Raw genomic sequence first — 72,089 nt, forward strand, 5'->3', positions numbered from 1 at the left:
TGTTGGCATTGTCATTAAATTCAATCAACTCCATTGACTAAGCCTTGTTTGGTTTATGTTTCTTGAGCGTAGCTCATTTAACATTCCTTCTTTTCATTGTTTTCTTTTGTGATTTGCAAGATATTGCCATTATGCTTGTTCATTTGTAAATTCATGTGCCTTATTTGTATGGCCTTATGATGTTTCATGTAAATAGTTATTGTTCATGTAATCTATTTCGTTTTCTATTTGGTTTTGTCTATGAGTGCATTTTCTAAATAAGTTAATGCTTTTATGGAGTTATTTTGTTTTGTCTCATTGTAGTTTAATAATTCATAGCATTTTGTTTTCGCTAGCCAGTATGTGTTAACCATGCACTCCAATGTGTCCTCCATTTATTTGATCACCCATGAGTCCCTCATAGGTTTTTCTTGGTAAAACAAGTTATCACATAAACATAAGCAAAATATTCAAAGTGATTTCTTTTCAATGAATGCATACATAATTATGTGAAGTTCAAAGTTCTTGTTTGCAAATAAGGCCATATTATAAATAACCAATAGTTGAACTTGCTCATACATGAAGCTCAAAGTGTCCAATTTCTCTCTGGCTAAGGATGTGACATTTTTGCTTTTATTGGTAAGTGCAATGCTGAATGTATTACCATACCATTTATGTTGTATGAGGCCTTTCCTAGGTATGCAAGCACTAGAATATAATCCAAGGTCATTGTTTGAAGTGAATAACTTATTTGATTATAACATCTTACTAATCCTTGAACAACAAGTTCCCCCTATTCTTGCTCCACTAGATAGGAATAGCTATAGTTTTTGGAAAGGTTGAATTATTTTGTGCAATCATCAAATATTTCCCTTTGTTCTTTACAGTGGGATAGTATTTCTGTAAACATTCTTCATTAGGTAGAAGTATATGTCTTTTAGTAGAAATTATGAATTATTGATTTTCTTTTTTTCTTTTTTTGTGAGAGAATCAAAATTTTATTAACACAAAGAGAACATACATATATATAAAAGTGCAGCCTCCTGGATTAGGTAGGCAGATAGCTAATATGGTCTACTATGAAAATTGCTTATGAGGCTGTCTAAAAAGTAGAGTCTTTTTAGCATAGTATCTCAGAGTTAGACATATGATCTTGACAACCTCATCATAAAGAGACATTAGTCCCTATGCCTTGTTGAAGACCATTTTGTTGCAAAACTTCCAAATACATTGGATAATCAGAGCATGCATCAATTTCTTGTGTTTGTTTTGTCTTTTGGTATGTTGCTCCCTATGTGGTCTAAGTGGCCACGACATCTTATTATTGTTTCTGAAAATCGTAAAAGTTTTTGTTGTTTTTGTTTTTTAGACATGTCGATGTTAACCCTCCTAAGCCCTTTGGATCAAGCTCAAAACAATCAACTCAACTCACATCCAAGCATTAATCTTCCCCAGGTGAGATCTATCATCACTATGCTCAATTATATTCTAGTCACCTTCAAACATCCATCGATTGCCACAAGCCTTGGAGTTCAACTCCCTCCAACACTCCCATGCTCAAGAGAGGAATTAGGAGCATACATATTAACCACATTGAAATCAAACCCTAAAGCAAAGATGGACACCGCTAAGAAGATCGCATCATCATCTCTAAACAACTCCTTTACCCCAATTGGTGTTTTTACTAAGATAGCTACCCCCTCTTCCCCTTGATTATGTACAAGTACCTTACAGCCAACCTTCTCGAAGGCCAACTAGAAAGATCGTCCTTGCCACACTTTAGTTCCTGAAGTAGGACAATCTTCAAATTCCATCTGATTCAATTTATTACAACATCCTCTCACATTCCACAACAAATTTGAGACACATTCTTTCCTAGCCTTAGTGTTGTGCAAGAGCTTTATAATTATCTTTTAAGAAACTTAAATGAATTTTGTTATGACCCCCTGCATGTCCAGTTGCATCCTTGAGCCTTTTGGAACCCTTTTGATCAATTGCATATTCGATCCTTCATCATCAAATGGATTTTTAGAATTAGAGGGCCTTTCTTCTAGCACTCTTTCCTTATGATTGGCCTCTAAAACCTCTTTCTTTGAAATAAGCATTATGTCAATGGAAGAACTCTTATCCAAGCCTTATTTCGCAGTTCTAGAAAAGTTTTCTTTATGGGTAACTTTCTTCTCTATTGATTCTTATGAGAGGAGCCAGATTTGGACGAAGACTCCATCTCCTCTTTTTCTTGCATATCACGAAGTGTCTTATCTTTTTTACCAACAACCTTCCAGGGCTCTCCCTTAATAGGCTTTGGGGCTTTCTCCTTCTTGTCACCTGTTGTATCCAAAATCTCTGAAGATGCTTTAGCACCATCAACATTGTCTTATCTCGGCTGCTCGCGATCCGAGGACTGCAATCCTGCTGTATGTGCTTTTGACCCTGCTTATCAACCCCCATGCCTCTATCACTTCAAACATCTTACCCCCTCTTACTAATGATGTATTCTCTGCTTTCCCTAGATAGCATCTTGTATAATGACCCATTTTCTTGCATTCATAGCATGCATCAAGAAATGGACCGAAATGGACTTTTTGTATGACTACATCATTTGATAACTAAACATCAACATATTCTAGAATATCTTGTTCCTTGCCCCATAAAATCTAGGCATACTTGGCTTCCAACACTTCCCAGGTTGCTGGCAAGATGAGGAGTATCTTTCCTTAAGAACTTGCAACTATTTCCAGTGAATTCATCATCCATGCTGACATGCTAAAAAATTCCACCACACCAGGTGGTCGCGAAACACAAATTCATCAATGTTAAACGATGGACTCCAAGCAATTGCCAAACCATAGCACCAGTGAAGACATAGCATCTACCCAAGATGTCATTGTCGACCTAAAAGACACACTAAAAAATAAGCTCTGCCAACAAAATGTGCAACATATCATTCCTAGGCATATCACATTCAAAAGCCAAAAACTAATACAACTCCAGCATCGTGAGAACTTTATCGGTAAAGAAGAGGTAGAAAACCAACTTCTCAAAACACCTCTCATCTTTCTCTAACTCATCCTTCTCAAAACACCTCGTCTTTCTTTGGCTCATCCTTCTCCTTCTTGGGTGGAGCTTGGATGATAGTTTTCCTTCCTCTTGAAGTGGATTGTTTTGCAAGGAATCAACGTTTTTAGGGTGTTTTTAAAAGTCCCTTCAACAACATCACATAGTTGATCCTATGATTGATGTCTCTTAGAACTCAAGCCCACACTATATAATTTCCATCACAAATGGGGTCCTCATATATGTAAAACATCAATCGAGTTCACTCACAATCACTTAGAAAGAGTTGTAAGCTCACAGACTAAGGCACATGCATGAAAAAAATATTTATGAGTTAGGTTAGTACACTAATGTATGAATGTGTCTCTTTGTCCATTTACTCTCCATTTCTTCCCCCTCCTTTCATTGACCCTCCTTGCTGCTTCTCTTGTTTAACCTTCTTTATTTTTTTGCCTTTTTGTTTGCCTTAGCTTGCTCTTCACCACCAACCATGTTGGGTTCTTTTCCACTATAGAGTCTAGATCTTTCAAGAAATTTCAAATAAATAGGGCATGTGGCCCCCTTTTTGCTCGTGTAGTTATCCATGTCCTCACTATTTGTAGTCTATTCACGCCTCTGATTTTGATGTATGTTAGGGGGACCTAGCCCTCTCTCTGGTCTTGTACAATTCATTGAACTTTCACATTCCATTCATGCTTTTCTAGTTAATAGCTAGACTCCTATTTAGATACATGCATACTTTGAATGTTTCTAGACCTTATAGCCTAGAGAAGCATACGGTCATGTAAGATCATTTTATGTTGTGTAACATGAATATTGCCAAAAAAGCGAAGAAGTTAAGCTTTCTACTAACAATAAGATGGATGTTATTAATGTATCTAATTTCAATCTCCTTGTCCATGCATTGGATCCACTATTAGAAAAATTTCTAGGTCCACTAAGTAATTCTAATTGCTTCTCTACATTGGTGGCACATCAGCATTCCTTAATCTATATCATTTGCTACTCATTTTATTAAGTACATCACTTCTCAATTGCATTGTATAAGTGGAAGTGATGCAACATGTGTACCCTTCGATTGCAAATTCTACCTAATCAAGATGTATTTTTCAACCTTAAGATCAAGGTTTATTCTGCTCTCATCAAGAATATAAACATATGCAATACAACCTAATACTTTCAAGTGACAGATATCTGTTTTTAACCTATAAATTTTTCTTCAAGCCTCATGCCATGGACAATAGCAATGAGGGTTCTATTCATGATATTTACTATAGTTGCTACTACTTCAGTCCAATAGTAGACATGTGCTTGTGTGCCATTTTGACTAACATTGCATATGTCCTTTTCGTCCCATAGGCAGCCGCCTTTCAAACTCGCAATGTGTAAGATCATCTTATTGTGTGCTCTGGTTTCTTGCTCTCATAAAGGTCCACTCTATTGACTTTGTTGCTAGCGTCCCCAGTCATTTCTTGCTTGATTGATCTCGCTTGATTGGTGATCCTATCCAGAATCATGGAGACAAGTATCGGTGCCCAGTGGGGATGCATTACATTTGTGTATGACCTCTGCAATAATTTCTTGTTTTCCACTACTCTTCATATCCTGCAATAATTTTTTGCAATAATTTCTTACTTTCCACTACTCTTCATATCCTATACTTTTCTCCTAAGGGTTGCAACTAAAGCTTGAGCTCTTTGAATTCTTGTTGCAAATGATAAATTTTCTCCTGTAGGTCTATGATGGTCCTCTATCTCGAAGAAGTCTTCAAAGAGGAAGTGGGTGTCGATAATGTTGTAATGGTTGAGTATGTACACTTACTTAGGGGAGCAAATAACTTCAACTTGGGGTGCTGAAGAGGCCCCATGTTTGCCTACATAGATTTGACTATCCCAAAGCTAGATGTAACCTCCAAGTTTGGGCTAGAGGATTAACCCAACTTGGAGTTATGTGGATTGAACTGAGCCCCCTAGGCGATCTATGAAAGATGTGATCTCATCGATGTAGAGTCCAAAGAGACTCTGTGAGAGAGGACAGCCTGCTTCACCCCAATGGTGCTCTCGACCTAATCCGATAGACCGCCTGGAGCATGGACCCTACCTTCGACTGACTCATATAGGCTCATCACACCCAAGATCAGCATCTCTAAAATCTGCATCTCCTGTAGTCTCCTGATCATGTTGGATCGTGGGACAGTGTCGAAAGCCTTTCGAAAGTATGCGAAACATGTGTAGACTTTCTAGTGTCTAAACCTCAGCTCCTCAATGATAGCCCTCAGAGTAAAAATGTGGTCTAGAGTAAAGTGCTGCCTCTTGAATCGGATGTACATAGTTTTCGAGCAAAAACCTACGAGCAGAAAAGTCCGAGCGATAATTTTTGACACCAACCATGCTTGTATATTTCTCAAAGGATTATACAATTCTTTCTTAATTTCTAATTTATGGAGCCATATACTTACTTATTTTTCATTATAACCCTCATTTTAGAGAACATCATCTATATATGAACAAACAGTGAACACTTTAGAAACTCCTATAAATACCTCCCAACCATACTCTATTTTGAGGATTATGATAATTCAATCAATTTAAAAGAGTTTCCCTAATCTTTAGCAATCCCATATTTGAATCTCTCATATAACAATGTATACCATAGGATGAGTAGGAAAAAGATATTGAAAACCTCATACTTGAAGCCATTATAATTGATCATAAATTAATCTCTAATACATTATCAAATATGGAAAGGCAAGGGAGGTATTTTCAAAATCTTCACAATTCTCCAAACCTAAGTACTTTTAAGAAAATGTGGTCTCTACTGAACTCCTTCCTACCATAATATAAATTAGGAAGAAGTTGTAACTCTCATATACATCTTGAAATTTTTAATTTTTATCTTTTATAACTATAAAAAATGTAATTTTAAGCTTACCATTGCATAGATCATGTGATTTTGAACATTTTTCCTTTTTATAGCTCCTCAATCTGAGCTAAGGAGCAAAAGTTATGACCCCTTCTGCGTAGACTCTCCAAGGGTATTTTGCTGGTGAAATAGGATTGGGGCAAGCTCTTTAAACCATATTCCTCTGGTAAAATACACTTAGAGGATCTATTAAAAAGGTATTATATATTTTTGTTAGGTCATCCTAAGGAGCTGTAAAGAGGATATTTGCTCAAACTTTCATGATCCAACCAATGGTGAAAGGAAAAGAAAGGATTTTTGAAAGTCATAAAATAAGTCACCACTTAGACATTATATATGTATATTATATAAAGGTATATTTATATCTATATCTATTTATCAATAATGAAATTACTTACATATTCCTTGAAATAATTTGGATTTTTTTGCTCCCTAAAAATGACTTGGGCCTATATATTTTGACCCTCCCACCTTTTCTCCGCTCGTCGCTCGGGGGTTTTTGATCGGAAAATGGAAACCCCCTCCTGAATCCTACCTGCCCTAGTGCTCGCTACCCCCAGTGCCTCTGTATGACTGTTGATCTCCCTCTCTAGTACCGATCCATAGATCTTGGCCAATGTGTGGCCAATTCATGAGGGTGCGATAGTTCTCGGTGTCCATGAGGTCTCCTGCTTTGTGTATCGGTACGATAGTAGTGGTGCTCCATGCTGGTGAGGGAAGCCATGACAAACTGCAAGGTTAAACGTATGTGTAAGAATCAGTGCTAGAACCTCCTACCCATGTGCGAAGTGCTTTGTCTAGAGGCCTGTGCTTTCCGGTTGTGGAGCCGGCGAAGTGCAGTCCGCACATTCTGCATAGTGAATAGATGGCAAGTAGTGGGCTTGGGCATAGAGGACATGTCTAGCGGTGTCAGCCTCTGGACATCATATAGGGAGCATGCATAAGTGTGCCACACTCTCGGATAAGTGATGGGGATGGGTGGCTTCCCCTCCGAAAGAAGTCCCCATCCAGTGGTCGGGTCTCCCCCGCGAAATGATCTAATGATCTCATCCATTTTTGTGTGTGAGAACCATGAATGTGTGAAATTTTCCTTCGTCCTCGCATGAAGCAACTGAAGCATATAGATGCATAACCTATAGAAGCGATTTGGACTACAATCCTGCCTTCTATTGTTAACTTCCAGAAGTGTTTACAAATTCAAAATGGTTTAATACACGTCTCACTGAAGCCCTCCAGCAACTACTGAACAATTTTAAGATCATACAGAAACTCGCATTCAATGTGGCAGATTGCAGAACGATAAAAAACTCTCCCCCAATACTCTCTTTCCTCATTTCTCGTCAGAACATTCATCCTCGTTGTCACTCCAAAGTTCTTCTACTTGTTCTGAAAGCTCACTGTCGTAATCTTCAAACCCATCAGATTTTGTGAGAAGTCCTTCACCTCCAACTTGTGAACCTAACTCATCAGTGTCTTTTTCAGAACCTGTCCCAATTTCAGAATCTGACTCTTCCTCATCAGGATAATCATTGATTGGATTGTTCTCATCTGAAATTTTCCACATCCAACAATCAGACCACAAACTTCTATCCTCCAGGAATAACCACAACCTGCAATCACAAATACAAGCCAAAAAACAGTTTTTCAAGTCCATTACCGTTTGAATCTTCACTGTCAAATTCAGACTCTGATGATGATCCCCACCTAAAGTCGTCATCATCTACAACGCGCACCCTGTATCAGGTGCCCAAAGTTAGAAAACTGAAGGGCATGGGCATGCATAACCTTGCACAACTCATCATATCATGTTTAATATCAGCCAGCAACTGCCAGGACAACCATCCCTAAGAGTGCCAGCAATAAATTTTCGTCACTTAAGATAAATATCATAACAGGGTTAAAAATGCTTGGTCCCCTGTTGATTCACCTTCAGTGCATAGTCCTAATTCCTACTCCTTTGACAGATAATCTTTTTACTTGGTAAACTTCTTAGCAATCTATATTGATTAAGAGCATGTTCATGGTTGAAGCTACTCTGTAACTGTAAGCTCATAGCTTACAAATCCATTCCTTTTGGCAAGGCTTTCATATTGGCTCAAATGTGGACTGTCATGATTAACCCCTGGCCTATGTGCGCTGCATTCCAGTTCATTGCCTTATGGTCCATGATAGACTGCATTTCTGTGTGCCTTTCCCGCCTACTATCAAGAGACTGAGGGACATTCAATAACTTCCACAACTAAACAGATCAACCTTATTAGCAGCAGCAATTTACAGAACATTTATTTACTTCATATCAGTACTTATAGCACATCTGTTGGATGCCACATGCACACCGCATTACAGAGGCTTCCAACAACAGTTTTGCTACCTATTCAACATGTTAAGACACTTTTGCACTACCATTAAAAAGAGGCTGCCCTGACCCATGTCATAAGGAAACTTGTTCCATCATTTCCTTCCAAGGCTCGAAACATGAAAACATCATGTGCTTCCATTTGCAGTGCTGGGGTAGCAGCAGGCTGTACAAACTGACAGTCCTGACATACAAACCAACAGCCCTGGCCTGGTGCTCCCATTCATAACTCCATGCAAAATTTGTCGAACAACTGCTCGGCTTGCAGTATGGAAAAACCAAGGTTCACAATCAGAATATGAACAAACAGTTCTGGCCTATCCAAATCCTACAGGTTTTGAGCCACAAATGGCTCCGTTTCGAAGTAGTCGTCGGGATCGCCCGAATTGGCTAGGATAACACAAGGGCTATTTGGATCCCATGTATGGATAACACAAGAGCCATTTTGAGATGGAAGAGTGTGGAAAGGATTAGCATATGCCTTGGTGCCAGATGGGCCCAAGTGGTTATAACAAGAGAGAGAGAGAGAGTGGTACATGGAATAGGGTTGGTCCTCCCTTCAAAAGATGACTTGTATAAAAGGCAAATGTTTGACTTTGGTCTCCATTGTGTACTTTCAAGGAATGGAATAGAAACTCTCCTTTCTCTCATTCTTCTGCATTGAGTTTCCTTGTTCTTCCTTGTTAGTCATGTGATTGCCACGTCCCCTTACTCCCATCTCCCTTCCTCATGCTCTCTTCTCCTTTCTCTTCCCTTTCCCTCGTGGAATCAGTTGCACACGATCCGATAGACGCTTGGGTGACACAATCGGGCCATTTGTGCCTATGGAGCTCCCACAAAGAGCTGTTTGAGAGTAGAGGCTTCAACGGCATTCCTCAAGATCCCCACGACAAGTGAGTCACCGCCGGAGACCACATTTTTGGGCACTGTTGCCGGGGAGTTCGAGGTATGCTTCCGTAATGCACAAGCCTTCTATCGATATCTACCCATTGCACAATGCATCTAGCTTACCTAGAGGTATTGTTAGTGGAGTATAGGCTAGTTTGGATGGAGATAAGAGTGGTTTGGGTGTAGGAACAATAGAAACTGCCATTTCCATCCATAGAGTTTTTTTGCTAATTTGAGTTTATTTTTTGTTGTTTTTTGTTGCCATATTGTAGGAGTAGCTATCTGGGATGATTGCTAAGGTGTGTATGGAGTTGCATTTCAATCACAAACATGAAAAAATAAGTTTGAATCAATTCAAGTTGGCACAAGAGTGTTCTCAGCCACCACCTTCAAAAATCCTCATTTTGATGCTTTCAAGTGGTTGTTTTTTGCTTTTTTGTTTGAAGTAGGTAGATTAGGTAGTGTAGTTTCCCATTTGTGCCCTCAGATCTTGAACAGAAACTTCAAAATCTCCAAGGAGCATCAAAAACCAGTCGGTGACTGTGCCAGACTGGGAGTCACTGCTATAAATTTAAAGCAGCGACTCAGGCAATCGCTGCTATATAAAGCAGCGACTCCAGCAGTAGCTGCTATATAACGCAGTGGGCTGACACGTGTACTGACAGCTGGCCACCTATGCCCACCCACCTCACCTAAGTCCACGTAGCAGTTAATGAACTCACAGCTGTCATTTCAGAGGCCAACCTCTGCTTTAATGCTAGTGCAGCGATTGAGGACCCTACAGTTATCGGTTGCCAAATGTCTCTGTCAAAGCTCGGTTTACAATTTACATGTATGTGTGCACATCTCAAGAAAGTGGGATCTCATGGATGATTCATTTTCTGCTGTGTAGTGAATCAGTGCATCTTTTGTACCCGTGTTGGGTCCTATCTACTGGACATGTTTTGATATACAGTTATTGGTTGCCATATCTATCTGTCTACTCCAGATCTAAGCATGGTTTACATTTACATGTATGTGTGCATATCTCAAGTAGAATCTAGATTCTAAGGTGGGATCTCATGAATGATTCATTTTCCGCTGTGTAACCAACATAGTACCAGAAGCTAGGATTTGAGCTAGATAATCCAACATAGTACCAGAAACTTTCCAACAATCACGTCCCTTAAAAGATGAACTGAAGGATACCTTACATGACATTTTGGACCTCGTGGATCAGAAAAGGTATCAGGTAGGAGTAGCTCTGTTCTCCAAAAGAATCTAAATAAATGTATAATCTCTGGCAGCCCACATAACTCAAGGACTAGGAAGAGCAAGGTCTCCCAATCAAGTTTGTACATATGTGGAGAGACTTTGCGAAAGTATTAACTCTGCAAGGTTTACTGGGTTGTTGCTCCCATGAGCCCTACCATGAGCCATCTAACAAGCAGGTGGCTCTTTATAATTCGAATAGAGGCACCACAAAATCATGTTCAAACAACACAGAATTATGTAAGGGATGCAAATCATCTTGCAAATCAATCCATGCAGCATGCACTCTCTATCGCAGAGACTGCAGGTAGTAAAATATTGCACCACTACCAGTAGTATGTTCACAATTATGTAGCAACCAGAAGAAGAAGGGGGGGGGGGGGGGAGAGTATTAAAGGAAGAACTCACATTGGATAATCAAACTTGTCAGCCTCAGGCCCAGCTGAGAATTCTTCCAAAGCATAAATATCGTAAACATAGTCATCTGCACATTGCACCCAAGGCCCACACATACATATCCATTAGGTTCTTCCCAGCATAGTAGCAAAACAAAGAATGGAGAACAATGTCGAAAACTCAAAACAAAGGCAGGCCCTACAAAAGAAAAAGGATGAAGCTCCTTGCTTTCCCTTCATTTCCAAGAGATCATTAGCTGAGCAAGGGGATGCAGAAACCACGGGAAGATCCGTTGGCCAGGTGAAAAAAGACCTTCTGTTGAATGTGAAGGCATGTGAGATTCAAGTTGTGCAGCAGCTGTAGGTAGATACTCTTTTAGTAGAGGGAGATAGCTGGACAACAACTGCCCTTCAGCTAAATCTGCTTCCCTGTAATAATTCTCACAATTCAGTATGCAAAGCATTGATACTTAAGTGTGTACAATGCAAGTGTGAATGAAGCAATAAGAGACTACTTATCATTTTCCTATTAAGATGTCCCATCTTCTTTCGTCCGAAAAAACACCTTTCTTCATGCTCTCTCCTTTGGTGCTCCTCTCCAGCATCTGATTCCACATCCATCCGTATCACATCATATAGATGGAACATCTCAGACATACTGTCAGACTTACTGCCACTCTTGCGACTTCTCCACACTTGCTCAAAGCGGGCTGCCTTTGCTATGGCCTATCAAAGACAAGCTTCAATCATCAGTGAAACCTCCCAAAATACCCAATAACCTGCTCCCTAAAGCCACCCATCTGCCATTATGTTTGTACCTCCATGCCTAGGCATATACTCACATGAACCTGTGAAGTGCTATCACAATAAAGTATTTCCTCCCATGTCACAAGAAACCTTCACTTTATTATGCCTTTCCTACATTCTTTATGGTTATCAACAATAAACAACAGAACCAACATAAAAGAGATTTACCTCCCAGGGAAAACTATAATACACATTCACAAAGCCCCCCATTTGCCTTGCAAAACCTCAATTATGCATTTTCAAAAGAGATTGCCACAAAAGGAGGGGGGAGAAAGAGGGAAGGAGAGGCACAAAATGCCATTCCTAAAAGCCAACCATATCACATAATCGTTTTATGCATCCCATGAAGGAACCCATATAAGACAAAAACTCCATGTTGTCATTCAATCTAAACATTCTCTCATGCTAATAATCAATCTAAACAGAGTTTTAATCTTAATGGTCTGTTATAAAAAAGAGGGCCAAGGATACACTAGTAATAATCCCCACAACAACAAAGTCCATATAAGTTAGCACTTTTTAAGCCGTCTTATCCATTTCAGTTAGTAAACCTGCTTGTATTTACAGCCTCAAGCCATTGCTAGGACATTAAGAAGGTTTACAGCAGTCTCTTAGTAATCGTAGAAGTACTTTCTAGGACAACCTGTTGGAATTATCGCCATAATTCATGGCACTGACCAATGTATGACTAATAAGTGGGTTAGGGGCACTTTTCCCTCATTAGAGGTTTTTCCCCCTAACCACAATTAGGACCCCTAACTACAGTTAGTAGTTAGGATAAGGTTTTGTCATTAAGACAAAACCTTAGGCTTGTATCTTGCTTCCTTATCTCTTTCAGTACACTTGTGTGGTTTGCTCTCTCTTGCTCTGTGCTCTTGCTCTCCTTTTCTCCTTCAATTGGTATCAGAGCAGGCAGCCTCCCGTCCATGCAGCTCCCGTTCGTACCGCTCCCGTCAGTCCGTATGCTGTACGGTCGACCAAGCTCTTCCATCCGTACGCCGTACATCCCCGTACAAGCTTTGTCCGTACCTACCGTACAGAAATCCCGTTGCATCCAGTACAGTCCGTACATACAGTATGGATTGGTTTGTACAAGCGGTGTCAATTGTACCGTACAGCCGTCCAACTGTTTCCATACAGCACCGTACAGTGTACATGCACCGACCTGCATCAGTTTCATACAGCTCCCACCATACGCCTGCACTCGTCCGTACACTCCTCTGTACCTTCTGCGCTCTCGTCCGTACATCTTTCCGTATAGCGTCCGTATGTTGTGCAGTGCCCACACGTAGCAGCTCTCACAATTGGTATTGCACAGGCATCTTCAGTTTCGTGCATTGCACAGGTGCCTTGCATTAGTTCTTTTTGAAGGTGAAATTTGCAGGAACAGTGTGGCTATAGTTTTGTGAGCCAATGCTAAGCTGATTTTTTGGGGCAAAAGTATTTGCATTTGGGCCAGTGTTTGGCATTGCGTTGAGCCAATTTCTGACTGAGCTTTAAGCAATTTTTGGGGGCAGATTTCAGCATTGGGCATTTAGCAAAATTTGGGGTTTTTCGTGGATTTGCCCCAAATTCGGTTTTTCAATTTGGGGCTTTTGGTCTTGGACACTCTTTTTGCAAGATTTGGGGCTTTTGGCCAATTTGCAAGTGTTTTGCATGCACATTTGGCAGAGTTGGTGACGAATTCATGCTTTTGGGCTGATGCATTTTAAGCCATTGATTGGCTAAGTCAGTGAGCATTTTGGGGCTGCTCATTATCCCAAGAAAGGATATTTCTTATCATGTGTGCTGCATTTTGTTTTCTTTGGCAGTTACGGCTCAGAACAATCCCAATGAGTGTATGGCGTCCTCACACAGGAGGATAAGTTGGATGGTACCAATTACTCTTTATGGAGTTAGATGGTTGGCAATCTTTTAGTTGGCAAACATTTGTGGGATTATGTCACTGGGGATGAGACACGGCTAGAGAATATGGTTGCACTTGCCACTCCTCCTCAACAAGGTGGAGGAAGGAGTAGACAACAAGCTCAGGGTGCACGACAAGTGCTAGGTGCAGTAGCTGCTGCAGTGGTGCCTCCCACACAAGAACTGAAAAGGTGGGATTCACGTGATGCATAAGCACTTTCAGTAATCTCTCTTTTTGTCAAAATGTTTATTATTCCGCACATTCAGTCATACAAGACCTCAAAGGCAGCTTGGGATACTTTGGAGAGTATGTTTGCAGCCCGCAATGATGCCAGGGTCTCTTTCCTGAAGAGAGAGTTGACTCATACTCATATGGATGAGGGTGACTCTATGTCTGAGCACCTCACCAAACTTCAGGATTTGAGAGAGCAATTGTTGAATATTGATGAGATCATTCCAGATTCAGAGATGGTTACTACCAATTTGAATTCTCTTCCTGAGTCTTATCTTGGTTTTCACACCTCATTGAACTTGCCTTTGAGGGGGGGTGGAAACCCTCTCACCTTTCATGAGTTGATAGGGCTTTTGCTGCAGGAAGAACAAACCAGGAAGAACATGGCTTCACGGGCTGGTGAGCATGCCATGCTTTCGAAATTCAAGCCCAAAGGGAAGGGGCAGCATAAGCAACATGCAAATCAGCCTACACATCAGCATAACGTTGATTCTAGACAGCCTTCTCACAAGGCTAAGAATGATGCAGAGAAGCCCAAGAGAAAGGGCGTTTGTCATTATCGTAAGAAAACGGGTCACTACATAGGAGAATGCAAGAAAAGAATTGCCGAGGAAAGAAAAAAGGATTCAAGCATGGCTGTCATAGATTCAGCTCCTCATGCACATGATGGTAGTGATGCTTCAGCCAACTTAGTGGAAGAGAAGCATGCTTTGTTTTCTTTGCAACCATTACATGACTGTGATCCACTGGAACCTTACATCATAAACAGTACTGCAGCCGTCTCCATCCCATAAGAAAGAGAGCATTGAGTTTCAACTATCATCCCTCCAGGGGTCTCTCTTTTCTAGGACAAGACATCCCTCCATAATTCTAGTGAAAGTTTGTGATTTCTTATGTAGACAAATGCTCAAATAATTTTTCCTTCAAATGCAAACAATTTTATTTGCAGCAAAGACATATTGTGCTATACCTGAAAGGATATGATCTTGAAACATCAAAATTTTACAAGTCTTTTGGGTTCATGAAACCGGCCTTCAATAAATTAAAGGGCAGTAGAACTAACAACACTGTTACATCAACAATTCAGAAAATATACAACTAGCAGACTGGGAGATAGAGTGCCCCTACACCAAGATAAAGACACAGATTGGCCCCAAACCTTGGCGCCCCTTTCGGTATTTCCTTACTAAATGGAGAGACCTGCAAATAGATACACAGTAAGTTCAATCTCATTTGCCTTCAGTAAATTTCCCACTCTCAGTAGGCATCAGTGTCCCAAGCATTAACCTTGCTGGCCCCTACTCTCACACCCCAATGGCAATAAGCATCCATCTCAGTGCAAACACCTACATAAAACTTGGAGTTGTTGCTAGCAGCCCAAATGGGGTCACACAACTCCCTAGACTACCACCGGTGTCTTCTGATTCATTGAAATACCCAAGCAATGGGTGAGAGCATAGGTAGTTTGTCTACAACCTTGGGGACATGAACTTGAACTGCAAGCATCCACTGTGGACCTCCCTACCAACTAAGCTTCCAAACACAACTCACAACAAGGAACAAACTCTGAGTGAGCAGCCAACCACTCTTTGGCATCTAGGGCATTACACAGCCCACTCGGCATCCATAACCAAAGCATGTTCTCTGTTGAGAATGGCTCCCACCAAACATGCAAACAGGCATCCATTTCTATTCCAAATGGCTTGCACTCAGCCCAAGATTGTTCCTAGCAACCAATACTTGGTCACACAATCCCCTGCAACTACCTCAAGTGCCTTCTCAACCACCTACCCCCTCTGAGTGAGGATAGAAGCATAAATCTCCAGCTAGCATCCATGGAGTTCTGAACCAGGAGAAAGACTTCACACTGCGAGTTCTTTTGCTCAGCAAATGCATTAAAAGATCTAACCAGCTCTTCAAAATTTAGCCCACAAATAGGCAGAGATACCCTACGTGCCCAGCCTATTCTCCAAGAAGACTTGCAGCTGCTAGAACAGCTCTTCGAGACCAACCCAAGTCCCAATTCTACTTTGCTATATGCAACTTAAGCCTTGTGGCTAGCGAAAAAGTCTCTCTACAAGACTGGAACTGCCTCCCTGCTCACTGCACCCCCCCCCCCGGTCTCTGCTCCATGGCTTGCTCCTCGCCATCGCGCTCTCTACAAGAGCCTTGCATCGCACGTTATAGTCGCAAGGGGGCACGACTCAACGCGCCCCCTCCTTCATTCTTTCGCGCCGCCACAGCTATAAGATGTGGCTGCCGTACGGAGCAACCGCCTCACGAGAACTAGCTGCAGCCAGCTTCTGCCACCAGTGCCAGGAGTCACGCCAATGCCCACGAGCCTCTGTCACATCCGGATGAACGGTAGCCTCTTTCCTTTGGTGTATCGAGAGCCAACAGCCTTATCTTCTTGCAGGTAACACCGCCCGGCTTTCTGGCGGTGGCTCACAGATTGCCTCCCAGAGGTGGACTAATGGATTGTTGGGGGAGAATTCAACAACCTTGAGTTCATGGAGGATAAGCAGGGAGGAGCCTCTTTTGCAGAGAAGCCAGCTGGGGAGAAGAGTACTTGGGAGCAGTTCATTTTTATGATCAGTTTTGTAGGGATCCTTGGCGTGAGCCAGAGTTTACCAAGCTTGTAGGCAGCCTGCGCTTTTCCTTTGGCCAGCGACGGCATGATGGGCTGCTAGAGCATCTAGACAGATTCTATATTGGAGATTGGGCTCTACTCCGTGGTGGCTCCACGAGCATTCTAGCAGGCACTACGATGTTGGACCACTCGCCAGCAGTCCTTCACTTGGAGCAGCTGCGCCATGGACTCCCCAAAAAGGGGGTCCGTATACCACATGGTCTCTTACAGGATGAGGATGTCTAGCAGTTGATAGCAGAGCTTTGGAGACAGTCCTATTGAGGGGTGGGCGACATGGGTGGCCGAGCGGATTCAGCAGAGCAGTCAGGAGCTCCAAGGCCAGGCCCTAAGACGGAGAGCTGTCCTTCAAGAGTGGGAGCGGGCCCGAGGACAGTCCTATTGAGGGGTGGGCGACATGGGTGGCCGAGCGGATTCAGCAGAGCAGTCAGGAGCTCCAAGGCCAGGCCCTAAGACGGAGAGCTGTCCTTCAAGAGTGGGAGCGGGCTTTGCGTAGAGATCTTGCATCCATTGAGAGACTCAAGGAGTAGTCCCAATGGCTTAGGGACCGGCTGGAGTGTGCACGATCGGAGCTACAGGACTTGGAGGTCCACAAAGCAGAGTTTTCTTACCACTCTTCTTGGGCCAAATGGGTACAACAGGGGGACCAGATGACCATACAATTTTCCCAGACCACAGGACCACAGTCAGCAAGGATTCAACAACAGCACCTGAGAGACTTACAGGGGCAGATGCACTCAGACCCCCAGGAGATCCTTGAGATGACTGCAGCCTTCTATCGCCAGCTTTTTCAGTGGGAGGATGCCTCGGCTACCACTCTTCTGGCTAGAGAGGCAATTTGGGAGCAGGTCCCCACAGTTGTTTCACAGAATCTTAGCAGACACCTGGAGGTACTCTAGGAGTTGTGGGAGGCCTTACAAGCTCTTCCAGCCTAGAAGTGCCCTGGAGAGGATGGTTTGACCCCGACCTTTTTTTGCTGCTTTTGGGAGCACATCTCCACTGCCCTTCGGTTAGCTTGCCAGGAGATCTTTGATTCAAGATCCCTTCCACATTCCTTGAGCAGAGGTTGGATATGATTGCTTCCGAAGGAAGGAGATAGATCAGATATTCCCCACTGGAGACCGATTACCCTTCCAGACAAAGCTTACAAGATCTTGGCTAAGGTCTTGAGTCTACATCTGAGACCCCATCTTCCAGATATCATCCACGAGATGCAAACCAGCTTTGTCTAGGAGCACAACATCTTGGATAATATCTTCACCTTCTGGGAGGCAATTCACTGGGCCAGGGAGTAGGCGCAACCTCTCGCTATTATGCTTCTCGATTTCGAGAAGGCATATGACAAAGTTGAGTGAGGGGACTATGTATAGACTCGGTCTTTTCAAAGAGATGGATCAGAGGGATTTGAGCTCCTTATGCAAGCAGCTCCAAAGAACGTGATCGTTGGGGGCTATACCGGCGAGGTCTTTCCACTTTTTTGTTTAGTGAGACAGGGCTGCCCATGGGCCCTTTACCTCTTCCTTTTTATGGCGGAAGCCTTGGGCTATTTTCTGTGTTTTCAAACACTTGGCCTTACACGAATGAGGTTGCCAATCCGGCAAGGGGAGGAGCTCCTAGATTCAGAGTTTGCAGATGATACTGCGCTCTATGTTGACAATTCTAGCCTAGAGAGGTCAGAGGAGCGCTGTCCATTTATTGCGAGGCCTCCGGAGCTCGCATAATTTGGACCAAATCTATTGGCTTCTTCACAAGTATGGAGGCGAGCCAAGATGTTCGAGGTGGGGAGCAGATTTTGGCTTTCGGTGGATTTCGAAAGGAGAGACGTCCAGATACCTGGGCTGTTAGGCAGGCATCGACATTTCAGCAGAGCAACAGTTCAGCCCGGTTCTAAAAAGTGTTTGACGGAAGCTCTTGTATTGGAGCTCTGCTAAACTCTCGCTCACAGGTTGAGCATTAGTGGTGAACCAAGTACTCCTTGCCGCATCCCGGTACATTGCTTCACCGAGGCTACATGGGGCAGCTCCGGCACTTAGTTCGGATTTTTCTCTGGTCGGGATCGGATGGCACGCGCAACACCAGAGCCAAGGTGGCCTGGCAAACATTGATTTTGCCCCGGGCATAGGGTGGACTTGGCATTATCGATCCAAAGATGCAGAGCAGAGCCTCTTGGACAAGTTGGTAGTCACCCCAGGGGCGGAGCCTTGGAACTGGGCCTAATAAGTCCTTTAGAGAGCAAATCTTGTACTTGAGCCATGACTTCCTCTGTCTGAGCTGCGTTCACTCAATAAGGTGGGCGGTTTGGAGGCGAACTGCCTAGAAGGAGTTCTATGACATGATCTTCTGGCCGCTCAGGAGGTAGATCTTCCAAAATAAAATTGTCTGTAGCTCCTGGATCAAAAAGGATCAACGCATTCTGGTCTCTTACTTTTCTCCAAGCGAGGCAAAGCTCTGGTTTTGTTGTTCTTCCCAGCATATCTAGGATTCCTCCCGCCGTGGGCTTTGGTGGCTCCCTAAAACCCAGAGGCTTTTCGGGGCACCCCCTCGACTTCTGAAATTGGGGTTGTTTCTATCATGGAACTGTCGGGGCCGTATTTCTCTTGGTGGTGTCTCCATCTTGCCTTTAGAGGCAGCCAAGAACTTCAACTAATCTGGCTTCATTGCTTCAACTATGATGGCTGAATGCATTAGGTCTCGTAACTTTGTCTTGCACTCGATGCTTACTTGAGTCCGAATATGGGGCGGCAAACCAGCCCGGTACTTACGAAGCTTATACTTTTCTGAAATGTCTTTGAAAGGAGTGATCGGGAGATAGGCGGAAAAGAACTTCTGATTGTAGGACTCAACAGTATCTGCGGCTGTCATGGTCACACTCTCCCAAGTGGTGTGCACATCATCATAGAAATTCTTTGGCAGGAATTGCTCGAAAAACTGCTTTTTGAAGCTTTTTCATGTCTTGGGGGCGTCATCTGCCACTAGAAGTGCTCCTCACCATGCAAGCGCACTATTTGTGAGATGCAAGCTCACAATCTTTAACTTTGACCTTTCACGGTAATGCCCTGTTTGAAAAGCGACATTGAACTGTCGGATAAAATTCAGGGCCTTGTCACTTACCCCAAATTTACCATCAAAAGTGGTAATATAACAGACTTGCCTCCTTTAAAATCTCCTCTTCTTGATCTGGATCTTCGGCTCTTGCGCTCAGATGAAGAGCACTCTCGAGATGTGGAAGAGGAGGAGAAGATGAGGAAGAGGATGGACTGAAACCGGGAGATCTCCGTTGATGCTTGTTTTTTTGCTTTTTTAGGGGACTCCTTCCTCTCTGAACTGAAGGAGAACGTCTCGATCGCTTTCCCGAAGCAAAACATAGTCTGCTAGATCCTCTCGAAGCATAAGAGATATTTTGAGCAACTTCTTGTTCTCCCTGAGGAGGAACATCCTTATCTTTTTCTTCAGGTTCCTTATCTTTTCCTTCTTCAAACAAGTGTCGAAAATGTGGGATCTTCAAAAACTGGAGCTCCTTGATCCTCCCAACACGAATGGTTCATCAAGGTCTTCATCTGGTCCAATAGGTCGCCTCATACTAGTAGTTCGGCCACCATTTATGAAACCATTTCAATTCCCTGGAACTCTTTCTAGGGATGTCTTCTTGTTCTAGGATCCTTGCCACCAAGGAAAGTGGCAAGCCTTGCTCTGATACCACTGAAATTGGAACTACACCTCAAAAGCCCACTTTGGAAACAATATTTCAGCAACTATGGATGCTTTGGACTGTGGCCGGACAGCAAAGGGCAGCAAAGGATCACCTTCCCAATCAAATCGCTAGTCTCTGGGTACTCTGGGAATATTTCTTGAGCACCTTCAGGCATAGCACACAGCCAAAAGCACAAATCGCAGCAAACAAGGTCATGTGGCATGAAATCGCAGCACTAGGGCAGCTCCTGGAAGCCAACAATTGAATCGCAATCACAGCAAGAATACTCTAGGGCAAATCGCAATCATCTGGGGAAGAAGCTTGGCATTGGGATTGCTTGGATTACAAGAAGAAGCTATGAGGACACAGTTGCCTTCAAGAAAGGGTGCTGAGAGAATAGGGGCAGAAGCATCACACTGCACTACGGCCCAGAAAAAGGGCTGGACCCCCCCGAAGGTCTTTATTGCAATTGAAATAGACTTTTGCACAACTGGCTCTCCCAAGAGCTTGGCTGAGTACAACTCTTAATGATTCTAGAGCTCAGGGGCTTTTCTTTTATAGGCTTGGCCCCAACCCGAAAGCAGAGCTTTCTAAAAAGCTGGGGCTAGCTTTATTTTGCCTAATTTTAGACTTTCTTTCCCAAAAAGCTGGGCTTTTACACTTTTAGCTTTCTAGAGCTTCTAAAAGCTGATTCGCATGCTTTTTGGGCCAGAATCTTGGCTTTTAAGCTATTTTGCTGGCTTTTAGCCCTGTGGGGCCCTCCATATGTGGGCACCACCTCCTCCTGGCGCTTTTTGTCTCTTAGATCCCGCTTTTTGGCACTTTCCCTTGGCTTTTGAGCCCTTTTTGCACCCTTCTTGGACCTACACATCAAAAATCCAACACTTTAACCCGTTAAAGGTTAGTCTAATGCATGCATTCTAGTTCTTGGACTATTTCTAGTCCCTTGTGGGCGTCCCCACAGTTCTCTTTTACTAATGCAACGCAAAAGTAAAACAATAATACTTATACTTGGTTAACCACTTTAACTTTCTTTGGCCAAAATCAATTCCTGTTTAAGAATTATTCCTTTATTTTCTTAGGAGGAATCCCAAATGGTGACACGAGATGCTTTTGGGTGTTTATGAGAAAGAGATGCTACATCAATGAACGCCCCAAGAGGGTTGCAAAAGAGAAGAAGAAAGAGTCTAGTATGGAACTTTTAGGCTCAGCTCATCATGTAGGTTCCAATGATACTTTTGCTCATTTTGTTGAGCATAATTAGGGCCTTCTTTACTTGTAGCTTGATGTTTCTTGGGAGTCACACATTTTCAACGTGAATGAGACGGCTGAGACATGGTACTTTGATAGCAGTGCTTCCCATCCTATCACCTCCCATAAATCTTTCTTTGAAAAGTTATCTAGCGCACCGGTTGGCAAGTCAATTTCTTGTGCCAACGATTCTTCTTATCCAGTTAAAGGGATTGGAGAACTTTCACTCGCAGCTGTGGATGGTTCAGATTTTTGCCTCTAGGATGTTTTGTATGTCCCTGGGATAAAGAACAATTTACTTTATGTTCCTTCTTTCTCTCAAAGAGGTTACCAGGTTATCTTTCAGGATGACAAACGTACGGTCCGTGACAGGGAGAGAGATTATGCCTTGGTTTTCACCAATACATTATGCCACAGGTTATTTCAGCGTGATGCCTATGAGAGTAGAATATTCAGCTATGATTGCCATGCACAATGCAGAGTTATGGCATGCCGGGTTTGGGCACGTAAATTATGGTAGCCGTGTGTTATTGCAAAAGCTTAATATGGTTGATGCCTTGCCTCGTTTAAAGACGCCTCCAAAAAAAATATGTAGGGGCTTATTTTGGGTAAAATGGATCGTTTTCCCTTTCTTAAGGATGGTGCAGTCCGGGCTGCATGAAAATTACAGCTTGTCCATACTGATGTTTCTAGACCCATGTGCACTCCGTCTCTTGGAGTCCGTCTTTATTATGTTACATACATAGATAACTTCACATGTTTTACTCTTAAGAAGAAGTCCGAAGTTTGCAATGTTGTCAAACACTTTGTGACCTTGGCCGGTTGCAGAATCTCCGTTCAAATCGAGGGGGAATATCTATCCAGGCATTGCAACAATTTTTTGCTAAGAATGACATTACACATCAGTTTACGATGAGGTATACTCCTCAACAGAAGGGGAAGGGTGAAAGGAAAAATTGGTCACTTTAGAAGATGGGGAGATGCATGCTAAAAGCAAAAGGGTTGCCACGAGAATGACATTACACATCAGTTTATGATGAGGTATACTCCTCAACAGAGTGAAAGGAAAAATTGGTCACTTTCGAAGATGGGGAGATGCATGCTAAAAGCAAAAGGGTTGCCACACAAATTTTGGATGGAAGCCATTATGTGCTCGAATCATATTCTGAACAGGTGTCCCACGAAGGCTCTTAAGGTCATGACACCTTATCAAGCATGGTTTGGTTGTAAGCTTGATGTGGGCCATTTCCATACATTTTATTGTGTAGCATATGCACATGTGCCTCGAGAGTTGAATGGCAAACTTGATGACAAGGCGAAAAAGTGCATCTTTATTGGCTACAACAATAAAAGCAAGGGGTATAGACTTTCTAATCCGGTGACCAAGAAGGTTATCACTAGTGAGGATGTCATATTTGCTGAAAATGCAGATGACCCTTTGCTAGTTTTGACAAAAATTAGGGTCCTTCTGAACCCTCTGATGGGCTGTTGCCCACTTCCTGTGATGCTGCACCTCATATGCCAGTGGAAATCAGAATTTACAGCAAGATACTCCAATGCTGATGCCTAAATTCAGCCTATGGCTGAGCCTGTTTCTCAGGAAGAAGTTGATGATGCCATTGCACGTGAAAGCACAGCAGTGCAAGAAGCAAGATCAGCACCTCGTTCGCTGCTCCGCACTCTTGAGGACAGGGAGTGGCATTAGAGAGATTGAGGATGCCCATTTCTATGAGTCTACTTGAATCATCAACATACTTGAGACAGATGAGCCTGACAGCTTTGATGATGCACAAGACAATGTGCATTTTACGCAAGCAATGCATGTCGCTGGCATCCTCAGCTCATGGCATACTGGATTGCCACATCAACAGATTGCCAGCAGTCCTTGCAGGTAGTCATGTCAACCGACTGCGTCAGCAGCCAGGTCAGCAGGTACTGGTCCATGTACGTAACTCAAGTATTTCTTGACTCAAACCAAGATCTCCGAAAAGCAGATGAAGTGGGCGAATTTTCTGTCCAAGTTTCATTTTCAGATTGTTTATACCTCAGGAGCTCGGACAGGGTTGTGGACGCTATATCTAGAAGGCCTAAAGTGAATAATGTCACCATAGCATATCACCGGTACTTGGAAGCCATGAAAAAGCTTTATTCACATGATCCAGATTTCGGAGAGACCATGATAAATATTCAGCAGGGGGTATCATCCAGCCAATATACACTGAAAGACGAATTTCTCATGAAAGATGATCATCTTTGTGTGACCCAAGGCCAAAGTTTTGAAAGAATGTCATGCTCCTCCTTATGCAGGCCATCGAGGTATTATGTCTACTACACAAGCTTCTGAGAGAGATTTCTTTTGGCCAAGGGTGTGGAAAGACATTCACAAGTTTGTAACTAAATGTCTTACGTGCCAAAAGGTAAAGTATGATAGGCACAAGACCCCAGGCTTTCTCATGCCGCTGCCCATACCGCAGGGACCATGGGAAAGCATCGCCATGGATTTCATTTTTCATCTTCCTAGATCCAAATACGGGAATGATGGGATATGGACCATCATTGACAGGTTCTGCAAACAGGCCCATTTCATTCCAGTAAGAAAAACTATTAAGGCAGATCACATGGCCCGATTGTTTTTGGCACAGATCTTCAAGCACCATGGGATGCCTAAGTCGATTGTTAGTGATCAAGACCCCAAGATGACTAGTTTATTCTGGAGAGCATTATTTGATAATATGGGGACCAAGTATCTTCCTCTTGTGGAATTTGGATACAATAACACTGTTCATAGCTCCACAGGAAAATCCCCATTCGAAGTTATTTATGAAAAGATGATTCTACCACCTATCCTCATAACAATGGACGAGATATTTGCAACCGACCAGTATGTCCGCGACTTCGATGCAGCTTTCTCTCAAGTACGGACAGCAATTGAAAGATCTCAACAAAAGCAAAAGAAGGCAGCAGACAAGCACCAAAAGAAGGCAACAAAATCTCCAAGAAGGAGACTGGGTCTTACTAAAGTTTGAAAAAAGCACGACTCAAAAAGATGAAAGGAAAAGAGAAAGTATACCCAAAGTTGTCTCCTACGTATTATGGACCATTCAGAGTTAGTGAGGCCATAAATGAAGTCGCTTTTTGACTAGAGCTGCCCGAGACTTGGAAGATTCACAATGCTTTTCATGTGAGTCTTCTAAAGAAGTATCAAGGGCCAAAACTAGTTCAAGAAGAGCCACCTGAGGTGGAAGAAATGGAGGAGGTCCTCCAACCAGAACAAATTATATATCATACAGAGAAGAAAGGACCCAAAGGCAAGGTTATCCGTAGATACCTTGTCAAGTTTAAGAATTATTCAGCACTTGATGCCAAGTGGGTAGATGAGGAATTCTTCATAGAGTATCCTCAAGTTTTACAGTTGTATCAAGAAGCTTTTCAATTGAGGACAACTGTTTAGAAGTCGAGGAAATGTCACCATTTGGGACTTCTCTTAAGAAAATAAAGAGTAATCTGTATTAGAATTGACTTCGGTCAAAGAATAGTAAAGTTGGTTAACCAAGAATAAGTTTCATTGTTTTACTTTTGCCCTGCATTGGTAAAAAGAGAATTGTGGGGACGCCCACAAGGGATTAGAAATAGTCCAAGAACTAGGAATGCATGCATTTCGCTAACCACTAATGGGTTAAAGTATTGGAATTTGTTTGTGCCATGTGTAGGACCTAAGAGATTGCAAAAAGGACCCAAGAGTGGGGAGAAAAGTGTAAAAAGCTGGTCCCACAAGGCTCAAAAAGTAAAGACAAGGGGGCGCCACAGGTATTTCTATAAATGTCATTACCTGCCCACTTTCTTGTAATTGCACTTTTAATAATTCGTTATTTGGCCCCCATGACCTTTTTTGAGTTTATGGAGAAGTAAGGGACCAAAGAATTCACATTCTCTTTGACCCAGGCAGCTCTCACAATTTTGTTAATTACAAACTTGTGCAGAGGATGGGGCTGTCCACGATACCTAGCGATCACACCTACGAGGTGCAGCTTGCAGCTGGGAAGCAGTTTTGGGATCACAAGGTCGACGCACTTTCTATCCGGGTTCAAGACTACACAGCTGCTCTTATGTGCTATGTCATGCACTTGGAACATGTGGACTTGTTAATCGGAATAGACTGGTTTAAAACCCACGATATTCAAATTGGATGGAAAGAGCATAAACTCTCTTTTTTGGATAAGGATACCCAATTTTGTATTCAATGTGATAATATCCCCTCTTCTCAGGGACCTATTGTATCTGCGATGTAGCTTCGGAATATAATAAACACTTCTCATTATGATGTGTATCAGTGTGTTTTGATTCCGCTTTCTTCATTTGTTGTCTCTGTTAATAACAAAAATTATTTAAGCGTGTTTGAACACCGTGAATTGAGAACGTTGTTGGATGATTTCATGGAAGTATTCCCTGCTCAGCTGCCAAAAGGTTTACCTCCAGAGAATGGACAGTAGATCATCGCATAGATTTAGTACCTGGGGCTCAACCTATTAGTATTCCACCTTATAGGATGAGCCAACTTGAGGAGGATGAGTTAGCTTCACAGATACAAGATTATCTAAATATGGGCTATATTCGCTCAAGTAAATCACCTTGGGGAGCGCCAGTCCTCTTAAGAAAGAAGAAAGATGGTTCGTTGAGAATGTGTGTAGATTATAAACGATTGAATAAAGTGACAATTAAGAATCAATACCCTCTTCCTCGTTCCAATGATTTAATAGATCGTTTGACCGGAGCGAAGTACTTCAATAAGATTGATTTGCGTACGGATTATCACCAAATCTGTATCTATGCTAAACACATAGATAGAACCGCATTCTAAACTAGGTATGGCCACTACAAGTTTCTCATATTACCTTTTGGTTTGAACTTTGACCAATGCTCCTGCTACCTTCCAGCAAATGATGAACGATTTGTTTCGAGATTTTCTGGGCAAATTCGTTGTCGTGTTCTTAAATGACATCTTGGTATATAGCCCAACGCTAGAGGATCACATTGGACACCTCCGGATTGCCTTAGTTATTCTAAGACAGCATAAGCTCTATGCCAAGATGAGTAAATGTGACTTTTTTATTAAAGATATCATTTACTTAGGACACAAGATTTCTTCTGAAGGTATTAGCATTGATCTAGATCTTATCCAGAAGGTTTTGGAATGGCCCATCCCTCAGACAGTGAAACAACTTCGTTCTTTCCTAGAATTTACGATTTTTCTACGGAAGTCTGTGCGTGATTATTCGAACATCACGGCACCCTTGACCAACACATTGAAAGGTCGTGGCTGCAGGTCTACCCAACTGATCTCTTGGAATGATGCATTGAACAAGGCTTTTGAAACCTTGAAGCTAACTATCAAGGAAGCACCTCTTCTTGCATTACCCGATCCTACCCGGCCTTATGTTTTAGAGGCCGATGCGAGTGATTTTGCGATTAGGGCAGCTTTATTCCAAGAAGGCAGACCTGTAGCTTTTGGAAGTAAAAAGCTAGACGACACCCAATATCATTGGCCTACACTAGAAAAAGAACTATATGCAGTTGTGTATGCTCTAAAGGTTTGGAGACACTACTTGTATGGTTCGAAGTTTCTTGTATTGACAGATCATCAGTCAATCAAGTATGTGTGTGACGCGTCTGAATTGAGGGGAAGAAAGGCTAGATGGGCAAAGTTAATGCAAGATTTTAATTTTGAAATACGTTATCGAAAGGGTTACATGAATAGTGTGGCGGACGCCTTAAGTCGAGTCAAGTTTGTATATGCTATGTCATTTACGAAAATATCCTCAGACCTATTTCAATCCTTGAGGGGGCTTTGCGCAACTGATAGTCATTTCAGTTCTTATTGGTAGAAAGTCCAGGATGGGAGCTCCATGGTTGACCAAGACTCAAGGATTGTGCCACCTACGATACAGGCGGCGGGAGGTCCGTGGATGATTAGAAACGGCTTGCTGTTCCGGAATGGAAACATATGTGTGCCAGATGTTTCGGATCTTCGATCCAAGATTTCCCTGGGAGTGTCATGATGCTCCTAGTGCTGGATATCCAGGTATACATCGAACTCTGTCTCTTGTGAAACATACCTTTTATTGGCGTAAGATGCATGCATTTATTGAAAACTATGTGGTAGGTTGCCAGGTTTGTCACGTTACTAAGGTAGAATGCCTTAGAAGCGCGGGTCTATTACAGCCATTGCAAATCTTGGGTAATAAATGGGAAAGTATTTCCATGGATTTTATTACCGGTTTGCCTAGAACGCGCAAGGGTCATGACTCCATTTGGATCATAGTGGACCGTCTGACAAAAATGGCTAGATTCTTACCTACTAGATCAATCATATCAGATGTTCAGTTGGCTCACGAGTTTGTGGACCACTTGTTTAAGCTATATGGTTTGCCTTCTGACATAGTCAGTGACAAGGACTCAAAGTTTACAAGTAACTTCTAGACACTTGTTTTTGAGAAGTTGGAAACTACTCTAAGTATGAGTTACTCAGATCATGCACAATCTGATGTCATTACAGAGAAGGTCAACCAATTGGTTGAAGATATGCTTCGGGCATATGTTTCTAAGAGACTGTCTTCATGGGAAGACTATCTCCCCATGATAGAATTTGCTTATAACAATGCAAAGCATTCAAGTACTAGTTAAAGTCCTTTTATGCTTATGTACAGGTTTCAACCTAAGTCACCAGTTATAGTTGGGTTCAAGGGAATTCAAAATGATGCTGCAAAGACATTCTTGGAAGACATGCAAGAAATGTTGCAGTTTGCCAAGGAGTCTATTAGAAGTGCCCAAGATCGGGACAGATTTTATGCTAATAGACATCGTTCACCCAGAGAGTTCTCTGAAGGGACGATGGTATATTTACGTATTCCCAAGGAATCCAAGAGCCTAAGTACTGATTTGATTCCGAAGTTATCCCCCAGATACTTTGGTCCGTTCAAGATTATTAAAAGAATTGGACTAGTTGCATATAAACTAGAATTGCCTCTTGATGTTAAAGTACATCCAGTATTTCATGTTAGTAGACTGAAAGAGTTACTGGGTGCGGATGATCAACTTGTTTCTCCTCAAGAAATAATAGAAGTTACAGATTTGACTTTTATTCCACACGAGCCTAAGAGTATTCTTGAATTTCGTGAAAGACAGATTCGTAATCAAACTATCACAGAATACAAGATCAAGTGGAAGGATCGTGTTGAGGAGGATGCAACATGGGAGACATTACCGAACCTCTAGAGGACAATCCCGGGTTTTTTACCAAACTCGGGAGTGAGTTCTTAGAGGAGGGGAAGTATGTCATGTGCACGGATTGGTATCTGATGTGTATCGGGTACACAAGACTAGCTTAGGTAGCCTGGGGAGGCTTAGGGCTAGGCAAGCTTGATTCTCGGGTTGAGTGGCAAGGGTACGAACCAGTTATAGGTCTATTTGGCGCATTGGGCCCGAGTCTATATAAGGGGCTCAAAGATTCAGTTCTCAAAGAGCTGATAGGAGCAAGACTCGTTCCCCAGTTCTAGGTCTGGTCCAAGATTGAGTCGCGGACGCGTGCCTGCATCTTAGCGTAGCCCAAGGCCTAGCAGTGCCATGAGTTCTCATCCTCAGGGAGTCCTTGCCACTTGATAAGATACTCGATGTAGACTTTGTTTCGGAGTACGTGATCCCTGAAACCCATGATGCGCTCTGGAACATAGAGTATGTGGCCTAGGTAGTAGCTCAGGAAGGACTTGGACATGCTGTCCGACATGTGGCTTCAGCAAGGACACATGGAAAACATTATGAATCCTGGAGGTGGGGATGAGCATTTTCCGAGCAAAAACTTCTGAGCGTTCGAGCGAAGGAAAAAAAAAGCTTCCAAATATATAAAAATATAGCAAAAATAGATCCGAACAAAACATAGTTTCCCTTAGAAATATGCAAAGTATTATAGCAATGCCCATTTTATACAAAAATCTTTACATGAATCTTTGGGAATGGTGAATAACATAAGGGGATGACTTTTGAAGAAACCCACATGTAGAGTAGACTTCTCTATGAAAATTCCCTTATGATTCTTCTTACAACTTTTACTTAATAGGGGGTGACATTGAAAACCCCCCCTCATGAAACGGTTTATCCAAAGAAACCTCATTGAAGCAAGCCATCAAGGTAGTTTCGCTAGCGAAACCCCTTTGAAGTAAGTCTTCCAAGGTAGTTTCGCTGGCGAAACTACCATGGACAACACTTTTAAAAGTGGCATAACTTTCACATCGAATGTCCAAATATAGTCATTCAGCCACTCAAATTGATCGAAAAACCCCATTTGAGAACATCTATGGGATTATATTTTGGAAAATATTGCATATATAGTATTAAATATTAAATCTTTATTATAAGAGTGATATATAAGCCCAAGGTAATACTTATTTATAGTAATTTAAACTTATTTAAAAACATATCCATAAATATCTTATTATTTATGCTATTAAAATACTAGAAAGCTCTTATCATATTAATATAAATGTGTTTAATAAGTGATTATATATGTATAATATTATTACATTGAGAGTGATTATGAGGGATGTTCCTTAAAGGAATTATTTTTCAACACTTTTTAAAAGGTAATAACAAGGGTACAAAGGATGTCTATGAACAAGAAAATTTATGTTATGTAAAATTGAATGAGTGACAATTCTGTACATTTTTATGATAAAGGGATCTAGTTCTAGTGAAAATAAAAGTGTAAAAACCATGTTTCCTAAGGAAATACAATTTTTTAAATCTCTTGAAAAACACGCTCGGATAAACCTGCTCATAGGTTTTTGCTCGTAAAATTGACGCATCCGACTGGAGGTCTTGGGTAGCTCCAACTCATACGCCACCTCGCCAACTTTGCGGATGATCCTGTAGGGACCATAATACTTGTGAGCAAGCTTCGTGTTGGTGTTACCCTTCAGCGAGGCATAACAGTTCTTATGGAGGCATAAGTGCACATAATCCCCTTCTTCAAAAGACAAATACCTGCTGCGTTCATCCGCATACTTCTTCTGCTTGGCTTGGGCATCCTGCATATTCTTTTTAGCCAATTGCAAAAGGGCATCCATACTCTCCAAGTCATTTCTTGCTTGCTGATTTTTTACCTTATGGCAGAAAGAAATTGCAACAGCAAAATCACAACTCACCAAACCCTGAAAACTCGAACCAAGTCCTCAATCGCCAAGAGGACATAGTAGCCAATGCCCAATTGCATTCTCAACCAAAGAGGAGTGCAAAGGCATGAAGAAAGAGCATTTACAAGAGCCAACCAGCAAGAATTCCACTGAAAAATGCGAAAAGAAGCACTTCTGTCGCGAAGAAGTGGGAGTTCTTGGGCTCAAAAGAAGCGTGCTTCAGAGAGGAATGCATTGAGAAGGTTTTGGAAAAGTTTCATCGCCGGAAAGTCCTCCAAAACTAAGAAAAACCAGTCAACCAGCGCGTGGGACCACTCGAAATTCAACAAAAAGCTGTAGCTTTGCAAGAGGAGAGGCCCAAGAGGCTATAGAAGCAAAAAGGTCCAGAAAAAGCCACTTTTGCAAATTCGACCAACAAAAGAAGTGCTCAGCTCTGCCCGTTCTACCAAACGCACGGAGGGAAATCACTGCGAAGGGGAGGCAGAGGGGAAGCCATCGGCCAAATGGAAGTCGAGGAATCCAAACGGGTGAGGAGTTATGAAGAAAAATGGAATTCAGCTGAAGGAGGCTGAAAAACCAGTTCAAAATCTCAACAAAGGGAGAAGATGAGAGAGAAAACCACACGTGAAGTTTAGAAGGCCCAGGAAGGTCTAGGAATGGCAAAGGAGCATGTAGAAGGCGCTAGAGCCACCTGGAACTCTAGGGGGGCCACTGAAGGTACATGGCCCTCTAGGGGGCCCATTAAAAATGCCACATCAGCATTTCCCAACAACCACTCTTTTAATTCCTTGGAATGCCTTTGGGCCTAGGGATTAGTTACGCTTATGTGCTAGGCATCATGCCGCGTTAATTACACATTATTAAGCCCACGCTTGGACTTTTAAAACCAAAGTTGTCACAGTCTTGTAGTACATTAAAGTACTTAGAATTTCACGCCCCCGTGACAGTAAGGTCTTGCAGTAAACAAAACTGTGGGTGCTACCGCTGTCCACCAACACATGCACAATCTTGCCATTAATCATCCCTATTAATCTGATAGTATCAACACTTTTGGCACCCATCAGGGCATGCATGGAAATAGTATAAAGTGTTGGCTGGGCATCCCAATAAACCTCATCCTCGTTCACAGAAGCATTACCACCTGCATCTTCACGTGCATAAAAAGGTATCGCATCGTGATGCTCCACAGAAAAGAGTGTTGGCCTATGGCCTCTCATGCCACCAGTGGGCAAAATCTCATACGAATGCGAAGCATGAGTGTCATGCGCAGTAGCACCACCAAAATCAAAAGGAAAGTCAGTGCCCTTCGTGGCTCCAGTGTCAAGAGCCTCATCTACATCATGTGTATTTGCCATCTCATCCTGAGACATATCCAAAGACCCTAGGGCATCAAACAAATCCTCGTCATCTGAGAGGTCAATGATCATGCTGAGCTTGGCAGTACCACTGTTGCGCATCTTGCACACATTCATGTGCTCAGGCGTCCATTTCTCGCCACATTTAAAACATAAGTTTCTGCTGTCCATTATTGCCCGTGTATGCTGTTTTATCTCAGCCTGCTCATTTCCAGCAGTAGGCTTGCCTCCCGGCTTGGCATCAGGATACCTGTAAGGCCTGGCATACGGCATCTTACTACCCGAGACAGTAGGAAAAAGAGGAAATGGTGCTGCTGCAGATTTCTTGTCAGTCCACTCAGCAAACTTAGGCTTCGACTCAATGTCATACCCCAAAGCATGCGAGCTGCCCATGGCATTTCTGTGCTTGCCAGCATATTTAGGCTCGAATACTTCTGCAAGCTGAGCTGCCCTCTCAATTGTTTGAGGGTTATGTGCCTTCACATCTGCAACAAGGAAGAACTTAACCCATGGATGAAACGCAGCAGCTTTCCCTTTTCAGATACATCCTGCACAAACAGGGAAAGCCTCCAAAAACGTTGCAAGTACTCTTGGACCGTACCGGTCTATGACAAGGCATAAAATTCAGCCAAGTATTGATTTAACACAAGTGGAGATACAAATGTAGTGACCATCAATTCTTTGAAACCCCTCCAAGTGGTTGGTTTCTGAGGCAAATCCCTCATGTATCGCCACCATGTGTGGGCATAGTCTTGCATATGCATACCCGCAAAAATGATGCGCTCCTCCTCAGACTTGGGGTAGAAGCGGAAATAGTCTTCCAGCTTCATGAGCCACTCCTCCAACTCACACCTTTGATTGGAAAGCTCAGAATTCGTGTACAGGACTATGTAGACCATGAAGAGTTTTATGTTTCACCACTCGAGCATTATGATGCTATTTTGGGTATGCCGTGGTTCCATAGAAAGGAGATAGTTCTTGATTCTAAAGCAAGAACCCTCACTTTTGTGCATCGGAATAAGCAACACAAGATTTTGGCCAACGAAAAAGGCGAGACCATTCCAGTTGTATCAAATATTTCCATTGCTAAATCAATATTGTACTCAGCTCTATCCTCTTTCAAGATCCAGTTGTACAAAGATTATTCTATTGCAATAAAGACCTTCGAGGGAGTCCAGCCCTTATTTCTGGGCCCTAGTGCTGTGTTTTGCTCCTTACCCTTCTCTCCCAGCACTCTATCTTATTGGCGATTCAGTTACCACAAATTCCGCACGCATCTCGAGAAGTGTACGAAATTTCCAGCGCCAAGTATCCCTACTCCGAGTGCCGCGATTTGCTTCAGAAGAGTCCCGCATTGATTGCGATTGCTCCATGGTGCCGAAGTGAATTACGAATTTTATCTGGTTTGGGTTACACCATCCCCTCCCGATACCATTCGCGTGCAACAGACGGAGCTATGTGAGGATCCTGGCCTCCTTGCCTGAGTTGTAACCTTCATCCATGCCCTAGTGGTCACCCCAGGCGATTCAGTTACCACAAATTCTGCACGCATCTCAAGAAGTGTACAGAATTTACAGCGCCAAGTATCCCTGCTCCGGGTGCCGCGATTTGCTTCAAAATAGTTAATTGCGATTGCCCCACGGTGCTTAAGTGAATTACGAATTTTATCTGGTTTGGATTACACCAACCCCTCTCGAAACCATTCGCGTGCAACAAACGGAGCTATGCGATGATCCACCTCGCCTCCTTACCTAAGTTGTGACCTTCATCCATGCCCTAGTGGTCAGCCCGTGCTCCAAGAAGTGGCCCCTACCAACGTATGAGCCTTTCTACCCCAGGTACGTATCGCGACCTCGCCCTTTCAATTAGCCGCCATCAGAGCTCCTTTCACCAGCCGCGAGAGAAAAACTCCCCAAATTCCACCAAGGATAAGCTCTCTCTACATCTAAGCCTTTCTCGATTGCAACATGGTCTCCATGTTCCTTCACCAGCCCAAGAGCTCATGCGATGCACCTTTGCTCGTCGATCCCTGCGTTTCTTTCTTTTTCTTGGAGAGACAGAGACATGATCACATGAGAGGGCTGCCCACAGTGGCAGAATATACATGGGAGTGAAGCCCATAGGAGGGAGATGAGGAGAGAGAATGGGATACGAGGCTCTGGAACACCTACGACCATTCATATCTATGGTACACACAGAGGAGCATGCACGACACATGTGGATGCGAGTCCGGCTATTGGAGGCATGACCGATCTTCATTGTGGTGTGCTGCTTCCCCCTAGATACATCATCCTATGCACATGAAGTCACTAAAGAGCGACACATCCCATATGAGACGGTATATGATGACATCACGCAGCTCTCCCACTCCCTACGCTCAACCTCTCCCTACGCTCTACCCTACGCTCAGCCTCTCCCTACACCCCCTACGCTCCCTACGCTCAGCCTACCTAGCCACCCCCTCCCTACGCTCAACCTACGCTAATACCCCGCTCAACCTACGCTCTACGCACCCCGCTCAGCCTACCCCTTCGCTCAGCCTACCCCTACGTCCCCTACGCTCATCCTACACCTATCCCTATGCCCCCTATGCCTACGCCCTACGCTCAGCCTACCCCTACGCCTACACTCATCCTACGCCTACACCCTACGGCCCCTACCCCCCTCCCTACGCTTAGCCTACCTAGCCACCCCCCTCTGCTCCTCCCGCTCCCGCTTCAGCCCCACGCCACCTTCGCCACCTTTTTTTTTTCAAATTATTTACTTATTTTATTTTATTTTATTAAAAAAAACTCCTCGCCATCTTAGCCTCTCCTTCTCCACCTCCCGGCTACCTCTCCACCTCAGGCTTCCACCCCGCCTCACCACCACCTTGCACTGGACGTGCCTCCCATTATGGGGAGGGAGCCGGTGCTCCCACTCCCGGTCGGACACTAAGACCTGCACCCCAAAAAAAAAAAAAAGGGTCCAAGAGAACTAGGGGACAAAGCCAAGAAAGACGACGACAACAAAAAAAAGCAAATGACACAACTAAAATTGGAGGATGTGAACACACGTTACAACCGAAGTGGACTCGGGGTAGACAGCAAGGCAAAGGCAAGACCCGCCTCAGCTTCTTCAGCCTCTATCTCTACCTCAACCTCAACCCTCGATTCAGTTTCAGTTTCGATTTCAGCTCCAGCCTCAGCTCCCTCTATCTCTATCTCTACTTCGACTTCAGCCCCGCTTCAGGCTCAGCTCCAGTTCCAGTCTCAGCTCCCTCTACATCTACGATCAGTGACACACTCATGCCCATGGCGCCGGTTGTTGTTCCCTTCCCCTCCTCTCCTATTACAGCTCTCCGGACCCAGCTTCACTATGAGACCTGCGATGCAGGCACGCTTGAGTAGAGGGTATGCTTCATTGGCCATACTAGAGAGGCAGTGCTTCCGCTCGCACTTTTAGGATCCACGCACCAAGGGGTTGCTTTTCGACTCCTTGGTTCGCCCAGCGGGGATGTACGGCAGCCCTTGTTGGAGGCCAGACTTGTCGGATACAGAGTGGGCCCATGTGGAGCGGCTACGGGTTTCATGTTATCACGGATGATTCATGGTAGTCATCCATTCCTCACCAGATCATTCAGGCTGAGTTTGGGTCACCCCCTTTACTGCTAGATGCTGCATTTCAGGTCATCACGTATCTGTACCAAGTTAGGGAATATGGAGATTATACCTCGGGACGTAACAGGCTACCATGGATAGCTCTATCCTCTTCTATGGCACTTGCAGCAGGAGGAGACCAGAGGTGCTGGTATGCTCATACAGAGAGATGGTGTGAGCGATTGGGGCTCCACATGGATAGACTACCTCCCTTCCAGTACAGCATGCATGCTCCGTTTTCTCCCCTCTTATCACACGAGGTCAACCAGGTTATCCGTGAGGATCTACTACAGCTACACACATTTCGGACCTGGTTGGGACAGAGTGAACTCCCAGTGAAGCTTAGCTTCTACAGAAATCACTTCTTACATATCACAGCGGAGGGTTTCATTGACCCACCAGGATACATGCAGATTCACCTACCCCACTCGCTGAATATCTCTCTTGGGCAGTTCTGGGTCTCTTCACACAAACTTCGCATCGAGAGCGGCAGAGCAGAACGACTACCTAGGGAGAGGTGCATATGCACACTGTGTGACATGCAGGAGGTTGAGACAGAGGAGCATTTCATCTTCAGGTGTCCTGTGTACTATGAGATCCGAGGGCGTTTCCACTGCCTCTTCAGGGATAGTTATGGGGCTTTGGCCTGTTTCCTCTCCTACCCAGACCAGCGGTGTTTGGCAGGTTTCATTCATGAGGCACTTAGTTCTTTCAGCTAGATCACATGGACCCCCACGAGACGAGGCCTCGACATGACCATGACCCGGAGCCTGTGACCCGACAGCTCAAGCAGAGGGTCGACACACAGATCACACTTGGGGACATCCCCTCCTTGTTTAGAGTCAGAGCCCGACCAACGGGGGTCACAGTAGCCTTGGTCAGACGCAGAGCTACGACCAGTAGGAGACGTGCCAGGACCGCACCTCTAAGTGGCCGACAGCACTCTATTGCCGACTTCATGCCTCCATTGCCTCATCCATCCTGATATCTTGCTGCTACCGATGATGATGATGATATTGATGACGATGCTGAGATTGATATATAGTCGACCATTGACATGACTATGTTGTACTTAAGACTTAGTACTGCCATTCTGCATTTTTGCATTTTGCATTGGTATGGATGCTCGTTTAGTAGCTCCACTACCACAACTTGTTGTATCAGAATTTTCACAGTCTCATAGACCCATCGGTCTTCTAAAGACTTTAATAAACTTTCTTTCTTTCTTTCTCTCTCCAGGCAAGGAGACGTCCTCTTCCTCGTTGACTTCAATGCACCTCCCACAGGAGACAGGCAGGTGGGCTTGCTAGACTTTGAATGTAACTCCCTCAGAGTACCAGAACTAGATCCAGCAGAGCTCGAGATAGTGAGACACTCAGCAGATGCACCACATGTGACAGGGTAGGGCGACATCTACTTGAATTGGAAACTGTCCATGACTTAATTATATATAACGGCCTCCACGTCTGGCAAGCTCACTTGTTTCCCTCATGGTGGAGGGACAAGTACAATGGATTATCTGATTCGTCCCCTGGCCTTTGCACCGGATACACTCTTTATTGTGCCCTCCCTCAGCTCGGCGCTGACCACTCATGAGTCATAGCTGGCCTTTAGCATCTCGGCTACCATGCCAACCACAAGGAGAGCCCCTCCCACACCAACCTGTGTCCAGATCCATTTTGACCATGCTCCTGATCCAATCTATGTGAGCCACTTAGCTCATGAGCTCTAAGATCTACTTGGAGATGATGCAGACCTCACCCGTGCTTTGGACATCCTTGTCTCTGGACATCCTTGTCTTAGTGATATAGGACGCAGCCACTAGATCCTTCCCCACAACCTGATCTATAGCACATGCCCCAGTTGGCACGATCCCTCAAAATCCTTGGTATGATAGTGCAAAGAGATGAGATCGCACCTCACGCATGAGCAAGCCTTGGGCCACCTGACGACACACGAGGCACACTAACACATCGTAAGAGGGAGGCCTTCCTCACACACAGGATGGAGGAGGTGATCCGATCATTCTGAGGGAGTGACCCTACCATTGGATGGGGGCTTCTATCTGAGGAGAAGTTGTCTATTCCCATCACAGATCCAGGAGTCAAGCACACTTATGCGAGCTTACTCTATGACGTCCCGATGCAGACACCACTTGATGTGTCCTCTATGCCCACACCCACAACATGTCATTTGTTCACTGTACAGAATGTATAGAGCGCACTCCGACGGCTCCATAACTTGAGAGCTCAGGATCATGATTGAGCATTTTGCACATGGGCAGGAGGTCCTAGCTCCAATTTTAGTGCAAAGGTTCAAACACGTTGTATGCCATGGCTTCCATCTACTTGGAGCAATACCACCATTATGCCTATACACAAAGCACGGGACCCCATGGACTTGTGAATTACCACTCTTATGATTGGCCACACTCTGGCCAAGATTTGTGGGTCAGCATTAGAGATCAGCAGTCACATGGAGGCACAAGGGCAGCGAGCTCTAGGATAGGCAGGTTTCCGATGACAACACTCCACCCTTGATCACAGCTTCACCTTCAAGGTCATCATTGAGGAGGAGAGATCGAGGTGTCAGAAGTCTCCACTTGCTTTGTAGACTTCCAAAAGGCCTTCGCACTATCCAATGCTCCCGTATGATCAGGAGTCTTCCGGAGATGCAGATTCCAGAGGTTTTGATTTGGGGGTGATGAGCCTATACAAGTCCGTCAAAGGAAGAGTCCGTGCCTCGAGAGGCCTATCAGATTGGGTTGAGAGCACCATCGGTGTGACGCAGGGATGCCCTCTTTCACCGACTCTCTTTGAGCTTTAATGAGATCACATCCTTTATCAATCACCTAGGAGGCGAGGGATCACAAAGTCCTTATATCATCCTCAGCAGAGGGACTGCAGAGGCATCTAGAGGCCTTATTGTTTCTTGACATCATAGGTCAATATTACTCCCTTCTTTTGGAGTATAGGTTTTTGCAGGGAGAGAGACTTGAATGTTAACCTTGGGAAGCCCAAGGTCATAATCTTCAACACCTTACGGGCTGTGCTGCACTAACATAGTTTCACTTACCGAGGTGAGCCAGTGGAGTAGTACATGTCTTACACATACTTGGGGGCAGCTTTCACAAGGCTAGTTTTCAGGACAGTTCATGCAACCAGAGCACAACTCATATGCAGATAGGGAGCTTTGGACGACTAGAGAGGCAATGCTTTCAAGTGCATTTTCAAGACCCACCAACGAAGAGCTGGCTTTTCGACACACTAGTGAGACTGACTGCCATGTATGCAGCACCTTTCTGGGGAAGCGACCTCTCAGCGACACAATAGAGGAGATTTGAGTGGCTACAGTTTATTATGGGTTCTAGGATGATTCGTAGTAAGCCCTCAATCCCCCAACAAATAGTACAGGCAGAATTTGCCATGACACCTCTCCAGGTTGATGTCATTTTCCAGACAATGACATTCCTCCACAAAGTCTGGTCCTTACTCGCTGGAGACTACCGAGGCAAGCGCTAGAGTCATCCATACAGCTAGCTAAGAGTGGGGCTGATGCAGTATGGTATGCACGTGTATCCACATGGTTTGCTAGTCACCGTATCCAGATGGACCAGCTTCCCCCCTTCTAGTACAGAATGGATGCACCGCCCGAGTCAATCCCTCGAGATGAGATTAACTATATCATCCGGTTACATCTCCTCCAACTGCATACATCTCAGGCTTGGGTGAGGACCAAGAGTTTCCTACCAATATCCAATTCTATCATGACCACTTCTTAAGAGTGTCGGAGGATGGACTCGTCATAAGAGGACAGAGGAGTTTCACATGTATTGAGGATTGCCATTGGACAGATGCGGGCCTCATCACAACAGCTGGGGATTGAGGCAAGGAGAGTTGTAGGCTTACCTAGAGAGCAACAAATCTACAGGTTATGCACACTGGCGGGAGGTTGAGACAGAGGAGCATTTCTTACGTGTCTGCCTGACCTACTATGAAATCCGGGGATGATACCACTACCTCTTTCAAGAGGGACACAGCTTTGATCCACTATCACCACAGATCCATTTCTAGGACCAAGTCTGCATCGGGCTCTATCTCATTTAGATGCGACGGCACAGAGATACGCTACTACGACAGATTAGACAGCAGTAGGTAAGTACAGCATAACAGGATGCTGAGGCAAACCGAGCACAGTGACATGTCACTGACTTCTATGCATTTGAGTTGGCTCCAGGATACAGTGGGGTGGAGGAAGAGATTTGTGGGCACTGTGGATCGACGGAGAGAGACAACATGGTACTGCTGAGCGAGGGATGCAGAGTCCACACACGACACGAAGAGTGACCAGAGCACGCACGATCAAGGTCTGCCCTATATCCGTCCTCCTCAGAGGGGACTGCCCGAGATGAGGAGTCACTCTGGACATAGCCCATCGGATACAAAGGTCGAGGAGAGCACCCCCTCCACCACAGCATGAGACAGCCGAGAGATGCAGATCCGGGAGATCTTTGCAGCCCACCGGAGAGCCGCCATGGTGCCTGGTTTCGGTTTCTGATTTCAGCTTCAGTCTCTCAGCTCTGGTTTTTGTCTGAGTTTTTGAGCTCTATGGCTTAGTTTAGCATAGCACTCAGCAAGGGCCCTAGCACCCCTTTGATTCAGCCCTTCGAGGCTTGTATGAGTTTCCTTTCCATCTAGTATACTTTGTCCCATATGCCCGTGAGGCCTTCTGCGGATGTTAATATATCTTTCTTTCTTCCTTTCTCTCTCTCTCTCTAAGAGGATGCAAGTGAGATCAAGGGGTTAGTGACATAGAAAATGCTACAAAGATTATGGCAAGATCCAGGGGAAAAATTACAGTTCTAGCTTCCCATTTTTTGGAAATGACAACTGATATGAAACCTTCTGCTTTTTTATGGGCTTGCAAAGACATCCAAGCTGGGGCCATCGCAAGAGATCAAAAGATCAAGATTATCAACAGGTGATAAGACGCCAGACTCAAAAGCACCTCCCAAAAGCAGGGGTTGAAAGGCATTCACATTGGAAGACTGACTTAGCTTGATTTCTGACTCATCTAGTGAGAATGCACAATGGCTCAGCAATCTTCTGAGCCAACCAGAGGAGAGCAGAAGCTTGAGATTTGAAGAAATCTACATGCTTTTTGGATCTTCAAGAGTCGGTTGATTTTTCGATCCCAACTAGCAGCTCTGCTAGGTGCATTGTCTGCAGCTGTTTCTCTCTGTGTCTCTCCTCTTTATTCAAACCCAAGGTTCTTACATTATGAACTTGTCTATAAGGACTCCTGCTCGATGAATGGACCAAAGGTTTCCTGTTTATCATTTAACATCATCTGCACTCACTTCTCTTTTGTTTGCACGTTTCATAAACCTTACCTTGCTTTTCATTAAGTCTTGTCTGCTCTCCTTCCACTTTAAAGGTGGCTTCCCATCGCGAGCCTCCTTCTGCATATGTACAAAGATTACATTCAAGTCTAATAAAGGTTTTAACTACGGCTCACTACATGTGTGCTGTGTTGGAAAACTGATTACCAAAAGAGAGTCCATCCTAGTAGTCTCTTCTGCTCCAAAACGAGTAACGGTATCGAGATGGCGGAAAAGCAGTCTAGTAGCCTTTGCTTCCGCCATTTTACCTGGATAATTTAGAAGAACGCATCAGTCATTGTGCATTGACAAAACTAGCATGAAGAGCAGTTTTTAGTTGTGCACATCTTAGAATAAACATCTACTTCGTGAGGTTTAAAACAAACCATCCACTTACATCCATAATGCACAGAAACACAATTCATCTAAAATACACTTTTTCAACTAGGTGAAATAAACAAAATGCAAAACGTAACTTGGAATTTCATTCATATGTGACATGAAGTCTTGTACAGAAAGGGCGGGAGTTAATGAAAATGTAGCTAGTGCTTGATTAAAGTCAGAATCCAGCATAAATCCAAAACCTCAGATATTGTGACAGAGGACTTATATGTGGATCAAGGGTAAAACATGGTGAAAATATGGGTGATATCTCCCCCTTACTTTGGTTGGTGTTTTTCAACTCCCAAGACGCTACAAAACCTGAGTTGTGTAGTGTTTAGCACTCTCACGGGGACGTGAAAAGTGATGTAAAGTACCCTTACAACTCAACCCACGCTTAACCAGGGGTTAACCGTGGTTAAGTGTAGTAATGGTTTGGCCATGAGGGACTGGCTAGAGGAAGTGCACACTTCCTAGAAGTTCCTAGGGGCAAAGTCTAGGTGCACCACTAGGTCCTAGGGGCAAGGCATAGGCACTAGAGAGGGGTCTAAAAGTTGGGCCCAAGGACAACCGACGTCGTCCTTGGTCAAGTGGGTTAGAGCTTTAATGAAGGGCCAAGTGTCATGCATGTAGGTGCATGCCCTCCTCCCACCTTCCATCTCTCTCCCCTCAACCTCCTGGAGCATTCTAGGCCTAGCAGAAGCTCCCTTCATAGATCTCAACGTCAAGCTTAGCTTTTCTCCTCCACTTTTTGGTGTTGGCTGCACTCCTCACGTTTTGGCTACAGTTGTAGGACTACTAGCGCACTCTTCCAAGCAGTTGTACGTGCTTTTCAGGGCATAGAATTCGAGGGCACTTGTCTGACGCGGATTTCTTGGCACATATTCGAGAGCAGAGACTTCGCGGCAGATCTGGTAGCTTTTTGTCGTCTACAGCTCTTTTTCTGGCTCCTTCCACCTTCTATTTGCTTTTACTCTCATCTCCCTGAAACTAGAAGTCTCCTGCACCCTACTGGGAGCCTGACAGGGGATAGGCGCGAGGAACAGAGCTCACCCCTCTGCCACAAACAGCAGGTATTTGGATTTGGACTTCCATTTGTTTGCATTTCTTGCTTTAAAGCATTTTGCAGTGCATGTGTGGTGTGTTGCAGTCATTTCTAGTTTCTCTTGCGTTCTAGCAAGCACCAAGAGGCAAGGGTGTTCCTGGGGAAAGACTTAAGGACAGTGTGGATGCATGTGATAGCCTTGAGACTGCTCTGAGCACTGTTTGTTAGTGGTTTGGATGCTTGAATGCCTTTCAATTGGGACAAGTCAGAAGTGGATGCCTAAGATTGCCTTGCTATTGGTATTCTAGTGGTACACTTGGATTAGATGCCCACAAGACAGATAGTGATTTGCAGAGAGGAACAGTGCAAGGGTGAACCCCTGGTGTAAAGCATTTCCATTCAGAAGCATTAAATAAATACCGAAAGGGGCGCCAAGGCATTTGGGGCCAATGGGCATGTTGTGTACTGTTTTTCACTGAGCAGGGCATTCTAGCCTCCCCTTAGTTGTTCTTGAAGTTTGTTTCTAAGTTTTGTTAAGTGGTTGAAGTGACTGAAGCTTGCATTGTGGCTATTTTTTAGGTATATGACTGAGTAGAAGAGGATCACTGACCTTTATTTTATCGAAGGCTGGTTACAAGCACTCTTCGATATCTAAGTGTTTTGGTCAAAGGGAGCTACAAATCTTGATCTCCCATATTCTTACTTGCTTTTTGTTAATGGAATATATTGCCTAAAATTTTGTACAATAAGCGAGAGGAGGACGTAAAAAGAAAATACCTTCGAATCCACATCTATTAACCTAAATGCATGTTGGACAGCTTTTCAATCCAAACCCTGGTTCAAGGTGCCCCCCATGTATAAGGATGTGATTTGGGATGTGTCCAACCTTGCCCTTTCTAATAGAATGACCCTATTTTGCAATCTTGAGAACAAGTCCTAAGCCAACCTAGTGCAAAATCAGCTTCTGTCTTGCAGTGGTTTTCAAATGCTTAACAAAGTGGTCAGCTACCTTACAAGAGTGGGTACTTAATAAACCATCGTCATCCTATACTCTATCTATAAGATCCCTCGTCGTGAGGTTTATCGCAGTCTGTTACTTCCCTCCCAAGACCTCACATTTCGCCACCGATCTACTTGAGGAGGCTAAGACCTCGCCCTACACAGCCCTCTACCTGGACATCATGGATTTTTCGAGCCGTGGGGAGGTCCTCCTGCGAGGACGGGTACACACCAAGTATCACTTTTGGATTTCCATGATGATTCTATCGTTTTACCAAAGGTTGACACAGACGAGATCAGAGTCTCCGCAAATAGATGGGCGCTGTTGGGCATGCACTGCTAGACATGGGCAGGATACATGATCTTATCATCTATAATGGCCTATTAAAGAGCATTGGATTGGTCAACTAACAACTTGCAATAACTCGATAGGGACTCCACATTTCTAAAGCTCAAGCGTTCCCTTCAAACAGGGTTTGTTGCAACTAGGCATTCACAAAAGGTGCTAATGACAAAACATAAGCAGACCTGGTCAAATAAATCTCAAATTGCTCGAGCACTATATATTGGCGATGAGCTTTTCTTTTCCAAAGTGATTAATCAGAGGTTTGATTTAGACTAAATGTATTGCGTGGCCTGAAGAAGAAACCACTGCATTGCTTTATAATTTACAAGGAACTTTTTCCCGCCAAAAGAGAGAGCCGTGAGACATACTGGCATTTTGACCTTCGTCGTCATTGAGAGAGAGAGCGCCAAGGTCCAATTCCACGCGTTTGGCAGGTCTTTCAGACAGCTCCAACCCTGGATGAAAAGCAAGCGCCGTCAGGGAAAGCGCAAGGTAACGACGGAAGGTTCATTCCATGCATGCGGAGAGAACAAAGGGGCAGAAATTACAGATAGATTCGATAGGAGCATGAAGCCGCTTTCTCTTCATGCGAACGACCAAAGGTTTAGCTAGGGCAGTGGCGGAGGAATCTGGAGTGGAGCCGGTGCCTGATTGAGCTAGAGGAGGTGCCATGGCGATGGGAGGATCGTCCATTGGGGAGCTGATGAGAACAATTTTGGGACAAGCTTTTGATGTTGGAATACAAAGGGAGCTTTTGCATGGGGCTCAAGGGCCACGTGCCTTGTCCGTTCAATGCCACGTGTCATAGGGTCGTCCGGTCGGTGTCGACGAGGAGCATTTTGCTTAATTGGTAGCATTCCATTCACTTGCAGATTTGGGCCCGGACTGCACAACAAGTAAAAGTCACCTATGGGTGAAATGATGCTGCGGTGAGGAAGCTGAGGGAATCTCTGGACCTGCACATCCAATCAATACCTTTCAAGGACAGGTTGTGTAGCCTTGTCTGTCCACATAGGGGTCAAAACAACACCTGCCCGGATGGGGGAAAGCTCCAAACCCGTCCGAATGCTTGTGGAACGGCCCTAACATGGAGGTTAGCAGATCTAACAATACAAAATCTAGGAGCTCTGGTGGAAGGGCGCCTGCCCTCGTTCGATTCCTACTCGGAGAACGTAGGTCGTAGGCATCTATGTCCTTCGTATTAGACCATGGGCGTGTGCATGGGTGGATGCATGTTAACAAAAAAAACAAATTGAAATCACTAAAACTTTGAATGTGCGGCAAAAAATGGGCAATGGCAGCAACCATCAATGCACATGTTGGTCGAAGGGCTGAGACAACATGAGAACAAATGGTGGGCACAACTTCAAATTTATGGATATAGACTGCAATGCAAAGTGACAATTCCCCATGTGGAAAGCATTTTGATCAAATGGCATTGATCAATCCTCTTCTCAAGAGTCCTCCTCCATTCTCAAACCTTTACGTGGCTTTCTGGTGAACCATGGCAGTCCGACATATTCTACTACTACTTTGAAATATGGATTTGCTTTCCACTAGGCCGTTAGTCATAGGCAAAGTATGGTCTTAATTTAGACAATTCTCCTTAGAGGAGTGTGAGACTTTTGACACCTTAGGACAACAAGTAAAACTCTTTATAAGTCAAAAGAAAATTGTCTTATGAAAGATTGTCCTAAACATGCCGAATTAGACATCTAACAACACTTTACATATCAGTAGTCGAATATAAAGGAATGCTAAACATAGTGAAAGCAATGTATTCCCGAGGTGGAATTGACCTTTTAATAAGTAAGGGTCGGGATTATTTAGAATGGGTTTGAAATTCACACTTTAAACCTATTCTATATGAGTGGGATAGAGTGGAACACTTTTTCTTGTCCCAAACCAGGGCCCCTAGACCCCACGGTATAGTGTGGGTTTATAAAATATGGAAGTAATAGTGAGTAATTTCCATCCGATTTCCTATAGGTCCCCCCAATTGAGAAGAAGTCAAAAATGTTTTAGAAGGGGAGGTTAGGAATCATGAATAAAATCCTCTAGACAATATAAATCCCATCACATAATAATATCTTACACACTTGTTGTCCCATTCCATGGCCTTCACCCATCCCTTATGGCAATTTTGTTGAAAAATGGATTTTTTGGTCTAAAAAGTCAAGATTAACTCAAAGCTATACAACATGGGTAATCTTTTGAAAGGTCCTGAAAGCAAAAATCCATTGTCACCTTAACTTTGAATAACAAAGTTTAGATTGATGAAATAAACCATTTTGTATGAGAAAACCTCCAAAAGTCTTAGTCAAGGCCACTTAGTGCATAACATATTGGGTACCAATGGGAATGTAATTCCCTTATTAAGGTTATGTTTACGTTAGCAAAATTGGTTATATTAAGCTCACTAACATAACCTACCTATAGGTGGGAAAGGACCCTTAGTTCTTTTTTTATGCTCTTAAACTTAAGAGAGAGAGGGATTTTATAGATAGAGTACAGGATGACATTGGATTATTAATTACCAACCCCTATAAGGGATCAACCATTAATTACCCACCCTTGTAAAGTAGCTAATCACTTTCTTTAAAAATATTCTATGATAGCACTTGTATAGTTTTGAGTTGATCTTGACTATTAAAATTTCTAAACAAGAATCTTGCTTGAAGTGGCATTCCCACCGCTCACCCTTAATTTAGCATCAAATTTTTACATTCCATGCAGCACATGGTAGCCCAAAGCAGCCTCTTAAGGTTGCAAAGGTTTGCAGCTGACAATTCCAAACACTAGGATCTTCATGCCATGCTATACCTAACACTAGAATGACTCTTCCGCCTGCCCGAAATATAGGACATAATAACATCTATTACAAAAACCCTGGGCAGCTATAATGTCCCCTAAAGGGGCTCACACGCAAGCTTCACACGATCATCCTCTATGTGTGCTATATTTGATAACAAGTGTCTCAGCTAGATAGCTTCCCACGATGCCAATATCGGATGCAATACTTTTCTTTTGTAGAAGAGAGTGCCACCCTCTCTACTATTTCCTGAGCTAAGCAAGAAGCAATATCGTGTAGTAGCTTGTTGAGTATTAGTGCCTCCTCCCAATTTGAGTCAGTGAATCCTTCCTTCTCAACCTCTTGGGAGTAGAAGACACCATAATCTTGAGTTCCCTTTAAATATCAAAGAACTCTAAAACCTATAGACAAATGCCTCTGGTGTGGCCATTGTATAATGTCATCAACATATAATATAACGAGCAAGACAAGATCACCTTGTACACATGTGTGGAGGTTGGTATCCGATGAATTTCCGAGTGAGTCCAATAGTGGTGAGAATAATTGATCAATCCTTTGATACCAAGTTCTCTAGGCCCATTTTAGCACATGTAGTACCTTTTTCAACTTGCACACCTACTACTTCCCCTTTACCTCAAAGCTTGGAGGTTTCTCGTCATTTGAAGCTCATCTTGAAGCATGACCTTGGTAGATAATGTCATCAACATATAATATAACGAGCAAGACAAGATCACCTTGTACATATGTGTGGAGGTTGGCATCCGATGAATTTCCGAGTGAGTCCAATAGTGGTGAATAATTGATCAATCCTTTGATACCAAGTTCTCTGGGCCCATTTTAGCCCATGTAGCACCTTTTTCAACTTGCACACCTAGTGCTTCCCCTTTACCTCAAAGCCTAAAGGTTGCTCAACATATTCCATCTCCTAAATCTCCCCATTGAGGAATGTGGATGTCACACCCATCTACGATATTGGCCAACCATAATGGGTTGTTAATGTTAGAAAAACAAGTTAGTGGTAAACCTCGTGGGTTTTAGGTTGGTAAACAACACATGGCTTCATTGCATGGTCATCTCTACATGGTTCTCTTTTGGTGGTTATTTGGAGCAGCTTTTTTTTCCTTCCCTATTCTCAAGGATTGTCTCCATGAGAGTCAGGGCCAGCATCACTTGCCTACAGCCAAAAGGTGACTCTCCTACATGTCATTGGTTGGCTATGGTGCTGGCCGACGGGAGCTGATAAGTCATCTTGAAGATCATGGTGGTTGGTCATCAGGGCCGTTTGTGGAGTCTATATATCAAGCGGCTTTTCACTTGTTGCTATTGCTGTGTGCACATGGAATCTGAGAGCTTGATAGCTCTTTGTGAGCTTGCATGGTATTGTTGTGTGCACGTGGAATTTGAGAGCTTGATAACTCTTTGTGAGCTTGCATGGCCTCTGTAGTTATGCAATCTGTGGGTCGTGCATCAAGCCTCTGAAGCTTTAAAGATTGTCATAGCTTTTGTAAGCCTCCACAACAAGCCCTGTAGGGATGCGTGGAGGTGATTGGGTCTTATAAGTCCAATTTTTCTTTCACTGTGTGTGAAGCAATAAAGGTTGCCATCTTCTCAAAAGTTCTCTGATCCTCTCTATTCAATTTGTTCACATAATTCTTGCATGCATTTTGATCTACAGTCACAATAGTTAAAGACAACATCATCCAAATGGTTGTCATGTGGGATGCAAGAGCAAAAGTGTCATCATAGTCCAGCCTTAGCCTAGGCATAGCCTTTGGTCACACTAACTTGGCCTTGTACTTGACTAGGCTGCTGTCAGATTGTACTCCAAGTTGAAGATCCGCTTGGTACCAATGACCTTCTACTTTGATGGTCATGGAATGAGGTCCCAAGTCTTATTCCTCTGACTGGAATCAGTCTTTGAATCCATGGTTGCCATCCATGCCAAATGCTCAGTTGCTCCTCAAAAGTGCAAGGTTTTTGCATCATGTGATACTAAGTCTATGCATCAAACATGTGTCTAAACTCAAATCTTGCATGCATTAAGCATTCCTCATTCCTTGATTATGGGCTTTAATAACGTGTGACTTTGGATTCTTTCATAGCCTAGATATACCACTTGGGCATAGTATTGGTGGGCGATGCAATAGAATGAATGACAGGATCATGATCGTGTAAATTCCCGCCTGTTTGGGTGGATAGGGGTGCTTGGACAACCTTACCGTTTTCTCTTGACTTGGACCCAGAATGTCAAGAAGTGTTGTTATGTGCTCTTTCTCCTCAATGAAGACATCCTTTCCAGTCACTCCTCATGGCTGGATCATATAGCTTTTTCCCATTTGTAGCTAGGATCTATAATAAAATTATTTTCCTTGGATCTAGAATATGAACATTGGCTTTAGAACTAAAAATACAATAATGCTCAACCAATGGATTTTTACCTAAATAGGCCTCCTTTGGAACTCCTTCAAGTGCTCTCATCATTGTTCTCTTGAGGATATGGACGGCTGTCTAGATGGCCTCGGTTTAGTAAATTCTTGTTATGTTCTTTGCCTCCATCATACTTCTTGCCATTTCCATAATGAATAGGTTCCTGAGCTCTACCACACCATTTTGTTGAGGAGTGAGAGCAACTATTATTTGTCTCTTGGTCCCCCTCAATTTACAGAAAGGTGGGAACTCCTTATCCACATACTCTCCACCTCTGTTAGTGCGAAGAGTCTTCAATTGGTGCCCACTCTCTTGATCCACCTTAGCTAGCCATTTTTTGAACTTCCCAAAAGTATCCAACTTTTGGTTTAGGAAATAAACCCACACCTCTAGCTATAATTGTCTACAATGTGATAAAATACAAACAACCAGCAAATAATCTTGTGGATATGTTCCCACACAAGTTGGAGTATACTAGTTCCAATGGTGTTGTGCTCCTCTTCTAGATGAATGGAAATAATTAATGATTTTGCTTACCCTCATGCAGAAAGAAAAATGTGGGTGAAGCTTTGGATGTCCCATCACCATATTCATGTCATGCATTTTTTCCAAATTAGCGAGTGGTATGTGCCTAAAGTGCCTGTGCCACAATGTTCTCACTGAATTTTAATCACAAGCAAGGAATGCATTTATCTAGTAAAGACCACCTTCCTCAATGGCATGAGCACAATCTTATTGTTAAGGCAATTTCTCACCAAAATGGGCTTGTCATCAAACTCCACGTTCATGTTTTTCTTTATCAGCACACTCTTTAACATACAAAACATCAGACAAACTTTTTTGTCCACCATCATGAGCAGAAAAATGAATGAAACCTCTCCCTTTTACTGAACTCTTTGAATCATCACCAATGGTGATCATCAATCCTCCAGGTCCAAGTTCAGTTTGGGAGAAGCACCCCTTGTCCCAAGTCATGTGCCAGGTAGCTACATTGTTAATGAACCATGTTATAAAATTGTGGTCCTAGGAGTGGGTTTATAATTGGGGTGAAACACTGCAAATCATGTGGTTTTGCCATGACAATGTGATTGATATGTGGCATTATCCAAACAAGAGCATTGTGAATCCACCCACATTTCCTCTAAAGCAATGGCCAATTGTTGATAATGGAGCTAACCTAAGCCAGGAGGAAGTGGATGTATTGAACAAAGGAGGCTACATGTTAGGGGGTCCACAATGTGGAGGCAGATAATGTGGTATTAGAAACTACTTCCGATACAAGTGAGGTTACACTGAGATAAATAAGAAGACAAAGAACGATTTCTATTGTAGCAAATGACATGATAAAAAAGGTGATACCTTTAAAAGTGGTGGTTGCGCGAGAGCAAGTCATTGACCAAAGTAGGAACGTTGTCTTTTAGATTGAAAGTCATGCAACAACTTCTTCTAGTAGTACTTAAAATTTGACTATAAGTGAGACTCCACAGTACACATATGCGAACTTTGTCCAACAGTTTGACAAAGGGAAGTTTATGACTTGCAAGCATATGTACTTTGTCTACATACTTGTCTTAGGTCTTGACATAAACCATACCATGTATGTATCAACAACCACAATTCTCTTCAATGGAACTTTCTTCTTATTCTAGAAACCATAAAGTCATTTGAGCAATTGTGGGAAGACATTGGTGAATTAGTTTTTTGGGATGGACACACTTACAAAAATTTTATCTTATTGAGGAACCCCTTGTTTGTGTGATATAAAATGTTGAAAATCAATATAGGCAGATGGTTTCAGAAATGAAGAAATGTATACTTTTGTCAAGTTTGGCATCACATCCTCCAATTATGTCAACTCTCGAAGAATTAATTTGTTGTTCATATTATATGTCTCCTTGCAAATCCGTTTGGATGTCAATAAATTTTTGGGGTGAAGAAACTCAGTTTTTGTCTCATTTTTGTGAGATTTAAAACATATCTTTGCATACATATTGCTTTGGGGCACGTGTTACTTGGAGTCCACATGCAGTAGTGTGTGTGGTGTCCGTTGCCATCACGATAGCAAGTGACTTGCCACAACAAACAACTAGGAAATCCTACTACTTGTTAAGCTAAAAAGGGGGAGCATGGATCTTGTGGTTTCACTAGAGTAGATCGAGACTTCTTTGCCTTTCTTTTTTGACAATTCTTGGCATGTGCCTAAGCTTCTGATAGTGGAAGCACTTCACTTGTTTGATATCTTTCATTTTCATTTTTGTGAAGTGGATTCTCCCATGTGCTTATCGCCCTTGCTGTTGTTCTTCTTGCCTTCCCTTGGGCCATCAACGCAACTTCACTCCCTCATACATCTTATGCCCCATCTCTTCTTGAACTAGCAAGAAGTTCACCTATTTGAAGGTTATTACTTATTTCTAGTCAGTAAGCGAGGTCATCAAAACACTCCCCAAAGAGTGGTGACTCATGGTTTGTCTCTCCATTGTTTGTCACTCAGAGGGAAAACTTGAAGTGGCTCCCATCTCTTCATAAGAGAATTTTGTCAGGTTGTGATGAGGCGGTAACCTTGTTGCAATATATAGGGTCGATGGCACATTAGCACCGTCCTTTTGTCTGAGCTCTCAAAGCTCCTTCTCTGTGTCAAAGTCATTACACATTCGTGCTAGGATCGGTAGTAGAGTCTATGTCTTTGTACAAGGCAACAAGCCCTGTAGGGATGAGCCTCTAGTTGAAAGTTTTGTGATCATTGTGATAAAACTGGAACAGTCATTTGATTTCAAATGTTCATTGTAAAATCATCTTGTTTAAAATAATCTCGGATTGACTATTGCATTCCATGCAAACTATAAGCTTGATACACAAGCTCTTAAACCTAATGTTCCACAATTCAATGCCACCTTTCCTAGGTAGCCACTCATTAGACTCTGGATGCATCTTGTACGACATGTTTGGCATTTTTTGTTTCATGTAAAACCTAAATTATACTGGTACTCGAAGATGCGTGTGAGTAACGTTGTAGAGCATTCAATCTCTACATCCTTCTTGAGCTGCTGCAACTCGTTTTCAAAAAAAGTAATGGTTTTCGTGGCTGGTGGAGGTGGAGTAGGATTGGCTGACAAAATATCCATTGCCAATCGAGGTGAGGAGGTCGATTCAAACACCTTTGAAGCTCCGTCTGCTCCAAAAATCGCTGCGGGAGAAGGAAAGAAGGGGGAGACAGGAAGGGGGGGACAGGAAGGAGAGTAGAGAGCTTAGGAGAGGAGAGGGTTGAGTCAGGGGTTAGGGAGCAGGGTAGAAGCGAAGGGGGAAGAGGAGAGCAAGGAGAGGTGGGGGGATAGGGAGCAGGGAAGAGGGGGGGGGGGTGAGGCATAGGAGAAGGGGGCGGGGTAGAGGTGGAGGGAAGGGAGAGGGGTAAGGGTGAGGTAGAGGGCGGGGAAGAGGGGAGGAAGGGAGCGGGGTAGAAGGCGGGGGTAGGGAGCATGGAGGGGGAGGGGTAGAAGGAGAGGATCCCAAGCCAGAGACTGGATCCTTGCGGCTCTCCCCCCATACCTCACTCCATGCCTTTTAGATGTTCATCTTCTGGGACGAGGTTTTTTTCCAGGTTGTTTTTGACACACCAGAGGTTGTGAGCACCATGCTCAAAGCTGAACTTTTACAACTAGGACACATGAAGATATTCTTTGATGCCTTCGATATTGGTTTTGACCCAGTGGAGGTAGATAAGGAAATCTTTTTGCTCTTCATCAAATTTCTTGGGCTTCCCCAGGTTTACCATCAACTTCTTTCTGTTATTGGGGAGAATTTTGGCGTGGTTGCTGAGATCCCACCCCTCCCTGGGTTGCCGTTGACTACAGCAGAGGCAACCAAGGCTGATGGGGTACCTAGAGTTAGGGTCCTCCATAAGGATCCCAACCTCATGATGGACCATTTTATGATCCAGCATCCTGATGGTTCCTTTTTTGCCAGAGAGTAGAGATTGTAGGCAGGCAAGACCAAATGCAGGATTTGCAAGACCATTGGACAATTTGCCAGGGATTGCCCTAGGAAGAAGAAAATTCCCAAGAAGCCCTCTGGTATAGCCATCGCCCCACGGCCTCGACAAGAGGGTGGTACAGGTCAACCGGGGTACATGTCCAGCACCTGCTCCTTGACCTCGACAAGGCGATCCTCCTCAAAGTGGTAGTACAGCGTGCTCCTCATCGATCCTTTGGTACTGCCACCTTCTACCTCTAGTGCCTCCCGACTTGTAGGGGCACCTGTCGCATACTAGTGGGTTTCAGTTCATGTGCAAATTCCACCTTCAGTTCACGAGGATACACTAGTGGACTCTGTTTCACCTCGGGCTGTCCCTCTAGTCTCACAGTTCGAGATGCTTCAACTTTGACCTCCTCTCCGATTACAGCTTCTCCCTTGGAACCAACGGTGCTAGACACTCTTCTCGAGGCAGTAGGATCATGGGACCATGGACCACATTCTCGCGCTCAGATGTACCATCAAGGAGATGAGGGCATCGAAGCAGAGGGTTTCCTTCCCCTCTCTTCTCTTTTTCTACCATCCCTGCTTCTTTCGTCGACCATGGCTGCCCTCTCCTTCTCTGTTGCTTTGTGGATTTTCGCAAGGTATTTGACACAGTTCCAAGAGCCCGCCTCATACGACGCCTACAGGATCTGGGTTACAACCAGGAGATCATTTGGGCTGTCGTGCACTTTATGAGCGAGTTTCAGACGGACGCCATCTCCTTCTCTGTGCAAGTTTATCCAAAGTTCCAAGACCTTCTCTGTGAATGCCACATGTTAGATAAGGATCACCCCCTTATTTTTAATTTGCCTAAGATTAGATTTCAAATCAATTGCAAGGGTTGACTTGTTTTTACTCCCTTATCGGATAAGATTTTGGAGTTGCATCACTGAATCCGAATATGCATGAACTATCATGTTTTGAGGCATCTCATGATTTACTTTGCAGCATCAATCATTGCTATGAGACTGTGATTTTGGGCATACGTTATGCAATTGTAGTTTGAGATTTCTACGCTCATTTGTGGTTTGGATTGGGTCATAGGGGATGCTTTACAAGCCATTTGATGCATTGATAGGCCAAGATTGCCTTGTGGGATACTATCTTGATGAATTCTTTGCACATGGATGGTATTTTATACTGAGGGACAACTTTGATACATTGCAATTGGTGCGCTGATAGTGCAATGCTCTTTGAATGAGATATTGATTATGCCGATGGATGGTGCTTATGTTTAAGGCATTTGGCACTTACTAGCATTTGGATTGCCATTGCGATTGGCATTTTCTTTTGGGTCAGATTTTCTCATATGGATGCATAGTATATGCACATGAGTTAGTTGCATTTTTTGTTACTTTGAGCTTTGGTTTTTGGTGATATTACTCTCTATTGTGGCATACACATTTGGGTGCTCCTGGTATTTGGTGTGATTCTCTCTTGTAGGCACTAGCATTTGGGATTTTGCTTTATTTCATCATGGCATCCTCTGCCATGTTTGAAAAGGAGATTTTTCGTATTAAAAAGTTTGATGGGATAATTCTTTGTGGAAAGAACACATAAGGGATGTAATTATTTAAAATAAGTAGAAACACCCTTGGAAGGGATCGCAGCCTGTAGCTATGTCCACAAATAAGTGGAATGAGTTGGATGCATTGGCAAAGGCTACCATTAGACTTCATCATGGGGAGACAATTTATTTTATAGTTACAAAATATAAAGAGGGGGGAGGAGAAGAGTGGAGGAGAGGAGAGAGGGCACAACTAGAGAGCACACCACAAATGATTTACCATACACTAGATTTAGGTGAAAATATAGAATATATACAAACCCTTTTAGGATTAGGATTAGGGCATCTAACCCTTTCTTTTACAGCACTCTGTTGGGTTAGTGTATGCACATATGATCATATGATGTTGAACATGGTTTCTCAACACCTTCCCACAAGATCAACATCATGAAGTAGGCCTTCCCTCAAGATGATGATTCTGGGGAATCGAAGAAGGACTGAGCATTTCATTCCATCACCCCTTAAAAAGGGAATGTCCTTCCTCTGCATCAAACCAAGAGCTTGTTGGTGCTTCTCAAAAAGCTCTTTGCCAAGTGGTTTGGTAAAGATGTCTGCAACATTTTCTTTGCTATCACAATGCTACAGCGTGATGTCACCAAGTAACACTCTTTCTCTGATGAAGTGCTCTCTCACATCAATGTGCTTTTTCCTAGAGTGATATACTAGATTCTTGCCCAATGATTGAGCACATTGTGGTTTAAGTGGGAGGTTGTGGGGATTAAAGGCCACTGTGCCTTAACCTCAGTTATGTACACAATACTCAACATATATATATATATATATATATATGAATGGCATAGAAGATAAGGGTGGTTTTAGCACCCACAAATATCTGTGTTCACCTCTAGCTCTCATTCTCTCTTGTTTTTCTTACGTTGTGAACTCATAAAGAGAAGAGAGGGGCGGGTGTGTGAGAGAAGGGGGTGAGTGGCAATCAGAAGGCAACATATAAAGGAAAAGAAAGAACCTCACTCAGCAACAAGAATGGAGAGGATGAGAGCTTGTATTTCAAATGGTTGCAAACACAATGAGACCAAATGTCAAAGTCTTGGCCTTATATACAATCCACCTTTTGAAGGGAGGGACAACCCTTTCTCTTGTACCTCTCTCTCTCTCTCTCTCTCTCTCTCTCTCTCTCTCTCTCTCTCTCTCTCTCTCTCTCTCCCCTTTTAAAAAAGCACTTGGGCCCATCTGGTGCCAAGACATGTTTTTCTATCCTTTCTCCTTTTTCTTTTACTTTGCATCTCCCACATCGAGACATGGCACTCAAGGGGTTAACATGCCGCCATTCTTGTTTTTTGCTAATCCGCCCTCAAATCAGCAACATTATAGCAGCATGGTGCTAAAGATGGATTGGAGACCTGCATAACAGTCCAGCTGTTGGGGCACAATTTTGGTGAAGTATGAGCGATACTTCTAGAAGTGGGTGGCATGCATGTCCTTGAACATACATATATGATGATTGTAAAGATTATGGACTCAGAGGTATATGTGAATATCTTGCAATTGGGAGGGGCTAGTATCAGGATCAAACACAATTTCATTTGTAAGATTTTTGTTGGTTCATAGATGGAACAATGATGCAAATGAGTGAGTGCCATGTCATCATCTTCTTTCAAAATGAAGGATTTCTTTCCTCTCTTCCCATGTTTTTTCCTTAGGCTTGTTCTCCTCATTCTCTAAGCCATTGTCAATTCCCTTTAAGGTCAAGCATCTATATGATGGGGCAAATCCCTGGCTAGGAGGAATTAGAGAATAGTCGCTTCCTCTGCCGGTGCCGACACATCTACAATCTGTGCCATTTCGTGTAATGCGACTTGCCGGAGCCAAATTTTGTCCATTCCTCTTAGGGGAGGCTAGGCAACCTTATGAGCTAGTTGTTGTTCAAGTTTGAGTGCATTTGGTCCACAAAAAAAGGAGAAATAAAAGAAAAACCAGTCGAAAGTGGTGCATCTCTCTCTGACATTTTGACGTGGAATTGCACCAACCTTCTATTGCATGAGTAGTAATATATATAAGCTTCAATTTGATTCAAAAATCCCCTTATTTGGATCTATGGTTAGGGAGATATGAGTGCTCCGAATTGGAAACTTTTCTGTAACAGATTTTGAGAGATTTTGGAGTTTATGCTATTAGAATTGTAGCATTTGATGCTATGCATATATGTTGACCAAGTTTGACCACTATAATGGTGCTTACTTGATGTTTGAAGTTAATTCAAAGATGATTACAATACCCAGCATAATGAATGAAGTGTATTTGGATGATTGCATTATGCCATACATTCATGAGCTTCTATGTACAAGAGTAGACACTGCCCTTACTTTACTAACAAGTGGTAAGACCCTCTTCATATTTGATTTATGTGAAAGCATATGGGATGCATGTGATCATGTACTTGAATTCAACTTGCTTGAAGCTACTCATTTGGTAGCATATCTCATTAAGAGAGAAGGTATGAAGAAGAAGGATGCAAGAAAGATCAAAGGGCAAAGGAATTACAAAAAGAGCTACACCAAGAACCTCTCCAATGACAATGTACCTCACACTATGGTAGCTTGGAAGAGAAGAAGGAAAAGGACAAGATATGCCATCAAAGGGGGCTATTTCCCCACATCTTCCACTTAGAATGTTTTTTTGTGTATGAGGTCAATAATGGTTCTCTGCCATGGATAGTCCATCCTTAAGAGATTGTTAGTCCTTTGAGATTTTTCCTTGTTGGACTCATTGGGCTTTACATACATAGTCAATGTACATCTCCCAGTTGTAAACCAAGAATCCTAAAGAGTGACTCACAGGTTGGGGCCATGAGTGTTGCCACATGATGGTGGGCAAGCCATGGAGCATCCCATGTACTACTACTGAGGGATGAGGTCATCAATTTGTGGGGGGGAATGAAGTGGCAATTGATGTGTGTATGTGTGTGTGCCTATGGGCTTGGAGTCCTATGCAAGAAGTGTGTGAGTGTAGGTGTGCTAGAAGGTTCTAGTTAGGTGTGTCAAGTTGGTGTGATGAGTGAGTGATCATAGGAGGTGATTGATTGAGATAATGAGGGAGATGATTGTGGATCTAGGATCTACCTACATGGAGGCAGTTGCCTATATATGTAACCACTCATGAATAAAGTTGTGTTCATTTTGTGTTAGGTTCAGGATAGAGATAAAATGCCAGTTGTCCACTTGGAGCCTTTACATCTTGGGACAGCGTGCCCTTGCTCATCGAGGCATTGGCCATGGCCACCAAGTCTTCACCCACCCATCACATCCCAAAATTTGATATAAATTTCTATAGTAAGCCCATTAGAGCCAGGAGCTTTGTCTTTCTTCATTCTTTATAGGGCATCCCATAATTCATCATGGGAGAATGGGTGGCTGAACCGAATCCTTTATGGCTCTTGTGCCTGAGCATGTAGCCCAGATAAAGCCTCTAAGAGAGCTAGATTCCACTCAGCATCTTGCAACACAAGAGCAACAACCATCCTACTCAAGTGAGACCGAAAGATGTCTATAATATGCATGAATTCTATTTCTATCTTTCCACTAGGGTCGAGCATCTTGTCAATGACTTCTCATTGGTGCTTCTGTTTGACTGCTTGAATAAAGAATTTGGATGGGCAATCTCTGAGCTCCAATCAGGTCAACTTGCTACAGATTCAGACTAAATTGGCCTCCTCAAGCTCCTTACTTTGCAGTTCTTGCTAAATCTCTATCATCAGAAACTTGGTCATTAGGGAAATATTTCACTATCGATCTTAATGAGCTTCTAACAAGGATCTAATTCTAGACAATCTATTAGTCCCATCTCAAGACACAATTCATCCCAAACCTTCGACTTAGCACTCGATGACACTCGAGAGGGATGGGACCTATCCTCCATTACCTCTATAAAATACCAATCTCCCCCCATCAGTGAATGCTCTCCTAATACAAGCGACCTAAGAGCATGCTAGCAATCATGCCTCTCTACAAGAGAATTAGGGGCATATTATCTAAGGAAGTTGAAGACAAACCATTAACACTCACAACTAGCTGCCAATAAACCAACCATCCATGTGACAGAAACATTCTCGAGTACCTAACGATGATTTAAACAGAATGGCACACCTGCCTTTTTTCCCCTAACCAGACAAATTCTAAACACATCATACCCTAGATTCTGCACCATGAACCAAAAGGGATCACTATCCCCACACTTAAGTTCTTGCAATAGAATAACATCCGTATTGACCTTCCTTACCATGAAGCATCCTTTCTGTGTAGCCAGGTTACAACCACCTTGTAAATTCAAGGACTGCAGACTTCACACTGCCTCCATTCAACTAGATATTTCATCTAGTGGTTCATCGGAGCCTAAGCATCATAAAAGAAATTAAATCGGGTCTCCTTACCTTGTCCCGCACTCCGAGCTACCTTTTTAAGCCTTTAAGACATTGACCATGAGGAGGAAGCCCCCATGTTCTGACAGTTTGAGCTGAGCTTTATCTTCGTTTGTCGATCCTCTAGGGCCATCTTTCAGTGGGTAAACTGCCTTCTTGGACCGCACTCTGCTGATTGGCTTCATTTTTATTCAGAACATCCACCTTTGACAAATCATCATGCTGAATTTCAACTCTTTTGTTCCCCTTTAGGACCATGGTGACCCGATTGTGTTTTATCTTTCACCTCACATGCCTTTTCTCCTAAAAGATCAGTCTCTTCCACACATGCAGTATGACATGGGCTGCAGGACTAATATGCATAGCCTCCTTCGACTTAGCCTTCCAATCGACCACCCTCAATGGCTCACCATCATCATTACTAGTGGCTCGGATATCTCCATCCTTGCCTTTGAACCAGTCTAAAGATTCTCTACTAGCTACATGCCACCCTTCTTGGCTAGATTAAAACCATGATCCAAAGAGGGAATAGGCTCTTTCGGCCTTTCTCCCGTATAGCCAAATGCATATTAGCAGCCCTCTTGGGATAGGTTTTTGCAAAATGCAAAGTAACGCAGCAAATGAAGTAGGAATTGGGAAACAAACCAAACCAGACCTATTGCACAATAAGTATACCATCCGGGAGCTTGATCTCCATAAAATTTGGTGTATCTTGGCTCCTGTCCCAAAGGATCCCAACTCACCTAAGCTTAGACAACAATTTTAAGGGAGGAGGAATGAAAAGCACACGGCCCAACAACATTGCTATGCATTCCACTGAAGCCGCAAGGATAGCACGGAAATTTGGAAGATTGATCCCTACAGGACGTTCATGAAGAAGGAACTTGTCGATGCTAAATGTAGGGCTCCAGGGGATAACCAGAACTGTGGCATCAGCAAACGTAAAGGACCTTCCAACCAATTCATCACTAATTTGCTCTGAGCCCAAAGCCTTCGTGAGAAATCATGCAGCATACCCGATGGACAAAATATCACATTCATAAGGCAAAAAAATTTCTAGCTCTGCCAATGATGGGACATGACCAGTGAAAAAGAGGTAAACCCCTCCTTTGGCCAACCAAGTGAGCTTAGGCTTAATGTCCCTCCAAAACAATCTTGTAGGAAATACAATGCTTCTTCCCCGATTCGAACCAAGGCTTTTTGGCAACCTCTCTGGCAACCTTTTTCATGTAACAATTTCTTGGCAAGGTCATCATCGATCTCCATGAACACACTCCCTTGTCTCCCAACAAGCATCTTAGCAAAAGATAGTAGAATATCTCCTCCCCAAAACCCTTGGAACTAGCCTCCTCCACTTGCCTCTTAGCCTAAGAGCTAGCCTCCACCGAGGAACCACACTTTCCCTCAGACATTGCATAGCCCTCACACGCCGCCCCTCCAAATGACTCAGCCCATCTTGAGTGCTTGGCCTGACTAGCAAAACTATAACTAGATGACAAGAGAGCCTCGCTCAAGCACCTGGACCCAATAATCTTAGAATGGATATGTTTTGATTTAAAAGTCTTTTTGTGCATCATCTTTTGGAATGGGAGACATTTGATTAAAATAAATTCACAATAAACATACTTCAAAGTGAAAAGTGTTTTATGTCTTCTTGTGAGTGTTTTCAATTTCTAAGGCCCTCAATTTTGTTCGTGCCTTGTTGTGATGAGCATTACTTAAGGGAGGGAGCATCTTGGTTAGAGCAACCAAAGACTAGTTTTTATGGGTAATTTATGACATGGTAAGGTCTTTGTTTTGACAAGGTCTTCATTCTTATTATGTGAAGCACTAGTATGTCTTTATTTTTTTAATTTTTCACCATAATGGCATCGCTCACCCAATGCACATACATCTACACACACCCATTGTTCTTATTTATTCTCATATTTTGAGTTAGAAATTGAAATATTATAAAATAGTATTTTCTAGACTCATAAAGTAAAACCAAGATGTGAGGTATGAGATAATTATGCAATTTTCCAAATTTATCTTATTTTTAACAAGGATTACATCACACTCAAGAAACCAATAAGAGATCATTATGCGTGTAGAGCAGTAGCTTAGTTTTGCTTGTAATAACTTGAGCTTAAAAGTAGATTTGGTTGATCTAATAAGATATGGATAGGCAAAACACTCTTTAAAGAAGTTGTAGACATTCTTGCAAAATCATGATGTAGGGAGAGAAATACTAGAATCCTTGACATACTTATGTTTTAGAGAGAGAGTCATTATAATCCTTCACATATACTCTATGTTTGAGAGAGAAAGAATAATATCCTTGACATACACTCATCTTCGTCTCCGTTTTTTGTCCACCATCTCCATCTCCACCTCCACCTCCACTTTTGCATCCTCATCTCTCCTCCACTGCAACTTTTTTGTCCATCATATCTTCCACAACCACTCAAGGTATCTCTTTGCCCCCTTTACTTCCTCCATTTTCTACTTTCTCCACCCCCCATTTCTTGTCATCTTCTTTTTTCCATCACCTTCCCTACTCTTTTGCATCATCCCTCCCTTTTATTCACTCCCCCTGCATCTCTTCCCTCTATATTCCATTCCCTTGCCCTTTTATTCCTTCCCTCTCCTTTTTCCATTTCCTCCCCCTCTCTTTCCCATTCCTTTTATCTCTCTTTTCCTTCCCTCTTACTCCTTGCTGTTCCATTCCCTCACCTTACCCTCCCATTCCCTCTTCCCCCTTTCCATTCTCTTCCCCACCCCCTTTTGTCTGTTCCTTCTTCCTCCTTTCCCCTTTCTCTTTTGCTTCCCTTCCACCAACTTCCCCCTCTCTCTTCCCACCCTCTCTCTCTTCCCCTTTCCCTTCCCCCTTATCCTTTCTCTTTCTTTCCCTCCTCACCTCCCTTTCTCTTCCCTCCCTTGCTCCTAACTTTCCCCTCTCTCACCCCACGTGCCTTCCATTCCTTGTTACCTCCTTCCGCAACCACCCCCCTTGGTTCTTGCATGTTGCCCCTTATCCTTATTTCCCATTTGCCCCCTTAGGTGAAAAACCCAATGGCCGCATGCTTGTTCAATCCAAGTTCCTCCACCTATGCCCTATGCTCGCCTTCCTACGCCCTAATCCATTGCCTTCGTACATATGCTTGCTTCATCACGCTCTCACCCACTATCCTGACATGTCCCTATGCTCACCTCAGCCTTGTCCTCAATCCCCATCAAGGCATCGTGTTAGTGGTGTCTCCAAAAGGCTAGAAAACACCTACACATATCCAACCTGGCAATGGTAGTGCCAGGGTCGAGAACTTATGTCTGACTAACATTGAAAAGATGAAAAGACAATTCAAAGCATACAAAGAACCGAGATAAATGTGTATACAATAGAAATGTTACTACTAGGAGTTTGTATTCTAGTAGATCACAACAACAACTTGCATATAGGAGGTGAAGATCAGCTTATAACATCACCGACTTCATTCGGGTAACAGTCCAAAATAGAAATAGTTAAAAACATGATGTGGTGGATAAGGCCACTACTACTGGCTGTTAGGGATAGTTATAACTGTCCCTACAATTACAAAATTATCCACTACTCCCTAATGTAACTTCCCTTTACTAGGGGTGTACTAGCCCTCCTTGGGTGAAGCCCACGTGGGTGGAGAGGTCACCCTCAACACCTGGCACTCCCGGTGGTAAAACTTTTTCCAAAAAGTGGAAGACTCGAACCCTTACTAGAAATAGTCCATCAAGTGGACCTTGATAGTATGTGTTGAGTTGGATCGATTATTGCTGTCTTGGCAGCAATTGGATCTGCTTCCTCTGTCTCTTCCTTTAGCTGTCATGCAGCCTTGGTTCCTCTTCCATTTTTGTCTCTGCCTCTTCAAAATCTGCAGCAGCAGGGGCTAAGGCTTGGTTGGAGATAGCAATGAATTCTATATTCTGATATTTGTCATGTTTGAAAGAAGCACATTTGGCAGACAATTGTGTAGACTGGCCTTGCTCTATTTCATCTGGTTTACTAGGCTCTGTTGTCAAATAAAAATTTTATGTATCACCATCCAAGGGCATCCGATTCTATTTAGCATTATGTGCTGTAGCTTTAAGGGTTTCCAATTCGTGTGCCATAATCTCATAGGCATAAGCAGTAGAGGCAAATGCCTCATATGGTCGCTTTGCAATAACAAACAAGCGGTTCTTAAGATTTGACCACAGGTCCTGTGATGTTTTGATTAGTTGTGTCTTCATTTCCATGAGATCAAAGGAACTTAAGAAAATACCATCAACCTCTGCCATTTCCCTGAGTTTGTGGTCAACCCCTTCTAAAGCATTCATCTGTTCCTTGAATAATAGGTTTTTGATGTTTAAGTTGGAATGGGGGCTGCACCCATTAGATCCAACTGTATGAAAAACTCTGCCTTCATTTCTTCCAACCAATTCTTGACAGTAGGTAAGCATTCTTTTTGGACTCTCACCTGGGAGGTGAGTTTGGAGACGTTTTTCTCCTGCATGGTTCTGTATTGTGCATATTATCTCTTGACCTCCTCGAGCTCCAACTGTGTAGCATGTAGCTTCTTCAACATGTCGGCTTGCTTCAGCATGTATTCATGTCCCGCCTTCTTGTCTTCAGTTAATTCTTGTACTTGCTGTCTTAGCTGACAGCTGAATTGTCCTCTGTTCATCAACATAGTTCTGTAGAACTCTCAGTGCATGTTCTGGCTCTCTGCTGGCCTATCCTCCTTCTATAGTCGGAATCTTTGGCTTCTATGTTGGTGATGTTAGTAGGTCGACCATGCTGTGAAAAGCTAAGAATTGTTCGAAACAGCTCCTGGGAGGTGTTGTCGGTAGAATTCTAGCAATGTTATCCTCCGGTTTGCTCCAGCTCTCTAGCTTTGGAGGCATAGACTTAGACCAAAGATTTAGCTTGATCTTCTTGGAAGATTTCTACTCAGATGGTGAGGCTAGAAACTCTTCCCCTGCAAGGGGCATATCCCACAGTCGCTCCACTAGGGATTTGGCCATAGTGGCTTTCTCTGATGAGTATTGGCCATCTTGTAGGGCTTGCATCATGTCTCTCTTTGCCTTGTCGTCATAGCGTGTTTGTGCCTGCTTTGCTTTGGTGCACTTTGCACTGTTGTGTTGAGCTATCTCCGGGCCCTTTGCATCCATTTGACTGGCAAATTCGAATAGGGCTACAATGAAAGGCCCAATCTTTGAATGTGCATTGGAGGTGCTTAAGTCTTTTTTGGCAATTTAGCTCATCAGTCGAGAGTGTAGGAGATGAGCGCATGAAACCTTGGTCCCCTTCTTAGCTGCAATGAGGGTGGCATAGGAATCTCTGCTCATAGTTTTGGTCTTGACAAGCAGCTGCATCCGCTCAAGATACCACACGAATTGTTGTCGTCGCCTCAAATCTTGGACATTGTTGATGTTTTATGTGTCTACGGGGGTCGAACTCCTCCTGCATGTCGGAGTCGACATCTTTTGTGTAGACCCCTCCTCATTTATAATTGGAAGCTGAAAAACCTGTGCAATAATCTCCAGGGAAAGCAATTCATACCATGTATGGTTGTTGGCTATCTTGTCGGTATGGAGGATTAAGACAGATTTCCTTGTTGTTGGCGAAGGGTTATCAAAAACTCTTCAGTATGTCGGAGCGGTGTCTGATGGCAAACAAGTAGTCAGAGACGGAGGGTTCCCTTCAGCTTGAAGTGGAGCGGGAGTGGGTGTTGGAGTTGGATGTGAGTCGGAGTGAGGTAGGATGGTGGAAGTGATGTTGCATGTGTTGGGTGGCGGAGTTGGATTCGTAATTAGAGTCGGAGTTGGAGTCATAGTTGGAGTCGGATTCGGACTCAGACTCGGACAATTACCGGATGATTGTTGTGGCTAGGCTCACCACTATGGGTGCTTCATTGAAGTTTGGCATACCTGCATCACTGATTGGATTGGGCTGGTCTAGATTAGAGCATACATGAATGTTGGTGTAGATGAAACCACGTTTCATGTGTGTCTATTGGACTGCAGTCGGAGGCTGTTAAAGATAAATTTGTCAATCTGAATAGCCGAAACATATATCATCGTGATTGAGGTCTTTGCAAAGTTGTAAAGAGATTGTGTTTATCTTTGCTTGAGTGGGGTCAGGTCTAAAATAAGGTTTGAGCCTGAAACCACTGATTGGTTTGTCAAATACATTCCCATGTAGGTCAGCTAATTTGAAGGTACCTTGATCAGAAACCTCAAGTACCTTAAAGTGACCATCATATCTGAGGTTGAACTTTCCTGGCATTTTCCCCAACTTTGTGTTAAACATTAACACTAAATCACCTTTTTTGAACAATTTAAACTTTATGTTTTTGTTTATCCATGCTGCCCTCCTTTTTTGAATTATATTAGCAGTATGTGAACTTGTGAGCCTATCCTCATCCAATTGCAGGAGTTGTTCTAATCTTGCATTGATTGAATCTTCTAGGGATAATTTATTATCAATTGCCACTCTTAGGCTACCTGCCAGAAATTCCATAGGTACTACTGCTCCACAGCCATATACTAACCTGAAAGGTGTTAACCCAGTTGCAACCTTGTGTGCTGTTCTAAGTGCCCATAGCACTGAATCCAAGTGCCGATCCCAATCCTCAAGGTGATCAAAAATTGTTCTTTTGTAGACCTTTTTCATCAGTTTATTGGAGCTCTCAACTTGCCCATTGGCTTGTGGATAATAGGCTGTAGATTTTAAGTGCAACATCATGTGCATTTTAGTCATGTTCCTGATAGTTTTGTTGAGGAAATGTGTTCCTCTGTCCGACACTATTTCAATAGGAACACCAAATCTAGTGACAATATTGTGGTAAAGGAAATGTGCTACAGTTCTAGCTCTGCATGCTTTGAGTGCTATAGTTTCAACCCATTTTGTACAATAGTCAGTGGCACCCAAAATATATTGATTACTTGAAATCTTTGTTGGAGGCTTGATGGGTCCAATAAAATCTAGTCCCCATTTCTGAAAAGGTCCCAAGGGGAGGATTGGTTGATGGGGCATCCTATCACTGTCAAGGTCTATCATCTCTCTAACATGGTAAACATGTTTTGGCCTAATTATGAGCATCTTTTAAAACTGCAGGCCACCATAAACCACCTTGCAAAATCTTATTATCTGTAATGTCTCCAGAAAAGTGTCCTCCTATTGGTCCTCCATGGGCTTCAACTAGGACAGCTTTCTGCTCACGATCTTGGACACATCTTCTGATTACCTGGTTAATTCCTCTTCTATACAAAACACTAGCAATGACTAGGAAAGGTTTGCTCTGTAAAACAAGTTTCTTCCTCTGAACCCTAGATAATGTTTTAGGGATTAAACCATTAGTGAGAAAGAATAGCATTTTATCATACCAATTTGGTGGTTCTTCAATGCTTACCATAAAAATGCATGCATTAGGAAGTTCATCTGGGATGCTAGTTGGAGCTTCTCTTGATAGCAACTTGCTCAAGTAATCAGCAACGGCATGTTGTTTTCCAGGCCTATGCACAATGTTATACTCAAATTCCTACAACAAAAGCATCCATCTAGCCAATCGTCCTGTTAATCGCAGTTTGTTCACTAAATAAATGAGAGCTTGATGATCCACATGAAAATGCACCTTGTTGCCCAATAAATAATGTCTGAATTTATGCAATGCATAGATCATTCCAAGTGCTTCTCTTTCTGTGAATGCATAGTTTCTCTCATGCTTAGTTAATATTCTACCGGCATAGTAAACTGGTCTGAACCACTTTGGTGTTTTTTGCTACATAAGTACTGCACCTACTGCTACATCAGAAGCATCAACAAAAACCTCAAATGGAAGAGTCCAGTCAGGTGGTTGTAGTATAGAAGCTATCATCAACATTTCTTCAGGATATTAAAAGCATATTGCTATGCATCACCCCAGATGTATGGCTTTGTTTCCCGTGTGAGTTTTGTGAGAGGATAGCAAATGTCAGCAAGGTATCTGAAAAATCTGCAGTGCCATTTAATTTGGCCTATAAATCTTTGAAGCTGCTTGATGTTTTGGGGGGTTTGGCATGTTGAATGGCTGAAACTTTATTTGGATCTATTTCCATTCCATCTTGTGAGATGATGTGCCCTAGTAGAATTCCTCTACTTATTTCTGTCATCTTGACTTTGTCACCACTGTTTTGCTGCTCTGCTGAGTACGAGCTGGTTTCAGCCAGTAAATCTTGTTTATCTTTTGGAATATATCTCTAGTTGGAGGAAGCTTGTACTCTTGTTTGTGTGTTTGGAGCCTTGTTAAATTGCTGTATGTTGCTATGTTGAAGTTGACTAACTGTAGCTTGATGTCGAATGTTTTCTGTCGGAAGGCTGTCGCACTGTGTTTGGAGGTTGGTCGACTTACCTTTGTTTTGGATCTTCGTGCTTCTGACGCCACATTATTCTCAAGTATTTGCTATAGAGCTTGATTTCAGACCTGTGCCTGATTGGGCCAGTTCATTGGCTTTGTTGTCATTCTTGGTGCATCTCCAAGGTCGGGCATGGGCTTCGTACCTTTAGATATGGTTGCAGTGCTTGTATATTACTCTGATTTCTTTGAGTTTGTTTATTGTAATCCTCATTTATAGGATCCAAGTACACCATATGAATGCCTGGTGGTGGGCTGCTGTTTGCTGATTCTAATTACCTCTTGCATTCTAATTACCTGCTGTTTGATAATGGGGATTCCTCTTTCTCCTCAGTGCTTGCACCAAAGTTCACACTCAGGACCCTGTATGTGTCCTTCCATGCCATAGTATGTGCATGGTTGATTCTGGTTTTGTCCTTGTTGATTTCCCCAATTCTGTTGATTGGGTCTTCTTGGTTGTGGATTATTGAGTCTTTGTTGTCCTTGGCTACCAACTGCAATCTAATTGGCTGCCACGGGTGGGGCTTGGCTGTTTGAGTTTTGTACATGAGGAGGAACTCTCCCCAACATGGTATCATAGCCCATGGATCCTTGTGTGCCTACCTTTGTTGTAGTGTTGCCCACCTAGTAGCTTGAGAGGAGAGCTATAATTTTCCTTTAAATAGTTTCCTATACTGGATTTCCCATCAAAAGTTATGCTTATTTAAGGATTTCAACTTCTTTCATCATTTCATATAGCCTAGTTTGAGATTTTGTCTCTAGTTTGGTTCTAGACAAAAGTTTGGGAGTGAGAGGGTCTTCAAATTTTGCAATTTTTTGTTTATATTTGTTTAGGAGAGAGCTCACGTAATGTTCTCTCTCTTTTAACATTTTCAAAGTGCTTTGAAGCACTTAGGAGCTAGATCCTTATTTTCAAAACTTTTCAAAGTCCTTTCTTTTGATTTTAAATCCCATGATGGCACATTGCACATGCATCGATGGGAAATTCTACCTTTATTGGCCTTTGTATAGACTAAGCCTTGCAAGGTCTTCATGCCAACATGGTTTCTATTATACCATACCTACAACAACAAAACAAAAAGAAAAAGTACCACACATAGACACATAAACCAAAAACACAAAAACAAAAAATAAAAATAAAACAAAAAAACCTACCACAAATCAAGGATCATCAAATGGCTGCTCTGCAAGCAATCATACAACATATTATCATCTCCAGCAATAATAACAGGTATATGTTGTATTAATTGATCAAAGATTAAAATGAAATCAGCCTCATAACTCTTCCAAGATTGTAACACTTTACTGAGAATTTGTAGATGGACCACTTGTTGAGATATCGAGCTCCACTCGCGATTTGCCAGGGTGACTGTTGTGCATTTATGTCACCGACTTGTTTGCTGGAGATGCGGTTGGTACACCACCCACGAATAATAGCTAGATGACAGCTATCCTTATCTACACTAGTTCGTGGCTCAGTTAGTATGCCACCTTAGTTAGTTGAGTTTGGTTTGAGACCCACATATAGGGTTCTTCTATTTCTTTGTACTAGAGTTCTTTTGGCTTTCACAACTAAGAAGAGGAAAACTGTTTTCAGCCTCCACCCCTTTGTGTGTATTCCCCGATTGTGCATGTGAGAAAGCCGCAAGTGAGACTCCTTCCCTCTCTCCCACAATCTTCACATGGTATCAGAGCCTTGTTCGTGGTAGGGAGCTCAAGAAAGCAAGCCAAGTTCGTGGTGTCCTGGTAAGAGGACCAGTGTTGCTTTCCTATTTCGAGTTTGGGAGCAAATCTCTACAGGTAGCACAGCCAGAAGTGCAAGAGTGCACTGTCTCAGATTGAGACGCCCTTCGCGGTGTGACGTTATTTTTCTGATTCGAGGTCATTTCGGGGCCCGTTTTGGAGACGGAAGTTCTTCGCAAGCACTCAGAAAAAGGCCCTGTTTTTGCTGTGCGACCACTGTTCTGCGAGTCGGTGAAAAGTTGCCGCAGAAATTGCATCGTATGCCTTTGTGCAGAGATATTGGGAGTTGCAGATTCATGCTTGTTGCCTGTTGATGCAAAATCGTCACTAGGAAGTGACTGTGTGGTGAAATACCACTTTCGTCAGTTTTGCAGTTCTGCCCGTGTGAGGCAAAAGTTGTGTTTTTTGCAGTGACAGAATATTTTGCAGTGTTCTGTAATGGCATCTGATTCTCTTTCACAGATTGTCACTGAAAAGCTTGACAAGAACAACTTCCAGGCATGGAAGTTTAGAATGAAGAATTTCTTGATGGGAAAAGGCTATTGGGAGTTCATTACAGGAAATGAAGAAGAACCTGTTCTTCCTAATGTTCCCAGTCAACAGGAAATGCAGGCATTCAAAGGATGGCATGAGAGAGCCAGGAAAGTTATGTACTGGCTGTCTATCAGTATTTCGGACTCCATGATTGTGCATATTCAGGATGCAAATACGCCAAAGGAGGCATGGGATACTTTGGCAAAAATGTATAGCACAAATACGCAAGCCAGGAAAATGCAACTCAAACAGGAGTTGCACAATGTGCAGAGAGAAAATTTGAGCATAAATGACTACCACATGAAAGTGAAGAAAATTGCAGATGCACTTGCTTCCATTGGGTCACCAGTGGATGATGACGATTTGGATTCTGTGACCTTGAATGGTCTAGGAAAGGATTATGCACAATTCCGGACATCCATTGCCGTCCGTGAAAAATTTTCAGATTTTGAGGAGTTGATTGCTCTTCTAATTTCTGAAGAGCAGAGAAATGGGGGTGCATCTTCTTCAGCAGGAACTTCAAAAGAAACTGTCTTCTACTCAAATGCTGGCAGAGGTAGAGGCAGAGGCAGAGGTAGAGGAGGCCAATCTGCAGGCCGTGGTAGAAATCGGAATATGCAGCAAACGCAAGAAAACCAGTCCTATGCAGGAGGATGTGGTAACTCTACAGGCAGGGGGAGCCAAAGAGGCCGTGGTGGATGGCAGAGAGGCCAAAATGCAAACAGCAATGTTGAATGCTACTATTGTGGCAAAATGGGTCATATGGCTAAGGACTGCTATAAAAAGCAGAATGACATTATGACTGGAAAATTGCAGCAAGGCAATTATGCATCTTCTAGTAGGCAGGGTGATGACAGAAATGAGCATCTATTTATGGTGCAACATATGACCAATTCTGTGACAAGTGCAGAAGAACGAAATGATGTGTGGTATGTTGACTCAGGTGCATCAAACCACATGACAGGTCATGCAGAATGGATGCAAGATGCAAGGAAAATGGAAAAACCAGGATTTGTGGAGACTGGTGATGATACTGCACATCCTATTGTGCAGATTGGCAAAATTCCTTTGTCTATGCAGGATGGGAAAAAGAAATACTTGTCTGATGTATTTCATGTCCCGAACATCACCAAGAACCTGGTTTCTGTTGGTCAGATGGTTGAGCAGGGCTTGCAGGTCAGATTTAATCCTCATGGATGCTTTGTTGAGGATATGAAAAATAATGGTCGCTTGATAGCAAAAGGAAAGAAGAAGGGCAGGATGTTTACGTTGGATGCGGACATGCCTGAATTGAGTGCAGCAATGTTTGCACATGGGACCGGTGTAGTTGCAGATATTGATATCTGGCACAAACGCATGGTCATGTTAATATACAGCGACTTAAATCAATGCAAGCCCAAAATATTATTGTAGGATTGCCTAAATTCAAGGTTGCAGAAATGCACAAGGTTTGTGAAGCCTGTCAATTTGGGAAACAGGTAAGGAAACCTTTTCCTAGGCATGTTCAAGAGAGTAAAAAGCCATTGGAATTAATCTACTCTGATGTGTGGACTACAAAAGCTGCATCTATTGGAGGCTGTCACTATTTTGTCATATTTATTGATGACTTCAGCAGAAAACTGTGGGTGTATTTTATGAAAAAGAAAAGTGAAGTGTTTGGGTACTTCAAAGCTTTCAAAGCTATGGTTGAAAAAGAAACAGGCCTGCAAATAAAATGCCTAAGGTCAGATGGAGGGGGAGAGTACCTCTCAAATGAGTTTGCAAGGTTCTTGCAGGAGCATGGTATAAAGCAGCAATATTCATGCAGCCATACCCCATAGCAAAATGGAATTGCAGAAAGAAAAAACAGGCATATTGGAGAGGTATCTCGGGCTATGCTAAATGAAAAAGATCTACCAGATTATTATTGGGCTGAAGCAATTGCTACAGCAGTCTATATAATGAACAGGACTCCCACTGCAGCAATACATGGCATGACGCCAGAGGAGATGTATACTGGTAGGAAACCAGATATTTCTCATCTGAAGATTTTTGGTTGCATTGCCTATGTCCATGTGCCAGATGAGTTGAGGTCCAAGTTGGATCCAAAAGCTGAGAAGTGCGTCTTTATTGGTTATTCTCTGCAGCAGAAAGGGTATAGATGCTATAACCCTTCTACACGTAAGTTCACAGTGAGCAGAGATGTTGTTTTTTATGAGATGAGCAGCTGGTATAAACCAGTAAATGTGATGATTGATGTAGATGCACAAAATGGTAATACTGCACAGAATGCACAGCAGCAATCACAAAATATCAGTGGACCTGGAGTGTCCTCTACCAGTGGTTCACATACTTCGCCATGGACAGGCAGATTGAGATCAAGAGAATCCCCTCAAAGCAATGCAGAGAGTGGTACGCAGGTATCACGAAAAGGAAAAGAGAAGGTAGATCAGCCCATGTTTGATGTGAATGCAGGTCACTCTTGTGTGGATGGTGAATCCATTGGCTCAAAACAGAGCATTGATGATGAGTTGGGTATTTCTTCTG

At 43.2% G+C, this 72,089-nt stretch overlaps 1 protein-coding gene across 1 annotated transcript; it reads right to left on the reverse strand.

The window, feature by feature from the left end:
• Positions 1-7,029: 7,029 nt before the first annotated feature.
• Positions 7,030-44,420, reverse strand: RDM4 (RNA-directed DNA methylation 4). The gene is made up of 9 exons (XM_087398809.1): positions 44,256-44,420; positions 44,076-44,162; positions 41,105-41,205; positions 40,949-41,017; positions 11,414-11,574; positions 11,162-11,277; positions 10,862-10,937; positions 7,616-7,692; positions 7,030-7,506 (listed from the first exon to the last, which is right to left on the reverse strand). The coding sequence occupies exons 1-9, from the start codon at positions 44,398-44,400 to the stop codon at positions 7,289-7,291; spliced, it is 1,050 nt and encodes a 349-aa protein (XP_087254935.1). The 5' UTR covers positions 44,401-44,420; the 3' UTR covers positions 7,030-7,288.
• Between the last annotated feature and the right edge of the window lie 27,669 nt (positions 44,421-72,089).

The sequence above is a fragment of the Dipteris shenzhenensis genome, chromosome 27 (assembly GCF_047967505.1).
Source record: "Dipteris shenzhenensis isolate YYH24624 ecotype China chromosome 27, Dip_SZ_1.0, whole genome shotgun sequence".
NCBI lineage: Eukaryota > Viridiplantae > Streptophyta > Polypodiopsida > Gleicheniales > Dipteridaceae > Dipteris > Dipteris shenzhenensis.

What these genes read in the sequence shown, in the direction of transcription:
- RDM4 (XM_087398809.1), bottom strand. Translation starts at nt 44,400, where the DNA reads ATGGACGATCCTCCCATCGCCATGGCACCTCCTCTAGCTCAATCAGGC. An exon ending in CTAGGATGGACTCTCTTTTG is followed by an intron (nt 41,018 to 41,104) that starts GTAATCAGTTTT and finishes GTACATATGCAG; the next exon opens with AAGGAGGCTCGCGATGGGAA. An exon ending in TGACAGTGAAGATTCAAACG is followed by an intron (nt 7,507 to 7,615) that starts GTAATGGACTTG and finishes GGAAAATTTCAG; the next exon opens with ATGAGAACAATCCAATCAAT.